The sequence below is a fragment of the Heterodontus francisci genome, chromosome 5 (genome assembly GCF_036365525.1).
Source record: "Heterodontus francisci isolate sHetFra1 chromosome 5, sHetFra1.hap1, whole genome shotgun sequence".
NCBI classification, from domain to species: domain Eukaryota; kingdom Metazoa; phylum Chordata; class Chondrichthyes; order Heterodontiformes; family Heterodontidae; genus Heterodontus; species Heterodontus francisci.
This window is the reverse complement of record NC_090375.1, coordinates 157103261-157175349: the sequence shown is the minus strand read 5'-3', so window position 1 is coordinate 157175349 and position 72089 is coordinate 157103261.

The window sequence follows — 72089 nt, the reverse complement described above, 5'->3', positions numbered from 1 at the left end:
GGAGCAGTACCAGGCATACCTCAAAATGAGGTGTCAACCTCAAGCGACAACACAGGACTGTCTCCGTGCCAAACTGTGTACGCAGCCTGCGATAGACAGAGCTAAGTGATCCTATAACCAAGGGATCAGATCTAAGCTCTGCAGTCCTGCCACATCCAGCCGTGAATGGTGGTGCACAATTAAACAACTTGGGGGAGGTGGCTCCACAAATATCCCCATCCTCAATGATGGGGGAGCCCAGCACATCAGTGCGAAAGAAAAGGCTGAAGCATTTGCAACAATCTTCAGCCAGAAGTGCCGAGTTGATGATCCATTTCTACCTCCTCCTGAAGTCCCCAGCATCACAGATGCCAGACTTCAGCCAATTCGATTCACTCCGGGTGATATCAAGAAACGACTGAAGGCACTGGATACTGCAAAAGCTATGGGCCCTGACAATGTTCCGGCAATTGTATTGAAGACCTGTGCTCCAGAACTTGCCGCGCCCCTAGCCAAGCTGTTCCAGTACAGCTACAACACTGGCACCTACCCTGCAATGTGAAAAATTGCCCAGGAATGTCCTGTACACGAAAAGCAGGACAAATCCAACCCGGCCAATTACCGCCCCATCAGCCTACTCTCTATCATCAGTGCCATCAGGCAGCACTTGCTTAGCAATAACCTGCTCAGTGACGCTCAGTTTGGGTTCCGCCAGGGCCACTCAGCTCCTGACCTCATTACAGCCTTGGTTCAAACATGGACAAAAGAGCTGAACTCAAGAGCTGAGGTGAGAGTGACTGCCCTTGACATCAAGGCAGCATTTGACCGAGTATGCCATCAAGGAGCCCTAGCAAAACTGAGGTCAATGGGAATCAGGGGGAAAACCCTCCGCTGGCTGAAGTCATACCAAGCGCAAAGGAAAATGGTTGTGGTTGTTGGAAGTCAATCATCTGGGCTCCAGGACTTCACTGCAGGAGTTCCTTAGGTTAGTGTCCTAGGCCCAACTATCTTCAGCTGCTTCATCAATGACTTTCCTTCAATCATAAGGTCAGAAGTGGGGATGCTGATGCTTGCACAATGTTCAGCACCATTAGTGACTCCTCAGATACTGAAGCAGTCCGTGTAGAAATGCAGCAAGACCTGGACAATATCCAGGCTTGGGCTGCTAAGTGGCAAGTAACATTCGCACCACGCAAGTGCCAGGCAATGACCATCTCCAACAAGAGAGAATCTGACCATCTCCCCTTGACATTCAACGGCGTTAACATCGCTGAATCCCCCACTACCAACATCCTATGGGCTACCATTGACCAGAAACTGAACTGGAGTAGCCATATAAATACTGTGGCTACAAGAGCAGGTCAGAGGCGAGGAATCCTGAGGTGAGTAACTCACCTCCTGTCTCCCCAAAGCCTGTCCACCATCTACAAGGCACAAGTCAGGAGTGTGATGGAATACTCTCCACTTGCCTGGATGGGTGCAGCTGCAACAACACTCAAGAAGCTCGACACCATCCAGGACAAAGCATCCCGCTTGATTGGCACCCCATCTACAAACATTCACTCCCTCCACCACCGACGCACAGTGGCAGCAGTGTGTACCATGTACAAGATGCACTGCAGCAATGCACCAAGGCTCCTTAGACAGCACCTTCCAAACCCGCGACCTCTACTAACTAGAAGGACAAAGGCAGCAAATGCATGGGAACACCACCACCTGCAAGTTCCCCTCCAAGTCACACACCATCCTGACTTGGAACTATATCACTGTTCTTGTACTTTTGCTGGGTCAAAATCCTGGAACTCCCTTCCTTACAGCACTGTGGGTGTATCTACCCCACATGGACTGCAGCGGTTCAAGAAGGCAGCTCACCACCACCTTCTCAAGGGCAATTAGGGATGGGCAATAAATGCTAGCCTGGCCAGCGATGCCCACATCCCATGAATGAATTTTAAAAAAGCACAGGGGAGCATCATGCAGGGGCATGCATAAGAAATTTTAAAACATCCAGTTGCACTTGGGGTTCATGGGTGAATAGTGTATCTTGTGTCTGTTGTGCGACTCAATAGAGGATTACTGTATTGGTGCTACATCTCCTTCCATTTCTTGCTGCCCTTTGGAGCATCATTTACACTCTGGCTCTCTCAAGGGGCTGGATGCAAGGGCCCACGCTGCATATGGTCAATGCTTCACTCTTGCTACTGTGTAATGTGCATCTGGTGCTGGGAAATGGAGTGCAAAATGAAGAAGGCGACAGCAGGGCTGCATAACGGTAAAGCTTTATTGATATTGTAGTGTATTGTATTGAACAGGCTGAGCTAGTGTATTGTGATAGCTAAGCATTTTTCTTCAGCCTCTCTGCTGCCCTCGCTATTGGGGAGATGTAAATAAAAGTTGAACAATGGCTGCTTACGTTAAGAAATCATGTCGATTGACTCAGTGTCCCAGGGACAACAGGCAAGGCTCAATGAGATATGTGCAAGGGAGGCTTGATACGTATTCTGCATAATTGTTTCATATGGCCCTTACTACCTGTTGAAATCATATCTGTGTGTATTCACTGAGTAAATCTACACGCATCAATGTGCCACAGACTATGAAATCCCACACATATGTCCAGTGGATCTCTGGAAAGATCCAGAGGCGTAGAAGTTCAGTGCCATGGTGTCCATCAGCACCACTGGCATTGGGTGTCCACCAACTCCCACTGGGCTCAGCTTGTCCTACAGCATCACAAATCAGCCTGGAGAGGCACAGTCTTCCGAAACACTGCCACTCAAACACCTGCAGGTGGGTGAGCCTCGAACGGTAGGACCCCCCTCCCCCCACCCCTTGAGGGTAGTCTTTTCTGCGAGCAAGAGTCTGTTCATTTGCCCCTCTGCACCCTTCTCCTGCATCTCCACCCGAAAGCAGGCCATCCCCGTGGGCCCTGAAGTTGCTTATTTTCCGGTGCCTGTGCCTGAACCTCTCTCCCTCTCTGCTGCTCCTTCTCTTCATAAGGACCCTGAAAACTGGGTGAATGAGGCTCATGGGCAGGTGGCCTCTCTCCGTGTGCAAGGCCTTTTATGCAAAGGCAACCCCCCCTTTCCCCCACCTGTTTGTTCTGCTCAAGTGCCACTGCCCCAATGGCAGTCTGGCAGCACACTCACTCAGTGCTGGCACCTTATCCCCCTTTCCTGGCTTCATTTGTTGATGCCTGTACTGTTCCACCCTCCCTGGCATGGCACGTTGGCTCTCTCGATGGTGCCAGAGAGAACCAGCACTCATCTCCCGCTTGCTTGCAGTCTCCTTTGTCAATGCTCTGGAGCCCCATGGTTCCCGTGCACCGTTAGTAAAATTCAAAAAGCTACTTAAAATTGCTGTCAATTGGCTTGTGAATTATCTTAATTATATTCCTGCCATGTCGATGTGCAAAGTCTGCCCTCCATGTCGGCATCTGTTGATAAAATGCAGAAACGATGCTGGGCTTCTGGTCCGACATCTTTCGTTCCGACTTTACACATGGCCTGCAGTGACCCCCCACCCCCTCCACCACCACCTCTGAGCCTATTCCAAAAGGGCCCATAAAATTCCGGCCTTAGTATTCAAAAATCTATCGATCTCTGTCTTGAATATGCTCAGGGCTGAGCACCCACAACTCCCTGTTGTAGAGAATTCCAAAGATTTACAAAGCCTTGAATGAAGAAATTTCTCCTCAGCTCAGTCCTAAATAGCCGACTCCTTATTCTGAGACTGTGACCCATAGTTCTAGACTCCACAGCCAGGGAAATATTCTCCCAGTATTTACCGTGTCAAGCCCCTTCAGATTGTTATATGTTTCAAGGATATCATCTCTCATTCTTCTAAATTCTGGAAAATATAGACCTAGTCTACTCAATGTCTCCTCTTAGGGACAATCCCCTCACCCCAGGAATCAGTCTGGTGAACTTTCATTGAACTCCCACTCACGCAAGTTTTCCCTTCCTTAGGTAAGGAGACCAAAACTATACACATTACTCCAGGTGTGGTTTTCCAAGGCCCTTACCAATTGAGGTAAGACTTTTTAAATCTAATACTCTAACCTCTTTGTAATAAATTCAAACATACCATTTTCTTTTCTAATTACTTGCCGTACTTGCACGTCCCTCTGAATAACAATATTTCCCAGTGACTCACAATTTATGAAATATTTTGCTTTTCTATTTTTCCTACAGATGTAAATAACTTCACGCTCCTCCATATAATTCTCCATCTGCCATCTTCTTGCCCAATCACTTCACTAATATATATCCCTTCGCAGCCTCTTTGCTTCTTCCTTGCAGTTTACTTCTCACCTAACTATGTATCATCAACAAACATGGATAAATTACACTTGATCCCTTTAAGACATTGATATAGATTGTAAATAGCTAAGGCCCAAGAACTGATCCTGTGGTACCGCACAAAGTACAGTCTGCCAACCTGAAAAATACACGCTTACTCGTACTCTCTGTTTCCATCCATTAACCAATCAATCCATGCTAATATGTTGCTAATATGCTAATCCCATGAGCTCTACATTTGTGCAATGACCTCTCTTGTGGTACTTTATCAGATGTTTTTTGAAAATCCAAATACATCCACTAGTTTCCTCTTGCCTACCCTACGAGCATTTTCCCTACTACCGATGTTTTCTCTGTTCCTTCTTTCTTGAAAAGTGGGGCTATGTTGCAACCTTCCAATCCAGGTGACCATTCCATAATTCAGGGAATTCGAGAAGATCAAAGCCGATGTATCCACAGTTTTAACCCTATTTTTACTCGAGCATGCAGGCCATCAAGACTGGGGGATTTGTTGGTTTTTAGTCTCATTAATTTCTCCAGTACCTTTTTTGAACTAATGCTAATTTCTTTAATAAAAACAGGAAGTGCCGAAATATTCAGCAGGTCAGGCAGCATCTGTGGAGAGAGAAGCAGAGTTATCGTTTCAGGTCAGTGACTTTTCGCCAGAACTGGCAAAAGTTAGAAATGTATTAGGTTTTAAACAAATGAAGGAGGGAGGTGGGGTGGGGGTGAAGAAGAGAACAAAAGGGAAGGTGTGTGATCGGGCAGAGGGCAGGAGAGATTAAATTACAAAGATGTCATGGAACAAAGGCAAAGAGAGTATTAATAGTTGTAGTGAAAGACAAAGTATTAGTCCAGAGAGAGTGTTAATGGCAGAATAATGAGCAGCTCTGTCCCAAAGCACGACATGAAAAACCAGGTTTAAGGCAGGCACATGACTATAAAATAAATTAAAATAAAATATTAAAAATGGTCAGTTATGCTCTGAAATTGTTGAACTCAATGTTGAGTCCAGAAGGCTGTAGAGTTTCTAATCGAAAGATGAGGTGCTACTCCTCGAGCTTGCGTTGATGTTCACTGAAAAACTGCAGCAGGCCAAGATCAGAAACGTGGGCATGAGAGAAGGGTGGTGAGTTGAAATGGCAAGAAACCGGAAGCTCGAGGTCATGCTTTCAGATTGAGCGCAGGTGCTCTGCAAAGCTGTTACCCAATCTGCGTTTGGTCTCTCCAATGCAGAGGCGACTGCATTGTGAGCAGCAAGTACAGTACACTAAATTGAAGGAAATACAAGTAAATTGCTGCTTCACCTGTAAGGAGTGTTTGTGGCCTCGGATGGTGAGAAGAGAGAAGGTAAAAGTGCAGGTATAACACCTCCTGTAATTGCATAGGAAGGTGCCATGGGAAGGGGACGAGATGTTGGGGGTGATGGAGGAGTGGACCAGGGTGTCACAGAGGGAATGATCCCTTTGGAATGCTGACAGGGGAGGGGGTATGGAAGATGTTTTTGGTGGTGGCATCACGCTGGAAGTGATGGAAATGTCAGAGGATGATCCTTTGGATGTGGAGGCTGGTGGAGTGGAAAGTGAGGACAAGGAGAACCCTGTTGCGACTCTGGGAGGGAGGGGAAGGGGTGAGGCAGAAGTGTGGGAAATGGGTTGGACACGGTTGAGGGCCCTGTCAACCATGGTGGCTGTGGGGGGAATCCTCGGTTGAAGACAAAGAAAGACATGTCAGAAGCCTTATGTGGAAGGTTACATCATCAGAACAGATGCACCGGAGATGCAGAAACTGGGAGAATGGGATGGAGTCCTTATAGGAAACAGGGTGTGAGGAAATGTAGTCAAGGTAGCCGTGGGAATCATTGGGCCTTTAATGAATATTAGTGGACAGCCTATCCCCAGAAATGGAGACAGAGAATTCAAGGAAAGGAAGGGAAGTGTCAGAGATAGACCATGTAAGAGGTGAGAGAAGGGTGGAAATTGGAAGCAAAGTTGAAGTTTTCCAGTTCGGGGTAATAGCAGGAAGTGGCACCAATAAAGTTATCAATGTACCAGAGGAAGAGTTGGTTCCTTTTGTTCTCTTCCCCACACCCCCATCCCCCCACCCTTTCACTTGCTTAAAACCTAATACATTTCTAACCTTTGCCAGTTGTGATGAACGGTCACAGAACTGAAACATTAACTCTGCTTCTCTCTCCACAGATGCTGTCTGATCTGATGAGTATTTCCAGCACTTTCTGGTTTTATTTCAGACTTCCAGCATGTGCAGTATTTTGCTTCTAATTTCTTTAAGTTGCTCATTTTCACTGGACCCTTGGTTCCCCATTAGTTCTGAAAGGTTTTTGTGTGTCTTCCACTGTAACGACAAATAGAGAAAGTATTTGTTTAATATTTCTACCATTTCCTTATTTTCCATTATAAATTCTCCTGTGTCTGCCTCGAAGGGACGTGTTTACTTTCGCTAATCTCTTCTTTTTTACATACCTTTTTATTTCTGTTTCATTTGTGATCCTTTTACCTCCCTGTCCTTCCTACAGCTATCTAATTCTCATCATTGCGTCAATGGTCCTTAGGTTCAGCTATCTCTTCTGTGGTCATTTTCATTTTGAAAGGATTCCCTGTTGTTTATGAAGGTAGCCTGATTGCATTCACCTCATATTGACAGTAGTTCATTAACACCCTCAGTTTTCTTGGTGAACTCCCCTTATTCAGGGGTAATTTTAAAAGGCAGATGGAAATATGTGCGGGGTCAGGGCAGAGCTTAGGCAGCTCATCCCCCTCCAGTCCACATTGTAGCTTAGGTCTCCAGGCACATGGGGAAGACGGTCTAGAGATGTGACTGAAGTGCCTGTATGATACCAGTTAAGTTCCATCCCACTGACATTGCAAACTCCTGTGGGGTCAGTACTGGAGGCCACCTGTGGATCTGATCCCAGTGTAACTGCTGGGATTGTGACCCATGACATTTCATCCTCTGTTTATCATAGGCCAATATTCAGAGATACTTTTGAGATGTCAAGGCTTGTTTGAGGCTGTTTATCCACTTTTGCTAGTTCTCCAGCATGAACGTGCATGGGAAGAGGGCCTTGAAACTTTAATGCCTCATTTTCATCTAAGGGGCCATGCTTGCCATGATTGATGGTGAGAGCATAGAGGAATGGGAGGGAGTGAGGCCAGTTCACTTACTCATGCTTCGTGCTGGGAACTGAAAGTCTGGATTTTCCAATTGATCTGAAAAGTGGATGGCAATCCATAATACTTAGGAGCAGCATGGAGCTAATGTGGGACTTGCTGCAGGATAAGATACAGGTAGCTGAGTTTTAGATGGTTTAATGTTTCTGCAGAGTGGAAGATGGCCAAGAGAACATTTGAATAGTCAAGTTTGGAGGTGACAAAGGCATGGATGATGATTTCAGTGGCAGGTGAGCCATGGCAAGGAAAGATAGAGGTGAAAGAATGGGTCTTTATGATGGAGAAGATGTGGATTCAGAATCTCAGCTTGGGATCAAATAGGATACAAAAGTTACAAACAGTGTGGTTCAACCTGAGACAGTGACTGTGAAGGAGAATGGAATTGGTGATGAGGGTACAGACTTTGTGCAAAGATTGAATACGTAGTTTCAGTCTTCCCAATGCTTAATTTGAGGAAATTGCTACTCATCCAGAACCATATGTCTGGCAGGCAGTTTGACAGCATTGATGTAGTGGACAGATTAGAGAAGTAATGGACAGGTAGACGTGGGTGTCATCAGTGTACATGACGAGCTTGACCTCATGTCTTCAGATGATGTCTCCAAGAGGTTGCATATGGATGAAAAGGGGGAAGAGGGCCAAGAATATGTCCTTGTGTACTCCAGAGATAATCAAACGGGAAGAAAATATATTGTACATGAGTAGGCATTTCGCCCCTCGAGCCTGTTCCGTCATTCAATGAGATCAGGACTGATCTCTGACCTAACTTCATGTTATTATGACTGAGGCTGGAGGAGTGCACTGTTTATTCTAGTCCCACTTCTCCACAGGTCACAACACGTATTAAAATTTTCCCACTTACCGATACGGTCAATCAGATGCTCTATTTTTCCCAAAATAAAACACACTAGCCAGGTTTCTTTACTAAGCAACAAAATTATCAATTTATTAGAAAATAAGTCTTAGCCAGTAATAAAGTGAAGCGTAAACACACAGATTGCATTTTTTTATTCATTCCTGGGCTGTGGGCGTCATGGCTGGACCAACATTTATTGCCATTCCTTAATTGCCCATGAGAAGGTGGTGGTGAGCTGCCTTCATGAACCGCTGCAGTCCATGTGGTGTAGGTACACCCCCGCAGTGGTGTTAGGAAGGGAGTTCCAGGATTTTGACCCAGCGACAGTGATGGAACGGCGATATAATTCCAAGTCAGAATGGTGTGTTGCTTGGAGGGGAACTTGCATGTGGTGGTATTCCCATGCAGTTGCTGCCTTTATCTTTCTAGGTGGTAGAGGTTGCAGGTTTGGAAGGTGCTGTCTAAGGAGCCTTGGTGTGTTTCTGCAGTGCATCTTGTCGATGGTACACACTGCTGCCACTGCGTCGGTGATGGAGGAAGTGAATGTTTGTGAATGGGGTGCCAATCAAGTGGGCTGCTTTGTCCTGGATGGTGTGGAGCTTCTTGAGTGTTGTTGGAGCTGCACCCATCCAGGCAAGTGGAGGCTACAGGATTCTTAGCCTCTGACCCTTTTTACCTTAGCCCCCCACACTCACACACACATACACTGGTTAATCTGAAAAATAAAAGGGATTGTGGTTTCGAGCTCTGTTACAAAAAAAATACTTGGGCTGAATACTTGACCATTCTTGAAGAAACAGAAGATGAGATATGTTGTGTTCCAAAACTGGCATACAGTCTGTCCTCCAAGTCACGGGGATCTTTTAGAACAGTTCTTCAGGCGGCATTGAGAATTAATTTAGCAGGCTTTTCTCAAAGAGAGGAGACGAGATGAGTTGATACAATGGATTCTCAGGGTCCTTTAGAGAGGTGCTGGGAAGCTGATCTGGTGTTGTGGTCTTCTCTCCTTCCTTGGAAGTTCTCTTCTCTCCTTTTACTTCAGGCTTTTTAAAGAGATGAAAAAGGCTGGGCTGAGCTGGGGTTCTGTCCTTCAGTTTTTTTTAAAACTCCAACCCCTTTTAAACAGTTCATTCCCAACTCCAAACAATTCAAAAGTGATGCCAGAAACAGAAAGTCCAGCTTCTGACCTGTCACTTCTCTGCACACATCTTCCCCCAGTTACCAGGGTGTCTGTTCTATTTTTAACTTGAGTCAGTGAAAATCAGTATTAGTTGTTGTCAAACAAGTCCTTTCAGTGTGCTCAATGAGCCTCTGGGAAAAAAAAGCTGTTCCAACATTTCTTCAGTTTGACTATGAATTCTCAAAAAACATTTTTTAACAAAAACAGAAGCACTTTCATAACAATGTACTGAAATGGAATAGTAAGTGAAGTATAGCATTGGATGGAAAATTGGGTTAAAAACATAAAGATGGACAGAGACTTCAATCAGAATACCCCAGGGCTGCCCTTGGAAACCTTCCTCTTTTTAAGGGGGCCAAAAATCCATTACAGTTTTATCAGATTCCCACCATAAGTTCAGCAGAAATCTATCTAAAGAGCCACAAACTCATCCCTGTCACATGAAATGGTATAATGCTTTCACCCCGTCTCAGATAGATACCCATCTCGCCCTCGCTGATTTCCTGCTGAGCTGCCACCATAGCAATTTCCAGGGCCTCCTCCTCTATGAATATCAGTATAGTGAGATGCGCCACTCCACCATCAGATCAACCCCTTACTCACGCGTTAAGTGCTTATTTTTCCTGCAAAGTCAAGAGCAAGAGAGTTAAGACCATGGTGCCCTCTGTCACTGCATCCAACGGCTCACTCACATGTGGTCCATGGCTCCATCGTCGCCTCCTCCACAAGTTCTTATGGTCTAAGTGTTGCCCATGGCTCAGGAGTGCATCTGGGCACACATGGTAACTGTTCCTGAGTACTATGCATCCTCAGGCTGCTCTGCTCATAGGTGTGCTGGTGATTCCAGAACTGGAGGCCGGTCATCTGAGTAGAGCATTGCACTCACCTTTCCAAACCTCAGAAAGTCAATGAAACTCTTCCTGCTCTGCAGCCACATCCTACTGACCACACCATGGCTGCTCACCTCTTGAGCTTCCTCCATCCATGCCTGCTTTGTCTGACTGGCTGGCCTCTTCTTGCTGCTCTCCAGAAGCAGGACGCTCCTCTGGGCTACCACCACCTCTAACAGCACCTCCAGGGAGGTGTCAGCAAGACATGGGGCTGCACTTCCAGGGGTGCATTCCATGCTGATGCTATGCTGCGTTCCAGCCTCTGCCATTACCCTGGATGTCAACATTCACAATCATGGTTACCAGGTGCCCTTTAAATTATTCTCCCTACATCTCCATCCTGCCTCCTCAATGTGTCCATTGCCACTAATTGGATGATGCACACACCAGTGAACCACTAATTGGCCACCTGCTTCAAAATAGCATCGGACGTCAGGCACTGTCGTGGAGTGGGGTCGGGACTCAGAAATTGTTGTGACATCGGGGCCCTGACCCTGGAATGCAAATTCAAACCTATAATTCAACAAGGGTATGCACATGGGTAATTGACAAATGTTATGTTAAGTTTTCGTAGTTTAGTACAATCACAGAAAGTGAATTACTTTGCACCATTTTTCTGAGTTGCCCATTTCTGGTAATTGTGTGGTAATTCACCTTTTCAGCTGCTAATTGATGAATAGGAAGATATGAATTGATGGCGACCAATGGTGGGATGTGCAAAGGCTGGTTGATTGGTTGGTTACAGGACTTCTGTATGTCAGGAGGATTGGCTGGGTTTTGTGGGATAGCGAGTGACCATTGGATGCGATAGTTACAGTGGTCCAGTGGGAGTGGCTAATTGAACCTTACAACTATAAAGGAATCCCTGGCATCCCAGGCAGCAATGTGAGTGACCAGTTTTGGGTTTGTGGTCGCATTTTCATCCTCTGTCTCCTACTCTTCCTTCTCCTCTTTCTTATTCCTCCTACAGCTTCAAACCTCACTGCTGCACAATGTTGTGCAGAGCACAGGACATCACAATTATTCTGGAGATTCTGATAGATCTGTCCAGGCACCTGAAGGGTACCTTAAGCATGCTGATCTCTTGCTCAGTGACACTTCTGTGAGGTATATTGTGATATATTTTGTATACTGCCCTCTATGCTGCCCTCTCTGTTGGGAGGTGTAAATAAATTTTCCAACATGGCTGCTCCCAGTTAAAACCTCAAGTTAGATGTACTCTGAATACATTACAGTCTGGTACATACCGACATTTATTGTGGTTGCTCACCAGCTGAACATTGGTGGAATGACATCCCGTGTAGTTTACAAATACTTCTGTTTGATGTTGGAGTATGCAGATTGCCACGTGTGTGCAGTCAATGATGCCTTCACTTGTGGGAAGACGTAAATCCAAGTGCCCGTTAATTCCGACTAGCATCATCACATGCAAAGTTGATATAATTGCCAGCCCTCGCAAACAGCCATATGCATTTATGTGCAACTGACTGGAAGATCCCAGATATATCTCCAGTAGTGTCCTGGAAGGATCCAGAGGCAAAACAACTAAGGCTGGTCATGACTTTACCAGCCATTGGTAATGCTTAACTACCAAGTCCAGCTGGGTGTAGATCTTCTTCTCAAAGGCTGAAAATCTCTTCCAGCACCTGAGGCAACAATCTCAACCTTCAGAAACACTGCTGTTTCGAGAGGTCAAGGAACCTAATCCTCTTTCTATATAACCTGTTACGAGAGTAGTGCCTCCTGTGATCTTGACCCCTCTGTTGCTCCACTCTCTGCTGTTCCCTCTCTGCTAACTGCCTGTAGGTCAGTCCAAAACAGGCTGTTGCTGCTGCTGATGGTCATCTTTCTCCTTGTCTGCGGTGCAATCTAAGGGAGCCTTTGTACCACACATTCTGATCTTGAGTCTTAGTACTTCCAAAATGTGCAAATTAGCCTCTCACCACAAGTACTCTTGACAAACCAGTTCTCACCGGGAGATAAAAAAGCAGCTGACAGCACTGGGTATTTATTGCTGTCATATATCTGACGTTTAATGAAACCCATGCATTGTCATCCAGACTTCTTGCCAATGTTTCAATGGCAGATTTCAGGATGGCTGGGAAGCACATACATTAGTTGTTAAATTTAAGTATTGGTTAAAATATTGTTAAAATACACTGATTTAAATATTCAAATCGCTACCCTGCCTCTCCGGAGGGGGTCACTCACACACAGCCGAATGCGTCAGATATAAACCTAGAATTCGGCACATTGGAGACGACTTCCAGATGGGTTGACGTTTTCACTGAATTTAACGTCCACTGTCCACATCTAAACCTACATATTCTTCAATGCTAAAGTTCCTGCCTGAGTCTCCCCTCTTTATCCCTGGCCGGTGCTATCCTAACATCAATCACATCAGACACAGGGCACAGATGCAATGAGGTATCTGCAGTTACAAGGATCATTATAAAGGATAAAGCTGGCATCCTGAAGCAGTGATTTCAATGCCTTGTCAGATCAGGGGGCATTTTATAATGCAACACCAATATTGTCTCCATAATTTTACAATACAAGTAGGCCTAACAGTTTATGAACAGGAGCAAGCCATAACCAAGGCTAGAGCAGGAAATTGATATTGATGAAGAGTGAGTCACTGCAGAAACACGTATAACTATGAAAACTACAGTGCCACGACTAATTCATGTCTTTTATCTCTCACAGGACTTTCACACATGCAGCAGCAGTCATTGGACATGGCAGGCAATGAGTCCTCAGAGCAACTGAGTCCTTCTAAGGGTGCATCATCACAGGACTCATGCAGGCCATGCACCAGCTCAGATACTCGCACTCCAATGGGGTGAGTAAGGCAGATAGCTGTGTTTTCACCTGATGCCTCACACTTTACAAATAAACAAGAGCAGATGGTGAAGACAGGGACAGCAGTGAAGAGACTGTGTTGGAGGCAGCAGCTCGACTGGGCACAGATGCTATATCTTGAGGCCATCGAAGATTAATAAAATCATTGAGCACAAGCAATGTGCGGTACACTGAGAGATCTTCAAAGCACATCTTTGACAATTCCAGAGAGACTGGAAGAGTCCACTTCAAGCATACAGTCATAGAGTCATTACAGCACAGAAGGAGGCCATTCAGCCCATTGAGTCCATGTATGCCATCTCTCTGTAGAGTAATCCAGTCAGTCCCATTCCCCGACTCTAGCCCCATAGCCCTACAAGTTTATTTGCCTCAAGTGCCCATCCAATTTCCTTTTGAAATCATTCATCATCTCCGCTTCCACTGCCCTTGTCAGCAATACATTCCAGGTCATTACCACTCGCTGCGTAAAAATGTTCTTCCTCACATCTCCCCTGAATCTCTTGCCTTAAATCTGTGTCACCTAGCCCTAGCAACATCAGCTAAGGGGAACAGCTTTTCTTTGTCTACTTTATCTAAAACTGTCATAATCTTGCACACCTCTATCAGATCTCCCCTCAAGCTCATTTGCTCCAAGGAGAACAACGCCAGCTCCTCCAACATAACCTTGTAGTTAAAATCCCTCATTCCTGGAACGATTCTAGTAAATCTCCTCTGCACCCTCTCAAGGACCCTCACATCCTTCCTAAGGTATGGTGACCAGAACTGGATGCAATACTCTAGTTGGTACCTAACCAGAGCTTTATAAATGTTCAGCATAACTTCCCTATTTTTGTTCTCAGTACCTCTATTTATGAAGCCCAAGATCCCATATGCTTTGCTAACGACTCTCTTGACATGTCCTTCCACCTTCAAGGATCTGTATACATGAACCCCAACGTCCCTGCATACTTACTATGCCATTAAGTGTCTGTTGCCTCTCCCTATCCCTTCTGCCAAAATGCATCATCTCACATTTTTCAGTATTAAATTCCATCTGCCACTTGTCTGCCCATTCTGCTAGTTTATCTGTGTCCTGTTGCGGTCGATTGGTATCAGCCTCACTGTTTGTTACTCCTCCAAGTTTGGTATCATTGGCAAATTTGGAAGTTTTACTCTGTATTCAAATGTCCAAGACATTTATACTTATCAATAAAAGCAGTGGCCCGAACAGTGAACCTTGGGGAATACTACTGTCTACCATCCACCAGTTTGAAAAACACCATTTATCATGAGTCACTGTTTTCTGTCCTTATGCAAATTTTTTATCCAAGCTGACACAGACCTTCCTATTCCATGAGCCTCAATTTTGTTAACCAGCCTTTTATGTGATACTTGTCAAATGCTTTCTTAAAATCCATATAAACAACATCCACTGAATTCCCTCCATCAACCTTCTCTGTTACTTCATCAAAAACTTCAATTAGATTAGTCAAGTATGATCTGCCTTTTACAAATCCTTGATGGTTCTCCTTAATTAACTCAAATCTTTCCAAATGCCTGTTAATTTTGTCCCTGATTATTGTTTCTAAAAACCTTACCCACCACTGTTGATAAACTGACTGGCCTGTAGTTACTAGGAATGTCCTTACACCCTTTCTTGAATAAAGGTCTCACATTTGCCACTCTCCAATCCTCTGGCACCTCCCCTGTATCTAGGGAAGATTGGAAGATTATGGCAAGTCCTTCCACTATCTCCACTCCCACTTCCCTTAGCAACTTGGGATATAAGCCATCAAGACCAGGCAACTTATCTACTGTAAGCATAGTCAGCCTTTCCAGTACATCCTGCCTATCAATTTTCACCCCATCCATTACCTCTACCATCTCTGTTTCTATCAATATTTTATCAGCTTCCTCTTCCTTAGTAAACACTGATACAGAGTACTCATTAAGTATTAAAGCCATACCCTGTACCTCGATTTCCCTCTTTGCTTGTAATAGGCCCCACCCTACTTCTTACCACTTGATTACTATTTACATGCTAGTAGAAGATTTTTGGATTCCCTTTTTTTTTAGAACATTACAGTGCAGTACAGGCCCTTCGGCCCTCGATGTTGCGCCGACCTGTGAAACCATCTGACCTACACTATTCCATTTTCATCCATATGTCTATCCAATGACCACTTAAATGCCCTTAAAGTTGGCGAGTCTACTACTGTTGCAGGCAGGGCGTTCCACGCCCTAACTACTCTCTGAGTAAAGAAACTACCTCTGACATCTGTCCTATATCTATCACCCCTCAACTTAAAGCTATGTCCCCTCGTGTTTGCCATCACCATCCGAGGAAAAAGACTCTCACTATCTACTCTATCTAACCCTCTGATTATCTTATATGTCTCTATTAAGTCACCTCTCCTCCTCCTTCTCTCCAATGAAAACAACCTCAATTCCCTCAGCCTTTCCTCGTAAGACCTTCCCTCCATACCAGGCATCATCCTAGTAAATCTCCTCTGCACCCTTTCCAAAGCTTCCACATCCTTCCTATAATGCGGTGACCAGAACTGCACGCAATACTCCAGGTGCGGTCTCACCAGAGTTTTGTACAGCTGCAGCATGACCTCGTGGCTCCGAAACTCGATACCCCTACTAACAAAAGCTAACACACCATATGCCTTCTTAACAGCCCTATTAACCTGGGTAGCAACTTTCAGGGATTTATGTACCTGGACACCAAGATCTCTCTGTTCATCTACACTACCAAGAATCTTCCCATCAGCTCAGTACTCTGCATTCCTGTTACTGTTTCCAAAGTGAATCACCTCACACTTTTCCGCATTAAACTCCATTTGCCACCTCTCAGCCCAGCTCTGCAGCCTATCTATGTCCCTCTGTACCCTACAACATCCTTCGACACTATCCACAACTCCACCGACCTTCGTGTCATCCGCAAATTTACTAACCCACCCTTCTACACCCTCTTCCAGGTCATTTATAAAAATGACAAACAGCAGTGGCCCCAAAACAGATCCTTGCGGTACACCACTAGTAACTAAACTCCAGGATGAACATTTGCCATCAACCACCACCCTCTGTCTTCTTTCAGCTAGCCAATTTCTGATCCAAAGCTCTAAATCACCTTCAACCCCATACTTGCGTATTTTCTGCAATAGCCTACCGTGGGGAACCTTATCAAACGCCTTACTGAAATCTATATACACCACATCCACTGCTTTACCCTCATCCACCTGTTTGGTCACCTTCTCGAAAAACTCAATAAGGTTTGTGAGGCACGACCTACCCTTCACAAAACCGTGCTGACTATCGCTAATGAACTTATTCTTTTCAAGATGATTATAAATCCTGTCTCTTATAACCTTTTCCAACATTTTACCCACAACCGAAGTAAGGCTCACAGGTCTATAATTACCAGGGCTGTCTCTACTCCCCTTCTTGAACAAGGGGACAACATTTGCTATCCTCCAGTCTTCCGGCACTATTCCTGTCGACAATGACGACATAAAGATCAAGGACAAAGGCTCTGCAATCTCCTCCCTGGCTTCCCAGAGAATCCTAGGATAAATCCCATCTGGCCCAGGGGACTTATCTATTTTCACACTTTCCAAAATTGCTAACACCTCCTCCTTGTGAACCTCAATCCCATCTAGCCTAGTAGTCTGAATCTCAGTATTCTCCTCGAGAATATTAGCAGCCAATCTATTCTCATATTCTCTCTCTACCAGTGTTATTTTACTCCACTTTCCCACTCAACTTATTGTATTTGGCCTGGTTCTCGCTTGAAGAATTCACCTGACATGCATCGTACACCCTCTTTGTTTCATCAAATTCTCGATCTCCGTCATCATCCAAGCAGCCCTGGTTTTGATTGCCCTACCTTTCACCCTTGTTGCAATGTACCTAGCCTGTACATGAAACAGCTCTTCCTTGAAGACCACCCATTGTTCCATTACCATTTTTTCTGTCAGTACTTGGTTCCATTTTATCCTGGCTAGATCCCCTCTCATCCCATTGAAGTTAGCCCTCTTCTAATTTAGAAGTTAGAAACATAGGAACATCGGAGCAGGAGTAGGCCATTCAGCCCCTCAAGTCTGCCCTGTCATTCAATAAGATCATGGCTGATCTGTCCCAGTCGTCAGCTTCTCTTTCGGGCCTGCTCTGCCTAACCCTCGAATCCCCGAGATTTCAAAAATCTATCTACCTCCTCCTTAAATACATTTAGTGACCTAGCCTCCACAACTCTCTGAGGTAGAGAATTCCAGAGATTCATCACATGCGAAATTCCTTCGCATCTCAGTTTTAAATGTGTTCCCCATTTATTCTGTAATTATTGTCCCCTAGTTTGAGATTCCCCCACTAGTGGAAACATCTTCTCAACATCTACAGTGTCGAGCCCCCTTTAAATCTTATATGTTTCGATAAGCTCACCTCTCATTCTTCTAAACTCCAATGAATAAAGGCGTAACCTGTTTAGCCGTTCTTGATAAGACAGCTCCTTCATCCCAGGAATCAGCCTAGTGAGCCTTTTCTGAACTGCCTCCAATGCTAGTAAATCCTTCTTTAAATTTTTTTTTTTATTATTCATTCATGGGATGTGGGCGTTGCTGGCCAGGACAGCATTTATTGCCCATCCCCAATTGCCCTTGAGAAGGTGGTGGTGAACTGCCTTCTTGAACCGCTGCAGTCCATGTGGGGTAGGTATACCCACAGTGCTGTTAGGAAGGGAGTTCCAGGATTTTGACCCAGCGACAGTGAAGGAACGGCGATATAGTTCCAAGTCAGTATGGTGTGTGACTTGAAGGGGAACTTACAGGTGGTGGTGTTCCCATGCATTTGCTGCCCTTGTCCTTCTCATTGGTAGAGGTCATGGGTTTGGAAGGTGCTGTATAAGGAGCCTTGGTGCGTTGCTGCAGTGCATCTTGTAGATGGTACACACTGCTGCCACAGTGCGTCGGTAGTGGAGGGAGTGACTGCTTGTAGATGGGGTGCCAATCAAGTGGGCTGCTTTGTCCTGGATGGTGTCAAGGGTCTTGAGTGTTGTTGGAGCTGCACCCATCCAGGCAAGTGGAGAATATTCCATCACACTCCTGACTTGTGCTTTGTAGATGGTGGATAGGCTTTGGGGAGTCAGGAGGTGAGTTACTCGCCGCAGGATTCCTAGCCTCTGACCTGCTCTTGTAGCCACAGTATTTATATAGCTACTCCAGTTCAGTTTCTGGTCAATGGTAGCCCCTAGGATGTTGATAGTGGGGGATTCAGCGATGGTAATGCCATTGAATGTCAAGGGGAGATGGTTAGATTCTCTCTTGTTGGAGATGGCCATTGCCTGGCAATTGTGTGGTGCGAATGTTACTTGCCACTTATCAGCCCAAGCCTTGGATATTGTCGAAGTCTTGTTGCATTTCTACATGGACTGCTTCAGTATCTGACGAGTCATGAATAGTGCTGAACATTGTGCAATCATCAGCAAACATCCCCACTTCTGACCTAAGGAAGGTCATTGATGAAGCAGCTGAAGATGATTGGGCCTAGGACACTACCCTGAGGAACTCCAGCAGTGATGTCCTGGAGCTCAGATGATTGACCGCCAACAACCACAACCATCTTCCTTTGCGCTAGGTATGACTCCAAACAGCGGAGGGTTTTCCCCCTGATTCCCATTGACCTCAGTTTTGCTAGGGCTCCTTGATGCCATACTCGGTCAAATGCTGCCTTGATGTCAAGGGCAGTCACTCTCACCTCACCTCTTGAGTTCAGCTCTTTTGTCCATGTTTGAACCAAGGCTGTGAGGAGGTCAGGAGCTGAGTGGACCAAAACTGTACGCAGTACTCCAGGTGTGGCCTCACCAACACCCTGATCATGGCTGATCATCCACATCAATGCCTTTTTCCCACATTATCCACAAATCCCTTTATGTTATTTGTATTTAGAAATCTGTCAATCTCTGCTTTAAACATAATCAATGACTGACCTTCCGCAGCTCTCTGGGGTAGAGAATCCCAAAGACTCACAACCCTCTGAGTAAAGAAATTTCTCCTCATCTCAGACCTAAGTGGCTTCCCTCTTATTTTGAAATAGTGCCCCCTGGTTCTGGACTCCCCAACCAGAGTAAATATCTTAGCTGCATCTACCCTTTCTATCCCTTTAAGTATTTTGTAGGTTTCAATGAGATCACCTCTCATTCTTCGAAAGTCTGGAGAATACAGGCCCAGTTTCCCTAATCTCTCTTCATAGGACAGTCCTGCCATTCTGGGAACAAGTCTATGCAATAATATCCTTCCTAAGGTAAGTTAAGTTCTACCTTAGATTGTTCCTTGTTCTTTTCCTTTACTATCTAAACTATATGATATGATGATCACTCTTACCCAAGTGTTGCCCCACAGACCCACTTGGCCCACCTCATTTCCGAGCACCAGATCCAGCAATGCCTCCTTCCAAGATGGACCGAGAACATACTGATCAAGGAAGTTTTCCTGAGCATGTAACAGAAATTCCTCCACCTCTTTACCCTTCGCTCTAACATTAACCCAGTCGATATTTGGGTAATTAAAGCCAGCTAATATCACCACTCTATAGTTCTTGCACATGTCTGTGATTTCCCTGAAGATTTGAATTTCTCGCTATTTGGAGTACTATGGAATACCTTCAGTGCATAACTTTTCATTATTCTTTCACGGGATGTGGGTGTCACTGGCAAGGCCAGCATTTGTTGCCCATCCCTAATGAGTACTACCACCCCACCTCCCTTCCTTTTCTCTATCTTTTCTGGACACTTTTTATCCCTCAGAAAGGTGATGTTACAGTCCAGTGAGATGATGGGCTTAATTATTCCAGCTTCAAAAATGGTGCAGCGGGACACATGTACGATATTTAGCGCGATGGCTCATTTACATGATCAGGGCGGTCCGACCGTCCACGATGATGTGGAGGGGGCAGGCGCTCCATGCGCAACAACGGCGTCTGGTGCTACTGCACAGCCACCGGTGCCATTTTTAAAGGGCTTAGAGCCCTTACTGACATTTTTAATTTTTAAAGCATCAGTGCATTTTAAAATATTTAAAATAATTGCAGAAATCTTTCCAGCCCCTCTCCTGCCGCCGTGCCCCACCCAATAGCCTTACTATCATTCCTACCCTCTCCCCCCAGCAAAACACTTACCTTGAGTACCTGACCTACCGCCCTCCCCCCCAAAGTTCAGAAACTTTTACCTTTACTTCTTCCCATCACCCCCTCGACCAATCATGTAAGTTTTTTCCCACTCCCCTCTCCCATACTGGAATACTTACCTCCCTCCTCCTCCCCACCAGTGTCCCGCATCGGATCTCCATTTGGAGATTGGACGGTAATATGGAACTGGGACGGCAGGCGCAATGAGGTAAGTAATTATTCCTTGATTTTAATAAATTAGCATATTGTAATTATGGTCTCGTCGCCGAGCGGCCGGGGCGGGGGGTTGGTGGGGGTGCGCTATGACGCCTCGCCGCCGCCGGTAATATTGGGGGAGGCCTTCCCAGTGTCAAGGCCCATGGCAGGCCTCCCCCGGAGCCATTTTCTAGGCCTTCCCGCCACAACCCCTGATGTCTTAAGTGAATCCATCTTCTTTGGCCTCCTTATCTCGAGAGACAATGGGTAAGCGCCTGGAGATGGTCAGTGGTGTGTGGAGCAGCGCCTGGAGTGGCGATAAAGGCCAATTCTAGAGTGACAGGCTCTTCCACAGGCGCTACAGAACAATTTGTTTGTCGGGGCTGTTACACAGTTGCCTCTCTCCTTGCGCTTCTATCTTTTTTCCTGCCAACTGCTAAGTCTCTTCGACTCGCCACACTTTAGCCCCGCCTTTATGGCTGTCCGCCAGCTCTGGCGAACGCTGGCAACTGACTCCCACGACTTGTGATCAATGTCACAGGACTTCATGTCGTGTTTGCAGACATCTTTAAAGTGGAGACATGGACGGCCGGTGGGTCTGATACCAGTGGCGAGCTCGCTGTACAATGTGTCTTTGGGGATCCTGCCATCTTCCATGCGGCTCACATGGCCAAGCCATCTCAAGCGCCGCTGACTCAGTAGTGTGTATAAGCTGGGGATGTTGACCGCCTCGAGGACTTCTGTGTTGGAGATACGGTCCTGCCACCTGATGCCAAGTATTCTCCGGAGGCAGTGAAATGGAATGGATTGAGACGTCGCTCTTGGCTGACATACGTTGTCCAGGCCTCGCTGCCATAGAGCAAGGTACTGAGGACACAGGCTTGATACACGGACTTTTGTGTTCCGTGTCAGTGCGCCATTTTTCCACACTCTCTTAGCCAGTCTGGACATAGCAGTGGAAGCCTTTCCCATGCGCTTGTTGATTTCTGCATCTAGAGACAGGTTACTGGTGATAGTTGAGCCTAGGTAGGTGAACTCTTGAACCACTTCCAGAGCGTGGTCGCCAATATTGATGGATGGAGCATTTCTGACGTCCTGTCCCATGATGTTCGTTTTCTTGAGGCTGATGGTTCGGCCAAATTCATTGCAGGCAGCCGCAAACCTGTCGATGAGACTCTGCAGACACTCTTCAGTGTGAGATGTTAAAGCAGCATCGTCAGCAAAGAGGAGTTCCCTGATGAGGACCTTCCGTACTTTGGTCTTCGCTCTTAGATGGGCAAGGTTGAACAACCTGCCACCTGATCTTGTGTGGAGGAAAATTCCTTCTTCTGAAGACTTGAACGCATGTGAAAGCAGCAGGGAGAAGAAGATCCCAAAAAGTGTGAGTGCAAGAAGACAGCCCTGTTTCACGCCACTCAGGATAGGAAAGGGGTCTGATGAGGTGCTGCTATGTTGAATTGTGCCTTTCATATTGTCATGGAATGAGGTGATGATACTTAGTAGCTTTGGTGGACATCCAATCTTTTCTAGTAGTCTGAAGAGACCACGTCTGCTGACGAGGTCAAAGGCTTTGGTGAGATCAATGAAAGCAATGTAGAGGAGCATCTGTTGTTCGCGGCATTTCTCCTGTATCTGACGAAGGGAGAACAGCATGTCAATGGTCGATCTCTCTGCACGAAAGCCGCACTGTGCCTCAGGGTAGACACGCTCGGCCAGCTTCTGGAGCCTGTTTAGAGCGACTCGAGCAAAGACTTTCCCCACTATGCTGAGCAGGGAGATTCCACGGTAGTTGTTGCAGTCACCGCGGTCACCTTTGTTTTTATAGAGGGTGATGATATTGGCATCGCGCATGTCCTGAGGTACTGCTCCCTCGTCCCAGCACAGGCAAAGCAGTTCATGGAGTGCTGAGAGTATAGCAGGCTTGACACTCTTGATTATTTCAGGGGTAATGCTGTCCTTCCCAGGGGCTTTTCCGCTGGCTAGAGAATCAATGGCATCACTGAGTTCCGATTTTGTTGGCTGTACGTCCAGCTCATCCATGACTGGTCGAGGCTGAGCTGCATTGAGGGCAGTCTCAGTGACAACATTCACCCTGGAGTACTCTACATCTACTCAATTATAAAACACGAGTCCTCAACAAAATTTAAAAATAGAAGCACTTTCATAGCAATACAGATTTGGAAAGGTATCGATAGCATATTAGTGATGAGAGCAGAATATAAAGATATCCGGACAATAAAACGAAGTGATAAGATAGGCTGACAAAAGTTCTGTATCTCTTTGGACAGACTTAAAAGATATCTGAACCCATTCGCAGTCTTTGCCGAGACTCAAGGGTGAGAAGATTGAGAAGTGACAGGAAAAAATGAGGGGAAAGGAAATCCAAAGTATAGGCATAAGTGTGACAAAGCAGACCAGCACTTAACCAGCATTTGATAACTATTTGATAGCTGCTTATGTGTTGATTGTGTCGCATGAGATTGTTGTGCAGAGATTGATCCTTTTGCTATTTCAGAGCACCACACCCTGAAGTCAATATTGCAGAATTACCTGGAAGGAGGTGGACAGTTGGAGACAGCATTTGGCCTTTATTTTCCATCTCCAATGACTGTACTTTCTCCCTCCCCTGCCCCCAACTCCACGTACACACCAAGCTCATCTTGTTTATGACACCCACCTCCTGATCCCTAAACCTCATTACTGCTGACCATCCAACGTCCCTTCCTGGTCCCCATGCTAAACTGGCATTGTAAATAATTTCCTATACTCAGATATTGCCCCCCACTTTCAAAATTGTCCTCATCACCCCCTCTTCAAAAAGAATGTCTTTGATCCATCTGTCTATGCAAGCTGTTGGTCCTTCAGCAGCCTCTCTTTCCTCCCCAAAGACCATTAATTGCCTTCTAAATCTGTGGCCATATTCCAACAACTTCTTATATTAAACTCACCATCAGCTTCTGTCTATAACCAAAGTTAGGAATACCATTTTCTGTGACTGATGCATTATCCCTCTTCTTCCTGCTTGAGCTGTTGGCAGCTTTTGGTACAGTTGGTCTACTCCATTCTCAACCAATGCATCTCCTCTGTTTTACAGTTCAATCAGACTACTTTTTCTGCACTCCACTCTATCTATCTATTCAATCTATAAAGCATCTCTAATAATAGTTTCACTTCTCACCCCTGCTCCGTCTCCTGAGGAGTTTTTGCAGAACCCATACTTGTTGTCGTTCTCTTTCTTAAGCCCATGCTGTTCCTTGATGATATCATCCACAGAAAAGGTGCCAGCTTGCATCAGTGACACCCAGCTCTCTCTCCACCATTTCTCTTGACCCCGCCATTGCTTCAGTATTGTCAGACCGCTTGTCTAGCATCCTGTCCTGGATAAGGAGCATTATTTTCCACATAAACATTGGATGGATCAAAGCAGTCATCTTTGGCCCCCATCACAAACTCTATATCTTCATTAGCAACTGCATTCAAGATTCCTTCTGTCAAATGTCACTGTCTCAGGTTAAACCAGACTGTTGCATCAAATTTGACTCTCTGGAATTCCCTCACTAAACCTGTCCACCTCTCAGCTTCTCTTTGCTCCTTTATGATGCTCCTTAAAACCTACCTCTTTGGTCAAGATTTTGGCCATTTGCCCTAATATCATCTTTTGTGGCTCTGTGTCAAATTGTGCTTCGTAACGCTCCTTTTAAGTACCTTTAGATGTTTTATTATGCTAAAGATGCTATACAAATACAAGTTGTTGTTGTTGAGCTGAGATTCTGACACCATATCTTCATTACAAAGATTTTTCTTCCAGCTTTTCTATGTTGTCCACATCCACCCATATTGCGAGTACCCTCAGTTCTTGTCTTTGTTGTCCCAGACCTGATTATGCCAATGTTCTCCTGGCCTGACTACCATCCTTTTTCCATTCTAAAGGTAGTACATAAATGCAAGTTGTTATTGTTCCACAGGCTATTATGGAAAGTATGTCTCTGTCTGCATATGCAGTTTGGAGAGTGACATAGGTGTGCATTTTTCTTCTCTGCTGCATTCCCACCTGCCTGGTACCCTATATTCTGCTTTTTCCTGCAGAAAAAATAACACAACACATTCACATAGAGACACCTACATCACATTTTGTAGGACTTGGAGGTCACTCCAGAAGCAGAGATTTTTCAGAGACTGGAGGCAATAGGAAACTGTTGCCTTTAAAAATGCAACGCTTCCTCTCTGCAAAGCAGCCTTTCTCCACAGACAGCAGCAACTCCTCTTTTCCTGAGTCTTTTCCTCTCCAGAGGTCTTTTCTCTCTCCAAGCAGACCACAGCCACTACCTCAAAAGTAGAATTTCTTTTTATAAGAGAGGCAAACCTTCTTTTTCAGGGAGAGATCTTTTCTCTTGTCTGTAAAAAAACAGGTCCCAGCGAATTTCTTCTGACTCCTGTCTGTCCCGCACTGGTCTTCACTCTGCAAAAGAGAAACTGAAACTCTCACAATCTAGTCATGTGACATGTCATTTCCCTCGGTGTTGTTGGAACAGGTGTCTTACATTCTGTCCCATTCAGTTCAAACACCAAGTTTCAGCATTAAATGTTTTCAGAAAATCCTTTTTCTCAGTCTTTCAAAAACACAAAGAATTCTATGCTTTCACATAAAAAAACAAAACTCTTGTGACAATACTGACACCCTAATAATAACTGACATAGAAAAATAAATTATTTTTAAATCAATTTTGAAGGCCGAGAAACAAAAACAGAATTTAAGATAATATGAAGCTTAAAAGGTAATTAGGAACGGCTGTAGAAGGAATAATCAAAAAAAAGTATTAGAGACATCATGATCAACCCTGGAACACTGAGCATCCTTAATGTTGCTGGTTGAAGGAAAAAAAAACACCCGCATAAAACTCAGAAGCCTCCCTTATATTATTGATCTCATATACCTGGTATACTACTAGCATGTTGGTCACAGGGTTTAATATAACTTCAAGAGAGTCACGAAATAGCATTAACATTCCAATCAGGCCATTAATGCTGTTTAGCATTGCATTAAATTAACAGAAAATTGCAAACTACATTGCGCCTGGTGTTAGATGCAGCCTCAGCAACAGTGCTGCAAAGTAAATAAGACAGCACTTCTGCATTCAGCAGTACATTATGTTACGAGCTGGAGGAGCACATTGTCTTTCTCTAGTTCCACTTCTCCACGGGTCACAACATATATTTAAATGTTTACCTAATTTCCGACACAGCCCAATTATATACTATATTTTTATTACAGAATAAAATTCACCAACCAAGTTTCTTTAATAAACAACAAAATTATTAATTTATTAGAAAACAAGACTTATTCAGTAAAGATGCAAAGCATTAATACACAGATTGAAATATGAAAGTTCCCTTAAATTAGTCCAATGCACACACCAGTTATAGAAAAAATAAAGAAGTTTTGATTTAGAGATACAGCACTGAAACAGGCCCTTCGGCCCACCGAGTCTGTGCCGATCATTAACCACCCATTTATACTAATCCTACACTAATCCCATATTCCTACCACATCCCCACCTGTCCCTATATTCCCCTACCACCTACCTATACTAGGGGCAATTTATAATGGCCAATTTACCTACCAACCTGCAAGTCTTTTGGCTGTGGGAGGAAACCGGAGCACCCGGAGGAAACCCACGCAAACACAGGGAGAACTTGCAAACTCCACACAGGCAGTACCCAGAATTGAACCCGGGTCGCTGGAGCTATGAGGCTGCGGTGCTAACCACTGCGCCACTGTGCCACCCACAGATCTCTTTACAAAAAAGACAAAAAATACTTCAGCCAAATACTTGTTAATTCTTGAAGGAAAAGGATAAGATATGAAATGATATCAGTTGTCCCTTTTCTGGCATCCCAAATAAGCATCACTGGGATCTTTTTGGAGCAGTTCTCTTCAGACTTGTAAACCTTCAAGGATTAGTCTGGCAGGCTTTCCAGGTGAAATGCGGCATCAGGGGTTTTAGCTATCACACACTGGATTCTCAGTATTTCTCAGAGAGGTGGAGAAAAGATGAGCTGATGTCTTCTCTCTTAGCAGACTGACCTCCAACTAACTCAAAACAATCCAAAATGAAACTAATTCTTGACCACCATAAATCTTGAGATGTCACTTCTCCGTAAACAGCTCCCCCTAACCACTGTTGTTTATTTAGCTTAAGACATGTGATATCCAGTAAAGGTTGTTTTTAAACAGAAATCTCAAGTCCTTCCAGGGACCTTATTAAAAAAAAAGTCCAACATCATGTAATCTCTTCAGTCCTCCAAAAGAATCCATCTCCACAATTTTAAAACACGAGTCCTCACAAAATGTTAAAAAATGGAAGTACTTCCATAACAATTAAAACACCTCACCCCAGTCACAGCGTAGTAGGTGGTGGCATCCGTCAGTCTCAGGAGACGATGGACTGCACCTGGTGTGTTTCACTTCTGGATTGAACATCGTCTGTTGTGGCTGTAAAGGCTGATCCCTTCCAGAACTGGCACAGATGAATAGCATTGGCCTGACATCTGCTGATGCTTTTTCCTTCTGCTGGGACTTCTGCATTCAGCAGTACATTAAAACACCTCATCACCAGCAGTAGCAGAGTAAGAGATGCAATATAAGCAATAAAAGTTGGTTAGCTGGTGTTACTGGTACATTGTAAAGAGATGAAATGAGTATTCTTTCTAACGATGTATAGAGTTGATGACCATTTCCACTCTTTTTAAATATGGGACAAAAATCAGTGTACAAGTTGAACATGATTTCCCTGCTTTTCCATTCAATCTGACTGGAAATAAAATACAGTGCTTGTTTTGTCCTTTTATGACCTCGTCATGCCGTCCTCCACCTGCCAAGAATGAGCCATATTGATTTTGTCATATGAACATTGATTTTAAACTGTTGCTGGAGTGAAGAAAGAACTTGTTAAAAAAAAAAATCACCAGACACTTGGCTGGAAAAACATTTGCATACTAACAGATAGTGCTTGGAGAGGACTATTCCCTGGTCCATTTAATCCAAAATGGACTGTGATCACCAGACATTGAAGGTGAGGAAGCTCACATTCCAGGATGATTGCTAAGATTGCAGAATCTACAAACAGAAGTGGTCAAACCAGCTAGTCACATGATTAACCTGCTGGGCAACCTGTTTTTTTTTATTGTGCCAGAGAGAAAAGGCAGAAGGCTGTTTGAACTGGAACCTGGAACAAGGAAGCCTCTCTCTCGCTTTCTCCCCAAGCCACTGGAACCATGGAAGGCACATAAACCTCAAGAGAGAAAAGACTCTGACATCGAAACAAGTTGGAGCATGAACTGGGCCCCAACAAACAGCAGGATTGACCGGCACCAAAGACGCCACATTGAACTTAAAGGACTGTAACTACCAGATATCGCCTCAAACTTTTCCCCTTTATTCCCTCTACTTTTTCTGTCTCTATCTGCATGTGTGTTTATCGCATATCACGTGGTCATGTCGCATATTTGTAGACAGTAACCAGATTAGAGTTTAAGATGAATAAACTTCTACCTTTCTTGTTTAAAATCTAAGAAAACCTGTGTTTTTTTTAAAAATTAAACCTTGTTACAGTTAAACCAGGCACAGGAGTGGTGCAGTGGTTAGCACTGCAGCCTCACAGCTCCAGCAACCCAGGTTCGGTTCTGGGCAATGCCTGTGTGGAGTTTGCAAGTTCTCCCTGTGACCGTGTGGGTTCCTGCTGGGTGCTCTGGTTTCCTCCCACAGCCAAAGACTTGCAGGTTGATAGGTAAATTGGCCATTGTAAATTGCCCCTAGTGTAGGTAGGTGGTAGGAGAATGGTGGGGATGTGGCAGGGAATATGGGATTAATGTAGGATTAGTATAAATGGGTGGCGGTAGGTCGGCACAGACTCGGTGGGCCGAAGGGCCTGTTTAAGTGCTGTATCTCTCTAAGACTCTAAAAGCTGATGGGGAACCCCTAGACTCCTCTCACCTGGTTGTAACAGCCTTATTAACCTGTATCACTAATTTCAATGTCTATACCCCTAGATCTTTTGCTCCTCGTCTCCATTTACACTCTTATTATCCAGCAGTATGTGGCCTCCTTATTCTTCCTACCAAAATGCACCACCTCACACTGATCTATATTGAAATTCATTTATCAACTAAACATCATTCTGTAAGTTTATTAATGTCTTTTTCTATTCTGTCACAATCTTCTTTTGTCTGAACTACAACCCCAATTTGGTGTTGTCTGCAAATTTGTACTTCTGATTCTCATTTCCAAATTTTTAATGAATGAAATTCTGAACAGCAATGGTCCTAACACAGAACCCTATGAATTAGCATTTCCCACCTTTTGCCAGTTTGAGTACATTCAGCAGTGTTTGTCAGAACCATTCCCCGCCCAGAAGACTGGACACACAGGTCAGAGATGTGAGTTTCTGATGATTGTGCTCATTTGTGGCACTGGTGGTGGGGGTTTGGAGGGGGCAGGTGGGGGTTGATAGGCTGGTTTCAATGAATTGCTTCCAGATTCTCAGTGCACAAGCACCTGTGGTCACATCAGTCCAGACCTAATCACCTTAACAGCAGTCAATTGAAGCCACAGGTCTGCCCAGCTTCTGCAGAAATATTAATTAGTTTAAAAAGTTGAAGAATGGCTGATTTCCTGGTAGTCCCATGCCTCATTACTTTACTATTCCTTATACTGCTTGATTCCGCTGATTCATGGGAGATTTTACATTCAAACTTATGCTAACTTATGTTTGCACAGAAACTTGGGATAATTTCAACTCAGCAAATCTAGCACAGTATCAAATACATTTTTTCTCTAATTTGCCATTTGCACCCATCGTGGAAACCAAGCCCAGGTGTTTAAAGTGATAAAGATGTTCTACAGGGTAGATACAAAGAAACAATTTCTTTGGTGGGACAATCCGGAACAAGGGGGCATATTCTTATATGCCAACATTCCATTTGCCTTCCTAATTACCATCCTTACCTGCTTGCTAACTTTTTGGCAATCACATATGAGGACACTCAGATCCCTCTGTACCACAGCATTCTGCTTTTCTATTCTTCCCGCCAAAGTGGACAAGCTCACATTTTCCCACATTGTGGGCAGAGTTAATTTGTCCAGGTTCACAGACCTGAAAGTTAACTCTGCTTCTCTCTCCACAGATGCTGCCTGACCTGCTGAGTTACCCCAACACTTTCCATTTTGCTGCCACATACTTACCCTGCTGTGTCCCAGTGTCCTGTGAAGTTGCGATATTCTTCTCCCACTCAAGTGTAACATTCCTTCTTGTAGGCATGCCGCACCTGGGTGAATAATAGTAAATTTGCACATTCCAGGACATGAGACTTAAACAGTCCATAAAAGGTATTACAGAGGTTTACAGAGAACACACTGACACAAATGGGAATGCACGGGTGTCACAGCAATGTAAATACATCTTTCACTAAATGTTCCTCACCAACATGTGTGTCCTTTTCTCTGTGTGAATGATGTGTACCAGCATGTAGCGCCAATGTCACATCCCTTTGCACCGTTGGCCTTTCAGGAGAACCAACGTATGCAAAAATATCATTGCCATGCCACCATTACTCATGAGCGTCTCCATGGATACAGTGACATGGACATTGGCTCAGTCAGCTGCTGCCTCTAATGGTTTACACAGGGTTGCTGCAGATGTGGACTGGTCCCCAACAGGTGAGCGAGGGTGATGTGTGGCTTGCAGAGCTCATGTCGGTTCCCATGGAGCAGACAGTCTTTGTCTGAAAAGCCACTTCCGTACATCCCTAACTCACTGCTAGCCTGCGTGCAGAGCCTGGGTGCCATCTGCCCTCCCATGCGTTTTTCATGTTGTAGGTACTCAGCATCCTCATAGTCCCAGGAGGAATCCTGTTGACGTGTCTCCTCATCATGCCAGGCCTGGCCCCTATTGGGTGCGTAGTTGTGCAGAGCAGCAAAGAAAGGAGTTGGCCTTTTCGACCCGCAGTACAGGGCATCACCCTATGATGTGGGGCACTGGAGGTGCACTTTCAGCATGCCGATCTCCTGCTGAATGGTGGCTCATGTAACTCAGTGGCTAGCGTTGTATCTCTCCTCTGCAGTAGTGGTGGGATCTCTCACTGGTGTCGGGGCCATGTCTGCAAAGGATAGCCCTTAACTCCAGAAGCCACCCCTCCATCTGAGCCTGTTCAGTGAACAACAGTGGCAGCCAGGACTGGCGCAAGACCCAGGTGTCATGGCAGCTGCCTGAGAAGCTGTCACACATTCGAAGCAAACATCTGCAGTGATCACATACCAGCTTCACCTAGATTGTTAGAGCTCCTTTAATGGTGCCGTCTGCAGGTGGGAGCCTGGCAGGAGGCCTGATGGCCACATGAGTGCAGTCTGTGAACATTACAACCTATGGTTCTCCGGCAATGGTGCCAGAACCAATGGCCCTCTGGGCCTGGCTGTGAGAGTCCGTCCGGAAGCGGACATCCTCACTGGCCCTCCGGTGCAGGGCATTGGTTACCTCCCTGACACAGCGGTACATTGCTGACTGTGTGGCCCCACAAAGGTCGCTGGTGGGCCCCTAAAAAGGTACAGAGGCATCAGGCTTCAGAACTGCTGCCACTATGAGGAACAAAGGCATGGATGTCCACCGGAGCCCATGGACTATAGGTCATTCTTGAGCAGGGCACAGAGACGTATCACCGCCCTCTCTATATGTGCAACTGTCTCTGACACTGGTGCTCTGACATCCGATGGCAGGTCATGTGGGGCCTGTTGATGCACGGCAAACGTAATGGTGATTACCCCTTGGGGGCTCCTACTCACGACCTGGGACTGCTACGTGGATCACACCTGCCTATTTATATTGCCTCTGGCGCATAGGGATCCTCACGTACAGAGGATCACACAATGTAGGATGAGCCATACCTATTTCCATGTGATAAATAAAGTTGAACCTTTCATGTATTCAAAGAACAGAACAAAGATAATTACAGCACAGGAACAGGCCCTTCGGCCCTCCAAGCCTGCGCCGATCCAGATCCTCTCTCTAAACATGTCGCCTATTTTCTAAGGTTCTGTATCTCTTTTCTTCCTGCCCATTCATGTATCTGTCTAGATACATCTTAAAAGACTCCATCGTGCCCGCATCTACCACCTCTGCTGGCAATGCGTTCCAGGTGCCCACCACCCTCTGCGTAAAGAACTTTCCACGCATATCCCCCCTAAACTTTTCCCCTTTCACTTTGAACTCGTGTCCTCTAGTAATTGAAACCCCCACTCTGGGAAAAAGCCTCTTGCTATCCACCCTGTCTATACCTCTCATGATTTTGTACACCTCAATCAGGTCCCCCCTCAACCTCCGTCTTTCTAATGAAAATAATCCTAATCTGCTCAACCTCTCTTCATAGCTAGCGCCCTCCATACCAGGCAACATCCTGGTGAACCTCCTCTGCACCCTCTCCAAAGCATCCACATCCTTTTGATAATGTGGCGACCAGAACTGTACGCAGTATTCCAAATGTGGCCGAACCAAAGTCCTATACAACTGTAACATGACCTGCCAACTCTTGTACTCAATGCCCCGTCCGATGAAGGAAAGCATGCCGTATGCCTTCTTGACCACTCTATTTACCTGCGTTGCCACCTTCAGGGAACAGTGGACCTGAACACCCAAATCTCTCTGGACATCAATTTTCCCCAGGACTTTTCCATTTACTGTATAGTTCACTCTTGAATTGGATCTTCCAAAATGCATCACCTCGCATTTGCCCTGATTGAACTCCATCTGCCATTTCTCTGCCCAACTCTCCAATCTATCTATATTCTGCTGTATTCTCTGACAGTCCCCTTCACTATCTGCTACTCCACCAATCTTAGTGTCGTCTGCAAATTTGCTAATCAGTCCACCTATACTTTCCTCCAAATCATTAATGTATATCACAAACAACAGTGGTCCCAGCACGGATCCCTGTGGAACACCACTGGTCACACGTCTCCATTTTGAAAAACTCCCTTCTACTGCTACTCTCTGTCTCCTGTTGCCCAGCCAGTTCTTTATCCATCTAGCTAGTACACCTTGGACCCCAAGCGCCTTCACTTTCTCCATCAGCCTGCCATGGGGAACCTTATCAAACGCCTTACTGAAGTCCATGTATATGACATCGACAGCCCTTCCCTCATCAATCAACTTTGTCACTTCCTCAAAGAATTCTATTAAGTTGGTAAGACATGACCTTCCCTGCACAAAACCATGTTGCCTATCACTGATGAGCCCATTTTCTTCCAAATGGGAATAGATCCTATCCCTCAGTAACTTCTCCAGCAGCTTCCCTACCACTGACGTCAGGCTCACCGGTCTATAATTACCTGGATTATCCCTGCTACCCTTCTTAAACAAGGGGACAACATTAGCAATTCTCCAGTCCTCCGGGACCTCACCCGTGTTTAAGGATGCTGCAAAGATATCTGTTAAGGCCCCAGCTATTTCCTCTCTCGCTTCCCTCAGTAACCTGGGATAGATCCCATCCGGACCTGGGGACTTGTCCACCTTAATGCCCTTTAGAATACCCAACACTTCCTCCCTCCTTATGCCGACTTGACCTAGAGTAATCAAACATCTGTTCCTAACCTCAACATCCGTCATGTCCCTCTCCTCGGTGAATACCGATGCAAAGTACTCGTTTAGAATCTCACCCATTTTCTCTGAGTCCAAGCATAACATTCCTCCTTTGTCCTTTCGTGGGCCAATCCTTTCTCTAGTTACCCTCTTTCTCCTTATATATGAATAAAAGGCTTTGGGATTTTCCTTAACCCTGTTTGCTAAAGATATTTCATGACCCCTTTTAGCCCTCTTAATTCCTCGTTTCAGATTGGTCCTACATTCCCGATATTCTTTCAAAGCTTCGTCTTTCATCAGCCGCCTAGACCTTATGTATGCTTCCTTTTTCCTCTTAGCTAGTCTCACAATTTCACCTGTCATCCATGGTTCCCTAATCTTGCCATTTCTATCCCTCATTTTCACAGGAACATGTCTCTCCTGCACGCTAATCAACCTCTCTTTAAAAGCCTCCCACATATCACATGTGGATTTACCTTCAAACAGCTGCTCCCAATCTACATTTCCCAGCTCCTGCCGAATTTTGGTGTAGTTGGCCTTCCCCCAATTTAGCACTCTCCCTTTTGGACCACTCTCGTCTTTGTCCATGAGTATTTTAAAGCTTACGGAATTGTGATCACTATTCCCAAAGTAGTCCCCTACTGAAACTTCAACAACCTGGCCGGGCTCATTCCCCAACACCAGGTCCAGTATGGCCCCTTCCCGAGTTGGACTATTTACATACTGCTCTAGAAAGCCCTCCTGGATGCTCCTTACAAATTCTGCTCCATCTGGACCTCTAACACTAAGCGAATCCCAGTCAATGTTGGGAAAATTAAAATCTCCTATCACCACCACCCTGTTGCTCCTACATCTTTCCATAATCTGTTTACATATTTGTACCTCTATCTCACGCTCGCTGTTGGGAGGCCTGTAGTACAGCCCCAACATTGTTACCGCACCCTTCCTATTTCTGAGTTCTGTCCATATTGCCTCACTGCTCGAGTCCTCCATAGTGCCCTCCTTCAGCACAGCTGTGATATCCTCTTTGACCAGTAATGCAACTCCTCCACCCCTTTTACCTCCCTCTCTATCCCGCCTGAAGCATCGATATCCTGGGATATTTAGTTGCCAATCATGCCCTTCCCTCAACCAAGTCTCAGTAATAGCAATAACATCATACTCCCAGGTACTAATCCAAGCCCTAAGTTCATCTGCCTTACCTACTACACTTCTTGCATTAAAACAAATGCACCTCAGACCACCAGTCCCTTTATATTCATCATCTGCTCCCTGCCTGCTCTTCCCCTTAGTCACACTGACTTCATTATCTAGTTCCTTACAGGCTTTTGTTACTACCTCCTGACTGTCAACTGACCTCAATTGGTTCCCATCCCCCTGCCACATTAGTTTAAACCCTCCCCAACAGCGTTAGCAAAAGCACCTCCAAGGACATTGGTTCCAGTCCGGCCCAGGTGTAGACCGTCCAATTTGTAATAGTCCCACCTCCCCCAGAACCGGTCCCAATGTCCCAAAAATCTGAACCCCTCCTTCCTGCACCATCTCTCAAGCCACGCATTCATCCTGACTATTCTTTCATTTTTACTCTGACTATCACGTGGCACTGGTAGTAATCCTGAGATTACTACCTTTGAGGTCCTACTTTTTAACTTGGCTCCTAACTCCCTAAACTCTGCATGTAGGACCTCATCCCGTTTTTTACCTATATCATTAGTGCCTATGTGCACAATGACAACTGGCTGTTCACCCTCCCCCTTTAGAATGTTCTGCAGCCGATCTGAGACGTCCCTGACCCGTGCACCTGGGAGGCAACATACCATTCGGGAGCCTCGTTTTCGACCACAGAACCGCCTATCTACTCCCCTTACAATCGAATCCCCTATGACTATAGCCCTTCCACTCTTTTTCCCGCCCTTCGGAACAGCAGAGCCAGCCACGGTGCCATGGACCTGGCTACTGCTGCCTTCCCCTGGTGAGCCATCTCCCTCAACAGTATCCAAAACGGTATACTTGTTTTGGAGGGAGATGACCGCAGGGGACTCCTGCGCTGCCTTCCTGCTCTTTCTCTGCCTTTTGGTCACCCATTCCCTTTCTCCCTCAGCAATCCTAATCTGCGGTGTGACCAATTCACTAAACGTGCTATCCACGACCTCCTCAGCATCGCGCATGCTCCAAAGTGAGTCCATCCGCAGCTCGAGAGCCGTCATGCGGTCTAACAAGAGCTGCAGCTGGACACACTTCCTGCACGTGAAGGAGTCAGGGTCATCAGCCATGTCCCTGAGCTCCCACATTGAGCAAGAGGAGCATGATACGGGTCTGAGATCTCCTGCCATTTTTAATCTTAAGTTTAAACTTAGTTAAATGAAAAAGGAACGAAAAGTTTTTACCAATCACAATAAAACCAGAGAAATCGAAAAAGCCTTACCTTATAAACACCCCACCGAGTCCTTTTTTTTTGGTTAGAGGAGGAGGGCGGGTGGGAGACACTACAATTGTGGTGTCTCGGGTTCAGAAACCGCCCAAATATATAGTGTTTTACTTACCCAGCAGCCCCCTGGCCTCCGCCGAAAAACAAAAGGAAATTAAATTTACTTTCAAACGGACTTTCCCAGCTGCTCACCCGCTCACACGCTGCTCCCGAAAAAGCTGCTGCACTGAAAGGAAAGTTATTTTAAACCGCCCAAATATATAGTGTTTTACTTACCCAGCAGCCCCCTGGCCTCCGCCGAAAAACAAAAGGAAATTAAATTTACTTTCAAACGGACTTTCCCAGCTGCTCACTCGCTCACACGCTGCTCCCGAAAAAGCTGCTGCACTGAAAGGAAAGTTATTTTAAACCGCCCAAATATATAGTGTTTTACTTACCCAGCAGCCCCCTGGCCTCCGCCGAAAAACAAAAGGAAATTAAATTTACTTTCAAACGGACTTTCCCAGCTGCTCACTCGCTCACACGCTGCTCCCGAAAAAGCTGCTGCACTGAAAGGGTTCCTAACAGGGCATGGATTGGTGTTGATAGGTACATCAGCTGCTTTCCTGGATCAACTATGTGGCGTGCCATGGCATTGCCCATCTTGGCCAACATTCAGAATGGCACAGCATGACCACATCAAGATCCTACCAGCTGAGTCGATTGCCCCCACCATCCGTATAACCTTCTGGCACCCTCCCCACACACAGGGTGCCTAGTGTGCCATTGCCCCTTCTCAAACACAGAGCATACACTGTTAATGGAGGACTGGTACACGGTACCTCCCTTCATGCCAGCACAGCTTTCCCTCCAGTAACCCCAAAACCCCTCCCTTTCAGAATGCAGAGTGAGGCCCCTGTGTATCCAAACCCCCTCCTCCCTTCCAGAATGCAGAGTTAACCCCTGAATATCCCCCCCCATCCTCCCTTTAGGAATGCAGAGTTAGACCCCTGCATATCCCCCCTCCATCCTCCCTTTAGGAATGCAGAGTTAGACCCCTGCATATCCCCCCTCCATCCTCCCTTTAGGAATGCAGAGTTAGACCCCTGCATATCCCCCCGCCATCCTCCCTTTAGGAATGCAGAGTTAGACCCCTGCATATCCCCCCTCCATCCTCCCTTTAGGAATGCAGAGTTAGACCCCTGCATATCCCCCCTCCATCCTCCCTTTAGGAATGCAGAGTTAGACCCCTGCATATCCCCCCTCCATCCTCCCTTTAAGAATGCAGAGTTAGACCCCTGCATATCCCCCCTCCCTCCTCCCTTTAAGAATGCAGAGTTAACCCCTGAATATCCCCCCTCCCTCCTCCCTTTAGGAATACAGAGTTAGACCCCTGCATATCCCCCCCATCCTCCCTTTAAGAATGCAGAGTTAGACCCCTGCATATCCCCCCTCCATCCTCCCTTTAAGAATGCAGAGTTAGACCCCTGCATATCCCCCCTCCATCCTCCCTTTAAGAATGCAGAGTTAGACCCCTGCATATCCCCCCCATCCTCCCTTTAAGAATGCAGAGTTAGACCCCTGCATATCCCCCCTCCATCCTCCCTTTAAGAATGCAGAGTTAGACCCCTGCATATCCCCCCCCCTACCTCCTCCCTTTAAGAATGCAGAGTTAGACCCCTGCATATCCCCCTCCCTCCTCCCTTTAAGAATGCAGAGTTAGACCCCTGCATATCCCCCCTCCATCCTCCCTTTAAGAATGCAGAGTTAGACCCCTGAATATCCCCCCTCCCTCCTCCCTTTAAGAATGCAGAGTTAGACCCCTGCATATCCCCCCTCCCTCCTCCCTTTACGAATGCAGAGTTAGACCCCTGAATATCCCACTCTCCCTCCACCCTTGAAGAATGCAGAGTTAGAACTCTGAATATCCCACTCTCCCTCCTCCCTTTAAGAATGCAGAGTTAGAACTCTGAATATCCCCCCTCCCTCCTCCCTTTAGGAATGCAGTTAGACCCATGCATAACCCCCTCCCTCCTCCCTTTAAGAATGCAGAGTTAGACCCTGAATATCCCACTCTCCCTCCTCCCTTCCAGAATGCAGAGTTAACCCCTGGATATCCCCCCTTCCTCCTCCCTTTAAGAATGCAGAGCTGGACCCCTGCATATACCTCCTCCCTCCTCCCTTTAAGAATGCAGAGTTAGACCCCTAGCGATCCCCTTCCTCCCTTTAAGAATGCAGAGGTAGACCCCTGAATATCCCCCCTCCTTCTGCCCTTCCGTAATGCAGAGTGAGACCCCTGAATAACAGAACTTATCTTCACTGGCGACAACTTCTGCCTCTGAGGACCCGCCGGCTTTTCAAATCGTGAATGGGATGGCAGGGGACAGCCGCCCGTTCAGCGAAAAATCCGGAAGTGTCAGTGGAGAGGTGGCTGGTTGCGTAATCAGCAAATGTAAGTACTCTTTACCATATGCTAATTGTGGTGCTGCCGCCATGCGGTGGTGGGGGCCACATCGAGGTCTCACCACCGCCAGCAATATGCAGTGGGCCCTTCTCGACATCGCGGGTTGTGGCGGGCCTCTCCCTGCAGCATTTTACTGGCCCCCGCGCCGCGACCCGTGGCATCGAGGGGCCGGTAAAATTTTGCCCTCTATTCCATCTGCCAAATTTTGCCCACTCGCTTAACCTATCTGTATGTCTTTGGAGACACTTTGCGTCCTCCTCACAACTTGCTTTCCTACCTATCTGTATTGTCCGCAAATTTGGCTACAATACATTCGCTCCTTTCATCTAAGTCATTAATATAGATTGTAAATAGTTGAGGACCCAGTACTGAACCCTGTGGTACTCCATTAGTTACAGTTTGCCAACCTGCAAATACCTTATTTATCCTGACTCTCCATTTCCTGTTCGTTAGCCAATCCTCTTTCCATGCTGATATATTACCCCCAACACCATGAGCTCTTGTGTGGCTCTTTATCGAATGCCTTTGGAAAACCAAATACACTACATCTACTGGTTCTACTTTATCCACCGTGCTTATTCCACCTCAAAGAACCATAATAAATTTTCCAAATATAATTTCCCTTTCATAAAACCATGTTGACTCTGCCTGATTGCATTGTGATTTTCTAAATGTCCTGCTACTACTTCCTTAATAATGAATTCCATCATTTTCCTAATGATATACATTAGCCTAAATGGCCTATAGTTTCCTGCTTTCTGTCTCCATCCATTCTTGAATAGAAATGTTACATTCGCAGTTTTCCAATCAGCTGGGACCTTCCAGAATCCAGGGAATTTTGGAATATTATAAACAATGAATCCACTATCTCTGCAGCCAATTCTTTTTAGACCCTAGGATGCAGAGCATCTGGTCCAGGGGACTTGTCAGCCTTTAGTCCCATTAGTTATCCTAGTTCCTCTTCTTTTGCCTCTTGATCTTCTACTATTCTTGGGATGCTTTTTGTGTCTTCTGCTATCAAGACAGATACAAAATACTTGTTCAAAGTCTCTGCTATTTCCTTGTTTCCCATTATTAATTCCCCAGTCTCATCTTCTAAAGGACCAATGCTTACTTTAGCTACTCTTTTCCTTTTTATATATTTGTAGAAGTTTTTGTTCTCTGTATTTATATTTCTTGCTAGTTTACTCTCATACTCTTAATTTCTTCCACTTTATTATTTTCTTAGGCATCCTTTGCTGGTTTCTAAAATTTTCCCAATCTTCAGGCCTACCACTAATCTTCGTGGCATTGTATGCCTTTTCTTTCAATTTGATGCCATCCTTAACAACCACGAATGGTGCATCCCTCTCATAGAGTCTTTCTTTTTCAATGGAATATATCTTTGTTGAGAGTTATGAAATACCTCCTTAAATGTCTGCCACTCTTCTCTATTCTCTTACCTTTAAATCGTATTTTCCCAGTCCACTGTAGCCAAATCTGTCTTCATATCTTTGTAATTGCCTTTTTTATGTTTAAGATACTAGTTATGGACCAAATTCCCACCCACAAACTGAATGTGAAATTCTATCATGTTATGATCACTTGTGCCGAGAGAATCTTTTACTATGAGATCATTAATTAATCCTGTCTCATTACACATTACCAGATCTAAAATAGCATGCTCCTGGATTGGTTCCAGAATGTACTGTTCTAAGAAACTGTCCCGAATACACTTGATGAACTTATCCTTCAGTTTACCTTTACCAATTTGATTTGTCCAATCTATATGAAGATTAAAATCGCCTATGTTATTGCAATACCTTTCCTGTAAGTCTCCATTATTTCTTGATTTATACTTGGTCCTGCAGTGTAGCTACTGTTAGAAGGCCTATAAACTGCTCCCACCGGTGACTTTTTTCCCTTACTATTTCTTTTCTCCACCCAAACTGATTCTACATCTTAATCTGTCGAGCCAAGATAATGTCTTACTACTTACTGATCTTTTTCTTTATTAACAGAGCTACTCCACCTCCTTTTCTTATCTTTCTATCCTTCCGAAATGTGAAATACCCCTGAATATTTAGTTCCCAGCCTTGGTCACTTGCAACTATGTCTCTGTTATGGTTATCATATCATACTCATTTATTTTTCTTTCTGCTATCAATTCATCTATCTTGTTAGGAATGCTGCCTGCATTCAAACAAAGAGTCTTTAATTCTGTGTTTTTACAATTTTTTCCCTACTCTGACCCTATTTGCTGGTGCACTCTTATGTTTGTCTGCTCTGTCCCTTCCTGTCACACTCTGGTTATCATTACCCGTATCGTTACCCTGTACTATTGCCTGGTCCTTTCTTGTTCACTTTTTAAATATCCCCTCACCTGAACCCTGCCCCCTCCCCCACTATTTCAAAGGAAGGCAGTCCCAATGGCAACTAATTAACAGCCTGAACCCCGTAAAATGCGGCCGGGAGTCCCAAAATCGTTCAAGGAGGGATTGCCCCCAGTTTTCCAGCCCTTCGACGGGACCTCCAGTGGGAGCATAAAATTCAGCTCAGCATCTTGCAATGCAAGCTCTTTTCATGAATGTCCTTTTCTTTGATTATCGATTATCCTCAGCAAGTGATGGTATGAAGGATGAGCAGAAAACAACTGCTTGGATGGTCACATGGCTGCCATCAATGATCTCTGTACTTTAGGAAATGAAGTAGTGGAGTGACATTGGGTGGTTACAATATACAGCTGTAACTATTTAGACCAATGCAACAGTCTCTGGAGGTTTCATGCATCTTTGTGGCAGATAACAGGTCTGCAACTGCTTTCCTGCTGATGAGAAGCTTGCATCGCTTCAATGGAATTACAGCACAGAAGTAGGATATTTGTCTCAATGTGCCATGTCATTGCTACCACATCAATTGGAACTATCAATTTCCCTGCAATTTCCCTTCATTCTTTTATGTTCTTCCTTTGCAAAAACTTATCCAGTTCTCTTTTAAATAATGTTAGAGCTGAGAATTTGCTTGGCCTGCTTCAGCTCAACTTCTGTTTTCAAGCTCATGCAATTTAGCAACTACAAAGAAATTAATAGACACAGGCCCCAATATTAGTCCGAGGGTGGCTTCCAAGTGTGTAAGAAATGGGGCCTTTAATAATTGATACTTCTCATAATAGTACAGAATTCTTATAAAAATAGTTCTCTCTCTCTTATTACAAAAGATCCTAGAGCAGACAGCCAGGACAGCATAGGCCGGCTGTCTAGTGCTGTATCTCTAAACTAAGCTAGACATAACTCTAGCACAGGCTCTGAAACAAGACATTCCTAAAGCTGATAAGATGGAGCCTTGTACCCTCTCTAGTCAAATGTCTGGCTGATACGGGAACACCAGTGCAAGTGTGCAAATGTGATGTGTTACAGGTGAAGTAACTAACATGCAGGAATGCATGGTGAACCTGCACTGAAGAGCGGATCCCAGACATGCTCATCTACTTGACAAGAGGACAACATGAAATGGTTAATGTGGCCAGCAGAATGAGACAATATTTTAAACAGCAAGGCATTGACACATACTCCATAGAGAAACTGACTTTAAAATAATCAGGATAGAATGGTACCTGTCAGAGGGAGTTAAATTGTTGCCCATTTAATGCAAAGAGGGATATGGAGTCTGGATTAAGATGATTGAGGACAGAGTCTACTATTTGACAAGAACTATCCTCAAGATGGATACATGTAAAAGAAGAGCTGGAGAATCTTTTAAGTCCATGCATGATCTTTTGTTTGAGCCATATATATTAACGACATCCCAGTAAGTTAGAATTGAGTGAGATGAACTGCAAGTGGGGAATGCCAATCTAAGGCAATAGTGATCAGATTTTACTGGTAAAGTTTTTACATTTATTCTTAATGGCAGCTTAGAAAAATCTAGGTTATCTAAAAATCATTTGCGAGAAGTCAATAAAGATATTTCCTTCTCAAAGTGGGGGAGCTGTAGGAAATGGGGCCTTTAACAACTGATACTTCTTATAATAGTATAGAATTCTTATAGAAATAGTTCTCTCTCTCTCTTATTAAGAAAGATTCTATAGCAGACAGCCAGGACAGCATAGGCCTGCTGTCTCTGCCAAGGACATAACACTAACACAAACTCTGAAGCCAGATATTCCTAAAGCTAAAGATGAAGCAAATGTCTGTCAGACATTGGTTGCGCCTTGATGGATGAATATCTCTTGAGATTCATACATTTCATAAACTGCTGTGGTGGTGCTTGGATTACCACATGTTTGTAGTCAATAGCACTCGAAACCTGTGAGAACCCAGCCAAAGAGGTAATCCAAGTGCCCATTCATTCTGGCTACTGTCATCGCAGGGGAAATTTACATAATTGTCAGTCCTGGCTAACAGCTGACTGGGCAATCCTGGATACTTAGCTTGTAGCACCTTGAAGGACCTAGAGGTGAAAAATGTTGAGGACAGTCATTGTCTCATCTGAATAAAAACTCACTTATTGCAGCTGGGTGTCTCAGTTTGCTCTAGCAAATGTTTGGCAGAGAGTGAATGTGTGTTTTTTTTCTAAACTTTGTGAGGATTTTCATGTTGACAAGATCTGCAAGGGATCTATTTGACAAGAATCAGAAGATGACCAGCACCATCCTTGGCAGTGACGAGATGCTGTGGTGGGATCAGTACATGCACAGAGAGAGGCCCACAAGAGAGAGGCGCCACTGGTAATACAGGGCCACCAGGTCCAGTAGGAATTAGGTTTTCCTGGAGGAGGCTGCCACCACCTGATGTGACAAGCTAAGTCTCTGTCCTGTGATCTCGGTTCCTCTCCTGTGCACCTCTCTCATGTGACTAAACTGATCTGATCACATCTGTTTGTGTATTCGGCCATCTTAGCAGTTAACCTGGAATGCTGGCCTCTCCGCCTTCAACGTCTGGAAATCAAAAGTCCATTGTGGATTAAATTGGAGCAAAAGCTGTACCCTATGTTCGTTCCAAGTACTGTCTGTTACTATGCAAAAAAAGGTCTTCCCATCTGTAGTTCCTGACCCAATCTGAGCCATTCCAGAGAATCACGTTGGAACCTTTCACCCGGAAATCCAGTGTTGCGATGTCGGTTCTGGATTTTGTTAGTGGTGGAAAGCACCAGGGCAGCAATACCACTCCTAAGTGATGAGAAGCTATTTTAAATCATTGAGAGGTTGTTTATAACGCATTTACTTCTCATTATTTGGGATTTAACGGTTGGCGCTTGATTCAGTGGACGGCAGGCAGCACTCATGTGCCTTGGTTTTATGGCCATTAAAACTTGGCGGCACTGAGGTGAGAGGCTTCTGACTCTCAACAGGGAGGCAGACCTAGGCATTGCTGCATAGGTGAAGAGGGGGGTGAGCAGGCCACTGTCGGATTGTGTTGCTGTGTGTTCTGCAAGGGGGCTCGGGATGCTGTGTGCTCTGCAAGGGGGATCGGGTCTTGGGGGCTCTGCAAGGGTGATCGGGGTCTTGGGGGCAGTGCAAGGGGGATCTGGGTGCTATGTGCTCTGCAAGGGACATTGGGGTTTTCGGGGTTCTGCTAGAGTTTTGCATGGGTTAGGGGGCCTGAAATGGGTTACAAAATTGCTGTGTATTAGGTTTTTTCACTCATACAGCTGGAAGACAGGGTCAGCTATCTACAAGGCTGGCCTTTGAGTGCCATCAGGGACTCCGCCGAGAGATTTTTCAAAATTTCTGTTGCCAAGGCAGGGTCATTTCTGCATCGACAGCACATTGTAAACCCACAGGTCACCTGGCATGGGTTTCATACATCCTGCCTTTTGGGAACACCATGACGTGATGCAGCACCTCTGACAGAGGGCGGGCCAAGAGGCAGCTGTGCCTGTCTGTGAAGCTCCACAATGAGAGCAGCAGCAGCTGGCAATGCCAAGAAGGGCCCACCTGTGGCAGAGAATGTACCAGACTCAAATCAGCCACCTCCAAATGTCTGAGCAGCATTGTTAACAAAGACGTTCCTTCTCCAGGGAGGCCATCACCAACTTATGCGCCCTACTGCAGGATGCGTTGCTACCTCTGGGCTTTGGCAGGGTCACCCTATGCCAGTAGCCCTGAAGATCTCTGTGGTATTGAACTTCTGCGCATCTAGCTCTTTCCAGGGATCAACTAGGGACATGTGTGGGTTCTCCCAGGCAGCAGACCAGTGCTACATCAAGGAGGTGACCAATGCCCTGTTTAAGAGACCCGGTGACTATGCGCGCTACTGGATCAAACCTGACAGTCAGGCCGAAAGGGCCATCGGTTTCAGGGCCTTCACTGGACTCCCCTGGGTGCAAGGTGTGATGGATTTGCAAAATAACCTGGAGATTCATCCAGGAAATTATTAAATGGGTAACTGACACACTTTTTAGCAGTACATAGGGGAATTCATCCAGTTAGCCCTCACTGTGAAACAGCAGTGTGATAGGGCCATTCAATTTTACCACATTTCTGGGTTCCTCAAAGTGTAGAGGGTAAAAGATGATGCCCACTTGGCACTCCAGCTCCTATCGTTAGCCCTCTCAACTTTGCTAAGAGAAAGGAGTACCACTTGGATGGGAGACAGAAAGCAGGCCAGTTAGCTTGATGTCTGTTGTGGGGAAGATGTTAAAATATAGCTATAGCTGGACACTTAGAAAAACTCAAGGTAATCAGAATAGTCAGCATGACTTTGTGAAAGGGAAATCATGTTTAACCAATTTATTGGAGTTCTTTGAAGGAGTAACATGGGCTGTGGTTAAAGGTGAGCCCATTGACGTACTGTACTTGGATTTCCAGAAGGTATTTGACAAGGTGCCACATTAAAGGTGATTGCACAAAGTAGGAGCTCATGGTGTAGGGGGTAACATATTAGCATGGATAGAAGATTGGCTGGCTGGCAGAAAACAGAGAGTATGCATAAATGGGTTATTTTCTGATTGGCAGAATGTGACGACTGGAGTCCCGTAGGGGTCTGTGCTGGGGCCTCAACTTTTTACAATTTATATCAATGACTTAGATGAGGGGAGCAATGGCTTGGTAGCTAAATTTGCAGATGACACAAAGATAGGTAGGAAAGTGTGTTGTGAAGAGGACACAAGGAGGTTGCAGACCAATATAGAGAGGTTATGTGAATGGTCAAAAATCTGGCAGATGGAGTATAATGTGGGAAAATGTGAAGTTGTTTATTTTAGCAGGAAAAATAAAAAAGCAGAGTATTACTTACATGGAGAAGGACTGCAGAATTCCAAGGTGCAGAGGGATCTAGGTGTTCTAGTGCAGGAGTTACAAAAAGTTAGTATGCAGGTACAGCAAGTAATAAAGAAGGCTAATGGAATGTTATCCTTTATTACGAGAGGAATTGATAATAAAAATAAGGCTGTTATGCTTCAGTTATACAGAGATTTGGTGAGACCACATCTCGAATACTGTGTGCAGTTTCAGTCTCCTTATTTAAGGAAGGATGTAAATGTATTGGAGGCGGTTCAGAGGAGGTTCACTAGATTGATACCTAGAATGAGTGGGTTGTCTTATGAGGAAAAGTTGGACAGACTGGGCTTGTTTTCACTGGAGTTTAGAAGAGTGAGGGGAGACTTGATTGAAGTATACAAATCCTGAACGGTCTTGACAAGGTGAATGTGGAAAGGATGTTTCCTCTTGTGGGTGAGTCCAGAATTAGGGGTCACTGTTTTAAAATTAGGGGACGCCCTATTAGGACAGAGATGAGGAGAATTTTTTTTCTCTGAGAGGGTTGCACAACTTTGGAACTCTCTGGCTCAGAAGGTGGTGGAGGCGCGGTCATTGAATATTTTTATGGTGGAGGTAGATAGATTCTTGTTAGGCAAGGGAATCAAAGGTTATTGGAGGAAGATAGGAGTGTGGAATTTGAGATACAAACAGGTCAGCCATGATCTTATTGAACGGCGGGCGGTTCAGGCTAGAGGGGCCGCATGGCCGACTTCTGCTCCTAATTCGTAGGTTCGTATGTATGCTAAATATGCAGATTGTGTGCAACTAGATGCAAGGAATGACAGCGTCAGATTTTCTGGAAGTTGGTGTGATGCCTTCAAAATCAGGAATTCTTTCCTCATTGAACTCTTCAATAAAGATAGTTACGAGATGGCATATAGGTGGCAGGGCATACCATTTGTTGCCATGGATAAGGATTTTTCTAAGAGTTGCAAGAATAGAAGCTGAGGAGTGCTACAATAAGGCATTTACCTCGATTAGAGTCATTGTGATGAACATCAGTATCTTAAAGGAACACTTTTGCTTCCTTGATAGATCAGGAGGTGCTTTGCAAACTGCTGCATAATTGCTTCTTGTGGCACACATGGCTCTGACACACTAAAACGCCTGGATGTGGAAATTCCTGTGGAAGAGGCTCTAGCCTTTGAAGGCAAAACTGCATGGACTAGATCATCAGGAACTCTGTCACTTGGAGGACTCCTCTGTCTCCTTTTTGTCACTATTTGCTTTCAAATAAATGACATGTCTTTCAATTCATTGCCCATCCTATAATATCACATGAGATATCTTTGGCCCTACATTACCATGCAAGTATTTATTATGGGGAATAAATAAATAGCTGACCAACTAAATGCATACTTTGGTTCTGTCTTCACAAAGGAGGACACAAATATCATACCAGAAATGTTGGGGAACACAGGGCTTAGTGAGAGAGAGGAACTGAAAGAAATCAGTATTAGTAGAGAAATGGTGTTGGGGAAATTGATGGGATTGAAGGCCGATAAATCCCCAGGGCCTGATAGTATGCATCCCAGAGTACTTAAGGAAGTGGCCCTAGAAATAGTGGATGCATTGGTGATCATCTTCCAAGATTCTATAGACTCTGGAACAGTTCCTACAGATTGGAGGGTAGCTAATGTAACCCCACTAATTAAAAAGAGAGGCGGAGAGAAAGCAGGGAATTATAGACAAGACAGCCTGACGTCAGTAGTGGGGAAAATTCTAGAGTCCATTATAAAAGATTTTATAGCAGAGCACTTGGAGAATAGTGGTAGAATCGGACAGAGTCAGCATGGATTTACAAAAGGGAAATCATGCTTGACAAATCTACTAGAATTCTTCGAGGATGTAACTAGTAGAGTTGATAAGGGGGAGCCAGTGGATGTGGTGCATTTGGACTTTCAGAAGGCTTTCGACAAAGTCTCACATAAGAGATTAGCGTGTAAAATTAAAGTGCATGGGATTGGGGGTAGTGTATTGCAATGGATAGAAAATTGGTTGGCGGCCAGGAAACAAAGAGTAGAGATAAATGGGTCTTTTTCCGAATAGCAGGCTAGTGGGGTACCACAGGGATCGGTGCTAGGACCCCAGCTATTCATAATATACATTAATGATTCATATGAGGGAACTAAATGTAATATCTCCAAATTTGCAGATGACACAAAACTGGGTGGGGGGTTGAGTTGTGAGGAGGATGCAGAGAGGCTTCAGGGTGATTTGGACAAATTGAGTGAGTGGGCTAATGCATGGCAGATGCAGTCTCATGTGGATAAATGTGAGGTTATCCACTTCGGTAGCAAAAACAGGAAGGCAGATTATTATCTGAATGGCTATAAACTGAGAGAGGGAAATATGCAGCAAGACCTGGGTGTTCTCATACACCAGTCACTGAAGGTAAGCATGCAGGTGCAACGGGCAGTAAAAAAAGCAAATGGTATGTTGGCCTTCATGGCGAGAGGATTGGAGTACAGAAGCAGGGATGTCTTGCTGCAATTATACAGGGCCTTGGTGATGCCACACATGGAATATTGTGTGCAGTTTTGGTCTCCTTATCTGAGGAAGGATGTTCTTGCTATAGAGGGAGTGCAGCGAAGGTTTACCAGACTGATTTCTGGGATGGTGGGACTGACATATGAGGAGAGATTGAGTCGGTTAGGATTATATTCGCTGGAGTTCAGAAGAGTGAGGGGGGATCTCATAGAAACCTATAAAATTCTAACAGGACTTGACAGGGTAGATGCAGGAAGGATGTTTCCGATGGTGGGGGAGTTCAGAACCAGGGGTCATAGTGTAAGGATATGGGGTAAACCTTTCAGGACTGAGATGAGGAGAAATTTCTTCACCCAGAGAGTGGTGAACCTGTGGAATTCGCTACCACAGAAAGCAGTTGAGGCCAAAACATTGAATGTTTTCAAAAAGGAGTTTGATATAGCTCTTGGGTCTAAAGGGATCAAAGGGTATGGGGCGAAAGCCAGAACAGGTTACTGAGTTGGATGATCAGCCATGATCATAATGAATAGCGGAGCAGCCTTGAAGGGCCGAATGGCCTACTCCTGCTCCTATTTTCTATTTTCTATGTTTAAGTAATAATCATTTGATTTAATAAATCAACAAAGAATAAGTTCCTAAATGACTAAAATATCCAAGAATATGCGGCACAGTGGCGCAGTGGTTAGCACCGCAGCCTCACAGCTCCAGCGACCCGGGTTCAATTCTGGGTACTGCCTGTGTGGAGTTTGTAAGTTCTCCCTGTGTCTGCGTGGGTTTTCTCCAGGTGCTCCGGTTTCCTCCCACAGCCAAAAGACTTGCAGGTTGGTAGGTGAATTGGCCATTATAAATTGCCTCTAGTATAGGTAGGTGGTAGGGAAATATAGGGACAGGTGGGGATGTGGTAGGAATATGGGATTAGTGCAGGATTAGTATAAATGGGTGGTTGATGGTCGGCACAGACTCGGTGGGCCGAAGGGCCTGTTTCAGTGCTGCATCTCTAAATAAAAAAATAAAAAAAAAAAATAGCAAAGCACGACATTAGTGCCCATCCTCCTTCATGACAATGACTGCAAAAGTGGCCATAAATCAAATTACTCTATGTTCATGCGTGCTTTCGCTGGAGTCTGAATGTGCCCTTCTTGCTTCTATTCTAATGTTTCTCATAGTGCCTGCCTTCTTCTGCCGCACAAATATCTCATGGCAACTTGCTTCTGGAAGAGAGTTGCTGTTGGCTGCATCTCTGGTGCTTTGGCCTGGACAGTTTAGTGTTGCCTTCTATGTGCCATTTGTGTGATGCTTTGAGAAGGCTTGATGCCTGCATGTGCTGTTATCCTGAACAATGGCAGCCTCAGGCTTGTCAAATTTAGCTGAAATAAAAACAGAAAGTGCTGGAAATACTCAGCAGATCAGGCAGCATCTGTGGAGAGGGAAACAGAGTTAGAGTTTCAGGTTTGTGGCCTTTCATCAAAACTGGCAAAAGTTAGAAAGATAATAGGCTTTGAGCAAGTGAAACAGGGTGGGAGGGGGTGAAGAACAATAGGGAAAGTCTGTGATAGGGCAGAGGTCAGGAGCAATTAAATGACAGAGATATCACAGAAAAAATGACAAAGAGAGTGATAATAGTTGTAGTAAAAGACAAAGCATTTTTTCAGAGCGAGTGTTAATGGCTGAGTAATGAATAGCTCTGTCTGAAAGCAAAAACATGAAAAACAAGTTAAAGACAGGCACGCGGGTATAAAATAAAATAAAAATGGCAGTCGTGCTCTGAAATCATTGAACTCAATGTTGAGTCCAGAAGGCTGTAAATTGCCTAATCAGAAGATGAGGTGTTGTTCCTCCACCTTACATTGGGTTTCACTGGAACACTGTGGCAGGCCAAGGACAGAAGTGAGAGCACGAGAGCAGAGTGGTGAATTGAAATGGCAAGCAACCAGAAGTTCGGGTCATGCTTGTTGACTGAGTGGAGGTGTTCAGCAAAGCAGTCACCCTATCTACGTTTGGCTCCCCAGTGTAGAGGAGAGCGCATTGTGAGCAATGAATAGAGTGTACTAAATAGAAAGAAGTACAAGTAAATTGCTGCTTCACCTGGAAGGAGTGTTTGTGGCCTTGGATGGTGAGGAGAGAGGAGGTAAATGGGCAGGTGTTACACCTTCTGCAATTGTATGGGAAGATGCTGTAGTAAGGGGACGAGGAGCAGGAGGTGATGGAGGAATGGACCAGAGTGTCGCGGAGGGAACGGTTCCTTCAGAATGCTGACAGGGGAGGGGAGGGGAAGATGTGTTTGGTGGTGGCATCACGCTGGAGGTGGCGGAAATGGCGGAGGATGATCCTTTCGATGTGCAGGCTGGTGGGGTGGAAAGTGAGGACAATGGGACCCCTGCCACAGTTTTGGGAGGGAGGGGAAAGGGTGAGGACAGAAGTGCAGGAAATGGATCAGGTACGGTCGGGAGCCCTATCAACCACAGTGTGGGGGAATCCATAGTTGAGGAAAAAGGAAGACATATCAGAAGCTCTGTTGTGGAAGGTTGCATCATCAGAACAGATGCATAGAAGACAGAGAAACTAGGATAATGGAATAGGAGGCAGTCTGTGAGAAAGTGTAGTCGAGGTAGCTGTTGGAGTCGGTGGGCTTATCATGAATATTAATGGACAGCCTATCCCCAGAGATGGAAACAGGGAAGTCGAAGAAGGGAAGGGAAATGTCAACGATGGACCATGTGAAGGTGAGAGAAGAATGGAAATTGAAAGCAGAGTTGATGAAGTTTTCCAGTTTGGGGCGAGAGCAGGAAGCGGCATTGATACAGCCATCAACGTATTGGAAAAAGAGTTGGGGGAAGGGTCTGAATAGGACTGGAACAAGGAATGTTCAATATACCCCACAAAAAGGTAGGAATGACTAGGACCCATGCGGGTACCCATAGTAACACTTTCAATTTGGAGGACGTGAGTGCAATTGAAGGAGAAGTTGTTCATTGTGAGGGCGGATATGCTACCAGACCTGTTCAGTATTTCCAGCACTTTCTGTTCTTATTTCAGATATCCAGCATCCGTAGTATTTTGTTTTTATTAAATTTAACTGCCCCATTCTACTAAGATCTGGATCTGTGTCCCTGCTGAACTGAAATGTGACTGGATTGACGGATACTATCAGATCCTGGAAGTCCTGAAAGACAGAAGGATTGAAAGCTGGTTTGCAGGTTGCTGGTTAATCTTCACTCAGCTGTCACAGAGCTGCAGTCCATGCTTCTGTGGAGGAGAAGGCACTGACTGGTCCTTGACCAGTTTTCAGGCTGGGATCTGTTGCAGATTCCAATGTAGCTTCATTGATGTCTGCAATGAAGAAAACAGCTTCTCTGATGTTTCCTCAAATGAGGACCTGGAGACTGCAAATTCACGCCTGGTAGTTGCCTCACATCCACAGAGACTGGTCTCAAAGCCTGCATGAAAGTGTGATGTTCCTCCAGATGTCAGATGCAGATACAGGCTTGTACCTATTGCTGCATGTACACCTGCTGCTAATGGGCACCATACGGTTGGCACAGATAGTAGCACACAGGCCACCTTGAGCCTCAAACCTGCTTCCACCTCTTCCCAGGTATGGTGCAGTGCTGAGCTACAGGGATGGTACCAGAAGGCAGCAACGCACCAAGGCTCCTTAGACAACACCTTCCAAACCCACGACCTCTACCAACTAGAAGGAAAAGGGCAGCAAATACATGGGAACACCACCACCTGCAAGTTCCCCTCCAAGTCACACACCATCCTGACTTGTAACTATATCGCAGTTCCTTCACTGTCGCTGGGTCAAAATCCTGGAACTCCCTTCCTAACAGCACCGTGGGTATACCTACCCCAAACGGACTGCAGCGGTTCAAGAAGGCAGCTCACCACCACCTTCTCAAGGGCAATTAGGGATGGGCAATAAATGCTGGCCTGGCCAGTGATGCCTACATCCCATGAATGAATTTTAAAAAAATGGTGGATTGCTCTTGCACAGTGGCACAGTGGTTAGCACCGCAGCCTTACAGCTCCAGCGACCCGGGTTTGGTTCTGGGTACTGCCTGTTCGGAGTTTGCAAGTGCTCCCTGTGACCGTGTGGGTTTCCGCCGGGTGCTCTGGTTTTCTCCCACAGCCAAAGACTTGCAGGTTGATAGGTAAATTGGCCATTGTAAATTGCCCCTAGTGTAGGTGGTAGGAGAATGTTGGTGATGTAGTAGGGAATATGGGATTAATGTAGGATTAGTATAAATGGGTGGTTGTTGATCGGCACAGACTTGGTGGGCCGAAGGGCCTGTTTCAGTGCTGTATCACTCTATGACTCTATGACTGGCATGCAAACTCATGCCTGCACGTTGAATTCCTTTTCTCTTCATCTTTACCTGTGATTTGTTAGTCTGCTCTTTCCTCACCCTGAGCAGGGATAGCCAATGGCTCGGGATGCCTTTTCAGCCTTCCCAAATTATTGTCCCTCCATTCTTCCACTTTCCTTTAATTGTTCACATCCCTTTGGATTTCACCCACATGCTAATTTCACTCATCACCAGTACATTCCTTGCACCCATCCAAATCTGTACCTGGAGCTGTGAATAATTATGCAAATAACAACCTGGAAAATAGAGTGTTATTCATAAATTACCACTGGACAATATTCCCATCAGTTCTCACTCATCAAGAAATGACTTATGCCAGTGCAATAAATTTGTCTCTTTAGAAAGACCTGATTCTTGACTCAGCTCTTACATACCTGATGTTAAGTTGGATCTTAGGTTGGTCAGTACACCTACCTTTCACAGATAATTACAATAGCTTTTGTGTTAATGTCAATGTAACTTCAATGCAGCCACATTCTTATTGGGATGTTATCCAGGTTCATTCATACCATGGAGAGAAACAATGGGAGTTATCCCCTAGGTGTCAATAAAATCCATCTGTAAATTCTGTCAAGCAGAAAATTGGATTTTGGGCAGAAATCTGGCCTTTTCCGTTTATTTTTTTCAACGTTTTCCTTTTTAGGGGTTAAATTGATCCTCAGCAGTAGCACAAAATGGGTACAATGATTACAACAACTTGCATTTACATCCTGCATTTAACATACTAAAACGTCCCAAGGCACTTCACAACAGCATTATCAAATAAAACTGGACACTAAGCCACATAAGGAGATATTAGGACAGATGACTAGAAATTTGGTCAAAGAGCTAGCTTTTGAGGGTCGTCTTAAAGGAGGAGAGCAGTAGAGAGGTGGAGCGGTTTAAGAAGAAAGTTCAAAGCTAAGGACCTAGGCAGTTGAAAGGAGAGCCACCAATGGCAGAGCGATCAAAATCGGGGATGCACAATAGTCTAGATTTGGAGGAGTGCAGAGATTTCGAGGGTTGTAGGATGAAGTAGATTGCAAGATAGGGAGGGTGAGGCCATGGAGGAATTTGCAAATAAGGAATGTTAAAATTGAGGCATTGTCAGACTGGGAGCCAATGTATTTCAGCAAGCAGAGGGATGATGGGTAAATGGGATTTGTTACAAGTTAGGATACAGGTAGCAGAGTTTTGGATGAGTTTGAATTTATGGAAGGAGGAAGATGGGAGGCCAGTCAGGAGACCATTAGAAGAATGAAGTCTAGACCTTCCTTTAATCATAAGGTCAGAAGTGGGGATGTTTGCTGATGATTGCACAATGTTCAGCATCATTCGCGACGCCTCAGATACTGAAGCAGTCCATGTAGAAATGCAGCAAGACCTGGGAAATATCAAGGCTTGGGCTGATAAGTGGCAAGTAACGTTCTCACCAAACAAGTGCCAGGCAATGACCATCTCCAACAAGAGAGAATCTAACCATCTCCCCTTGACATTTAACGGCAATACAATCACTGAATCCCCCACTATCAACATCCTAGGGGATACCATTGACCAGAAACTGAACTGGAGTAGCCATATAAATACTGTGGCTAGAAGAGGAGGTCAGAGGTTAGGAATTCTGTGATGATTAACTCATCTCCTGACTCCCCAAAGCCTACCCACCATCTACAAGGCACAAGTCAGGAGTGTGATGGAATACTCTCCACTTGCCTGGATGGGTGCAGCTCCAACAACACCCAAGAACCTCGATATCATCCAGGACAAAGCAGCCCGCTTGATCAGCACCCTATCCACAAACATTCACTCCCTGCACCACCGACGCACAGTGGCAGCCGTGTGTACTATCTACAAGATGTACTGCAGCAACGCACCAAGGTTCCTTAGACAGCACCTTCCAAACCCGCGACTTCTACCAACTAGAAGGACAAGGGCAGCAAATGCATGGGAACACCACCACCTGCAAGTTCCCCTCAAAGTCACACATCATCCTGACTTGGAACTACATCGCCGTTCCTTCACTGTCGCTGGGTCAAAATCCTGGAACTCCCTTCCTAGCAGCACTGTGGGTGTACCTACCTCACATGGACTGCAGCGGTTCAAGAAGGCAGCTCACCACCATCTTCTCAAGGGCAATTAGGGATGGGCAATAAATGCTGGCCTAGCCAGCGATCCCACATCCCATGAATGAATAAAAAAATGTAACAAAGGCATGAAGGAGGGTTTCAGCAACAGATGAGCTGAGGCAGGGGTGAATTTATGCGATGTAGTGCAGGTGGAAGTAGACAGTTTTGGTGATGGAACAGATATGCAGTCTGAAGCTCATCTCAAGGTCAAATATGACACCAAGGTTGTGAATGGTCTAGTTCAGCTCAGACAGTTGCCAGGGAGAGGGATGGAGTCGATGGCTCGGAAACGGAGTTTGTGGCAGGTTCTGAAGACAAAGGCTTTGGTCTTCCCTAAATGTAGTTGGATCAAATTTCAGCTCATTCAGAACTAGATTTCAGACAAACAGTGAGACAAATTAGAGACAATGGAGGGATCAAGAAATAGATGGTGGTGAAGTAGAGTTGAGTGGTGTCATTGCTCACGTGGAACCTGAGGCTATGTTTTTGTATGATGTAATAGGAACGTGGAGCAAAATGGTCCACCAATTCACGATTGCTTGTTTCATGCAACTACCAAAAATCAATTTAGCCCTTTTACATAGATATTTTATTGAATTTTACAGCAGAGAAACAGGATATTTGGCCCAACACGTCGATGTTGATGTTTATGTTTCAAACATATTGCCTCCTCTCTTACAGCCATGACTCAGTTGTCTCTGAGTTAGCAGGTAGTGGGTTCAAGTCCAACTCCAGGAACTGAGCATAAAAATCTAGGCTGACACTCCAAAGCAGTACTCGGAGAGTGTTACACTGTTGGAGGTGCTATCTTTTGGATGAGGTATTAAATGGCCTCATCTGTCCTCTCAGGTACATATAACAGATCCCATGGCACTAATTTGAAGGGTGGCACAGTGGCGCAGTGGTTAGCACTGCTGCCTCACAGCTCCAGGGACCCGGGTTTGATTCCGGGTACTGTCTGTGTGGAGTTTGCAAGTTCTCCCTGTGTCTGCATGGGTTTTCTCCGGGTGCTCCGGTTTCCTCCCACAAGCCAAAAGACTTGCAGGTTGACAGGTAAATTGGCCATTATAAATTGTCACTAGTATAGGTAGGGAAATATAGGGACAGGTGGGGATGTTTGGTAGGAATATAGGATTAGTATAAATGGGTGGTTGATGTTCGGCACAGACTCGGTGGGCCGAAGGGCCTGTTTCAGTGCTGTATCTCTAATCTAACAACAGTCGAGTTATCCATAGTGTCCTAGCCAATATTTATCCTTCAATCAACATCATAAAAACAGGTTATCTGATAATTATTACATTGCTGTTTGTGGGAGCTTGCTGTGTACAAATTTGCTGCTGCATCTCCTACATTACAACAGTGACTACACTTCACAAGTAATTCATTAGATATAAAGCATCTGGGATGTCCTGTGGTCATGAAAAGTGCTATATAAATGCAAATCTTTCTTTCTTTACTTCATTTCACTCTATCAACATATCCTTCTATTCCTTTCTCCCTCATGTACTTACCTAGCTTCTTCTTAAATGAATCTATGCTAATCACCTCAATTACTTCCACATTCTCAGCACTCTCTGAGTAAAGATCTTTCTCCTGAATTCCTTATTGAATATATTGGTGGCCCTCTTGTACTTATGTCCCCTAGTTTTGGACTTCCCCACAAGTGGAAATATCTTCTTTACGCCTATCCTACCGAATCCCTTCTTAATTTTAAATTTAGGTCACCTCTCAGGCTTCTCTTGTTTAGAGAAAAGAGTCTTAACCTGTTCAGTCTTTCCAGATATCTGTACTCTCTCAGTTCTGGTCGCATCCTTGTAAACCTTCTTTGTGCTTTCTCCAGTGCTTCTATATCCTTTTTATAATCTGGAGATCAGAACTGTGCATGGTACTCTAATTGTGATCTAACCAAGGTTCTGCACAAGTTTAACACAACTACTTTGCTCTTTTTTTAAAAGTCTACTCCTCTAGAAATGAACCCCAGTTCCTTTTTGCACCTTTTACGGATTTGTTAACCTGCATTGCTACTTTTAACGATTTGTGTATCTTTACTCCTTATGGTTATTTCAGCAGAAATCATTTTGTATAAACTGCTGAAAACAGGAGTATAACCAATTGCTAGCAACAGCTTTTCCTTTATGAGTCTAATATCTATCACTTCATGTTTGCTGTACTAACTATTTCACAACATCTTGGTCTGCATTCATTTCAACCTGGCATAGCATTCTGTCAGAGATGAGTTTTTTCATTGAATAATAATATTGGACTACATTCCATTCAACTATCTGTTCTCCCTTTACAGGAAATGATGCCTGAATAGCATCTGTTTAAATGCAGGTCTTCAAATTTATCCTATTCCAAATCTGGCTTTACCAAATTCATAACAAAATGGTGGAAACATTCAGCAAGCCAGGAGAGAACAAAGTGTTGCTGTTTCAGGTGAGCCACTCTTAGCCACGCTAAGCATAGTTTCCTCAGTGAATACTATAACTGATGCTCTCACTTTTTGGACTAATCTACAGTAATCTGTCTTCTCTGCATTCAGTCAGTGTTCTCTCTTCCAGTGGCTGCAGAGATCAAGAGGCTAATCTTCATCAGAATCACAGAATTGTTACAGCACAGAAGGAGACCATTTGGCCCGTCGTATCTGTACCGGCTCTCCAAAAAAGCAGGTTACCTAGTTTTATTCCCCCGCCTTCTCCCCATAGCCCTGCACATTCTCCCTTTTCAGATAACAATCCAATTCCCTCCTGAATGCCTCAATTGAACCTGCCTCCATCACACTCTCAGGCAGTGCATTCCAGATCCCAACCACTCACTGCATGAAAATGTTTTTCCTCATGTCGCTATTGCTTCTTTTGCCTATTATGTTAAATCTGTACCCTCTTGTTCTCGATCCCTCGACCAATGGGAATAATTTTACCCTAGCTACCCTCCAGACCGCTCATGATTTTGAACATTTCTATCAAATCTCCTCTCAATCAAAACAGTCCCAACTTCTCCAATCTATCCATGTAACTAAAGTTCCTCATCCCTGGAATCATTCCCGTGAACCTTTTCTGCACACTCTCCAATCATGGAACTGAAGTTTCTCATCCTTGGAACCATTCTCGTGAACCTTTTCTGTACTGTCTCCAATGCCTTCACATCTTACCTAAAGTGTGGCGCCCAGAACTGGACACAATCCTCCAGTTGAGGCCGAACCAGTATTTTATACAAGTTTAACATAACTTCCTTGCTTTTGTACTCTATGCCCTTACTTATGAAGCCTAGAATGCTGTATGGTCAACTAACCACTTTCTCAACCTATCCTGCCACCTTCAATGATTTATGCATATATACACCTAGGTCCCTCCGTTCTTGCACCCCCTTGAGAACTGTACCCTTTATTTTATATTGTCTCTCCTCGTTCTTCCTACCAAAATGAATCACTTCACACTTCTCTGTATTAAATTTCATCTGCCACTTTTCTGCCATTCCACCAATCTGTCTCTATCCTTTTGAAGTTCTACACTATCCTCCTCACAGTTCACAATATTTCCAAGTTTTGTATCATCTGCAAATTTTCAAATTGTGCCCTTTACACCAAGGTCTAGGTCATTAATATATATCCGGAAGAGCAAGGATCCTAACACTGACCCTTGGGGAACTCCACTACAAACCATCCTCCAGTCCAAAAAACATCCATTAACCACTACTGCCTGTTTCCTGTCATGCAACCAATTTTGTATCCATGTTGCTACTGTCCCTTTTATTCCATGAGCTATAACTTTGCTCACAAGTCTGTTGTACGGCACTTTATCAAATGCTTTTTGGAAGTCCATGTACACGACATCAACAGCATGGCCCTGATCAACCTTCTTCTCTGTTACCTCATCAAAAAACTCCAGCAAGTTTGCTAAACATGATTTGCTACTTAACTAATCCATGCTGGCTTTCCTTAATTAACCCACATTCACCCAAGTGACTATTAATTTTGCCCTGAATTATCATTTCAAGAAGTTTCCCCACTGCTGAGGTTAAATTCACTGGCCTGTAGTTGCTGGACTTCCCACCAGTGGATATTTCCAGGACATTCCCATGAGGAAGGAGTGGATGAAGACTTGGAGCATTGCATTTCCAATTCATTAATGATTGACACACATTCTGGAGGGTGGCGAAGTTCCTCCTTAAAGCAGGCAGGAGTCTTATTACAATATTTAATTGATATGGACAGGATCTTTGAGGCTTTCCACATTGTTTTCAATGCTTTATGTAAGTTCCAAGGCAATACAAAATAACATTCAGGGATGCCAGGCAATGAACAGTGGTTGTAAGTAAACTTATAGGGCCACAAAGAAACTCCAGCAGCAGTATTGAGACATTTCTGCATTTTTTCCTTAGTTTTATATGTGTTTTTTAATACCAAGTTGGTTCTCATGGACCTATGGTAATATCTGGTCTGGGTTATGTTAGGATAATATATTTGATTTCTATTCTAGGGTTTAACTGATTTACTTTTGTGTCGGGCAAGATTAGGAAGAACCTTTGTTAACGTGACAGATTAAATTGGGAAGAATTTATTGTCTGGACAGAAGAGGCTTGATAGGCCGAATAGCTACTCCTTATTCCATGCTTTTTGTTGTTGCCTACAAGTGCCATAGCAAATAGGACAGGGCTTCACCTGAATGGCCAAGCAATTTATCCCTGTTTGGTCTAAAGCCGGAAGGAATTTTCAACTGCATGTAACTTGTCATCATGTTTTTCTATAAAAGGCCTTTATATTGTTCTGCTGACCTATTATGATAGTAGAGGTGGAACTGAGTGGTTTACAAGAATGTTGCCACGGCTTGAAAGTTGCAGCTATGAGGAAAGATTGGATTGGCTAGGGTTGTTTTCCTTAGAACAGAGGGGGCTGAGAGGTGACTTAATTGAGGTGTATAAAACTATGAGGGGCCTAGAGAGAGTAGATAAGAAGAAACTGTTTCCCCTAGGGGAGAGGTCAATTACCAGGGGACACAGATTTAAGGTGATTTGTAGAAGGATTAGAGGGTGGTGGGTGTCTGGAATTCACTGCCAGGAACAGTGGTGGAGGCAGAAACCCTCAATTCCTTTAAAAGGTACCTGGACATGCACCTGAAATGCTGTAACCTGCAAGGCTACAGACCAGGTGCTGGAAGGCAGGATTAGATTGGGCAACTAGTTTTGTTTTTCGGCTGGCATGGACACGATGGGCTGACTGGCCTCCTTCTGTGCCGTAGTTTTTCTATGGTTCTATGGTTCTAAATTTTGATCTGCTACAATCATACACTCCTGATCCTAAATGATATGCTGGGTGAAGGGTCATTTAAATAATTTTAAAGGTTCTTCTTCCAGTTTGTATGCCTGAAAGGGTCTAGAGATTGACTTAGGCAGCGGCATGTTTTCTGACCCTTAAATTCGTAAATACCCCTTCCACACAGGCATCCCTTGCATCAAGTGTTAATCTGGTGCAAATAACAAAGGTTGAAATATATTATGATATATTTGGTAATTATAGACCTGTGAGCCTTACTTCGGTTGTGGGTAAAATGTTGGAAAAGGTTATAAGAGACAGGATTTATAATCATCTTGAAAAGAATAAGTTCATTAGCGATAGTCAGCACGGTTTTGTGAAGGGTGGGTCGTGCCTCACAAACCTTATTGAGTTTTTCGAGAAGGTGACCAAACAGGTGGATGAGGGTAAAGCAGTGGATGTGGTGTATATGGATTTCAGTAAGGCGTTTGATAAGGTTCCCCACTGTAGGCTATTGCAGAAAATACGGAAGTATGGGGTTGAAGGTGATTTAGAGCTTTGGATCAGAAATTGGCTAGCTGAAAGAAGACAGAGGGTGGTGGTTGATGGCAAATGTTCATCCTGGAGTTTAGTTACTAGTGGTGTACCGCAAGGATCTGTTTTGGGGCCACTGCTGTTTGTCATTTTTATAAATGACCTGGAAGAGGGTGTAGAAGGGTGGGTTAGTAAATTTGCGGATGACACTAAGGTCGGTGGAGTTGTGGATAGTGCCGAAGGATGTTGTAGGGTACAGAGGGACATAGATAGGCTGCAGAGCTGGGCTGAGAGATGGCAAATGGAGTTTAATGCGGAAAAGTGCGAGGTGACTCACTTTGGAAGGAGTAACAGGAATGCAGAGTACTAGGCTAATGGAAAGATTCTTGGTAGTGTAGATGAACAGAGAGATCTTGGTGTCCAGGTACATAAATCCCTGAAGGTTGCTACCCAGGTTAATAGGGCTGTTAAGAAGGCATATGATGTGTTAGCTTTTATTAGTAGGGGGATCGAGTTTCGGAGCCACGAGGTCATGCTGCAGCTGTACAAAACTCTGGTGAGACCGCACCTGGAGTATTGCGTGCAGTTCTGGTCACCGCATTATAGGAAGGATGTGGAAGCTTTGGAAAGGGTGCAGAGGAGATTTACTAGGATGTTGCCTGGTATGGAGGGAAGGTCTTACGAGGAAAGGCTGAGCGACTTGAGGTTGTTTTCGTTGGAGAGAAGGAGGAGGAGAGGTGACTTAATAGAGACATATAAGATAATCAGAGGGTTAGATAGGGTGGATAGTGAGAGTCTTTTTCCTCGGATGGTGATGGCAAACACGAGGGGACATAGCTTTAAGTTGAGGGGTGATAGATATAGGACAGATGTTAGAGGTAGTTTCTTTACTCAGAGAGTAGTAGGGGCGTGGAACGCCCTGCCTGCAGCAGTAGTAGACTCGCCAACTTTAAGGGCATTTAAGTGGTCATTGGATAGACATATGGATGAAAATGGAATAGTGTAGGTCAGATGGTTTCACAGGTCGGCGCAACATCGAGGGCCGAAGGGCCTGTACTGCGCTGTAATGTTCTAATTCTAATTCTAATTCTAATATTTATGGCAATTAGATAGCATTTTAATACACTGGCCCATATTAGGGCAAATGCACTTTTATGCCTCTGAAAAGTTTCTACTTCATTCCTCTGGAGTTCCAGAGGCTTAACTTCAGCAGAAAATCGAGGATTGTTAATTTAGGAATTGGAGGGTGCTGCCATTGAGAATTTCAGTTTTTAATGCCTGGGAAATGTTATTTGGGTCTGCTCATAGTAAATTGTGATTATACTTTGTGTTTGTAAATTGCTTCACGAACCATTCCTCCTTTTACAACACTCATCGTTTACTCCTGGATAAGTGGCAGATCTTCATAACAGCTCAAAATGATGGCAAATATTGTCATATCCTTTAACAACTCACTAAAGTTACTTCAACAACACCACCCTCACCTGCGACATCTACCACTAAAAAGGTCAAAAACAACAAAGTCATGGGAACCGCATTACTTCCAGATTCCCCTCCAAGTTTGAACAGAGTTATGAAAAGCTAATGTCCAATCCATTCTGCTTTGTAGTCCCACGATATATTTGTCTCCAGACCTGACCTGTTCCAAATCACAATAATCAGCCCTCAAAGAAAGGTGTATTATGGGCTAAATTTTCTGATTTAATATGGCCAATAGAGTCTTATGCAACAGGAGTGCATATCAGGAACTGCAATTCAGAGGACACAGCACCTGAATTCCCAATATGCGCTCGTCACTTGAAACTCTGTGCCTAGAGTATTAAGTTGTAAGATTTTCCCTCATCATCTAGGCTGGCACTTCATTATATTACTTGTTGGAAGTGCCGTCGTTTGGATAAGATGCTAAACTGAGGCTTCTTTTGCCTGTTCAGGTGCATGTAACAGATCCCATGGCATTATTCAAAGTACAGCAAGGGCTTTCTCCCAGTATCCTAACCAACGTTTATCCCTTGACCAACAAATTCAAAAGCAGGTTAGCTGATTGTTTGTCTAATTTTCTGTTTGTGGGATCTTGCTTTGTGCAAATTGGCTGTCATATTTGCCTGGATTTTTTAAAACTAATTAATTGGATGTGAAGTGCTTTCTGACATCCTGAGGTTATGAAATGTAATTTGCAAGTCAAATTTGAAAGGCAATAAATGCAAGTTCTATCTCCTGGTCAAAATTTCCAAACAACTGAGAAGGCCTGAATGTAGTATGGAAGGACATACACCACAACCAAAGGACACATCGGCATTCATTGAAACAAATGTAGACTAAGGCAAGATCAATTAAGAGACATTTCCTGATCAGCTCTCTATCTTACGCCTTGCGTTGGAGAAAGTAACAGGATACTTATGACAAAGAGCCTCGTTGGTTGTCAAGCCTTTTGATTTGGACCTTGTTTATCTGCTGTACTGAACTGTTTTCCCTTTTTGCTATATCCTATATTTGGTGTAATAATATGCTTATAACATTTGCCCAGATTTTGCTCTGGTAATAACGGTGAAAGTGTTAGCATTTGCATTATTACGCCACTGAAACTGACAGCAACTTCGGGTTCGGGCGTGCGCAGAATAAAGCGGAAATCCAGAAGTTGCTATCACTGAGTCTATGCTCCTCTATAGGATGCACTGTAGAGGTTCCTACAGATTGCTATCACCCTAGTAATCATGAATTGATCGGAACTTCTACTCTAATGCTATTGGTCTCACTTTAAAAACCCTGGAAAATGTAACACCTCATTGAATAAGGTGCAACTGCATTTTTAATGGTGTACTAACTTTCTAATTACCGCTAAATACCCTCAATGGTCCTGTAAAGATAATTTTGTGAAATGTCACATTTTTCCACATTAAAAGGTCTGTTTATCTTAATTTTAGCATCTACTTTATTTATTTATCTGAAAATTTATATTAAAAGTGAATGATTTTAAGTGCTTTTACCTTCCTAGTTTGCTGTGTGTGAATACTTGAGTCTGATTGCTTGCCTACCTGCTTGCTGACATCACTGTTGCTACATGCCAAGACATCCCCTTGATTTGTCAGAATTAAACACAGTAGGGAAAGGGGAAGTTCCCACCACAGAGTTTGCTCGATCGTTGCTTGCGGGCAGTTTGCTTCAAGGTCAATGGCGAGCACTTTTACTTTGCCACGATCCGCAAAATCCATGTCATTATCATTATTCCTCTCCAATGCTAAGATAGTCTAAACAATTTGTATTTTTTGTTTTTCCTTGGGGAAACTACAGGTATACCTCTCCCCTTAGAATAGCCAATGTTGTTCTTTGTTTAAGAAGGGTAGCAAGGATAATCCAGGAAATTATAGGCCGGTGAGCCTTACGTCAGTGGTAGGGAAATTATTAGAGAGGATTCTTCGGGACAGGATTTACTCCCATTTGGAAACAAACGAACTTATTAGCAAAAGGCAGCATGGTTTTGTGAAGGGGAGGTTGTGTCTCACTAATTTGATTGAGTTTTTTGAGGAAGTGACGAAGATGATTGATGAAGGAAGGGCAGTGGATGCTATCTATATGGACTTCAGTAAAGCCTTTGACAAGGTCTCTCATGGCAGACTGGTATAAAAGGTGAAGTCACATGGGATCAGAGGGGAGCTGGCAAGATGGTTACAGAACTGGCTCGGTCATAGAAGACAGAGGATAGCAGTGGAAGGGTGCTTTTCTGAATGGAGGGATGTGACTAGTGATGTTCCGCAGGGATCAGTGCTGGGTCCTTTGCTGTTAGTAGTATATATAAATGATTTGGAGGAAAATGTAGCTGGTCTGATTAGTAAGATTGCGGATGACACAAAGTTTGGTGCAGTTGCGGATAGTGATGAGGATTGTCAGAGGACACAGCAGGATATAGATCGGTTGGAGTCTTGGGCGGAGAAATGGCAGATAGAGTCTAATCCGGACAAATGTGAGGTAATGCATTTTGGAAGGTCTAATGCAGGTGGGAAGTATACAGTAAATGGCAGAACCCTTAGGAGTATTGACAGGAAGAGAGATCTGGGCGTACAGGTCCACAGGTCACTGAAAGTGGCAACGCAGGTGGATAAGGTAGTCAAGAAGGCATAAGGCATGCTTGCCTTCATCGGTCGGGGCATAGAGTATAAAACTTGGCAAGTCATGCTGCAGCTGTACAGAACCTTAGTTAGGCCGCACTTAGAATATTGCATGCAATTCTGGTCGCCACACTACCAGAAGGACGTGGAGGCTTTGAAGAGGGTACAGAAGAGGTTTACCAGGATGTTGCCTGGTCTGGAGGGCAATAGCTATGAGGAGAGGTTGGATAAACTCGGATTGTTTTCACTGGAACAACGGAGGTGGAGGGGCGACATGGTAGAGGTTTACAAAGTTATAAGCGGCATGGACAGAGTGGATAGTCAGAAGCTTTTTCCCAGGGTGGAAGAGTCAGTTACTAGGGGACATAGGTTTAAGGTGTGAGGGGCAAAGTTTAGAGGGGATGTGCAAGGCAAGTTCTTTACACAGAGGGTGATGAGTGCCTGGGACTTGCTACCGGGGGAGGTGGTGGAAGCAGGTACGATAGCGATGTTTAAGAGGCATCTTGACAAATACATGAATAGGATGGGAATAGAGGGATACGGTCCCCGGAAGTGCAGAAGGTTTTAGTTTAGGCAGGCATCAAGATCGGCGCAGGCTTGGAGGGCCGAATGGCCTGTTCCTGTGCTGGACTGTTCTTTGTTCTTTGTTCTTCCTACCACGCAAAATTCCTGAAATAACTCAGAACTAATATAAACTATTCTCTGGCTGAAGCTCAGGACAAAGAAATAATTTTGACTAAAAAGAGAAAAGACAAGTACTACTGCTCACAGAAAAGAAAACTAATTAACCATGACCTTGTCGTGACTGTGACCCTTTCTGTTCCATTGCTGTCTTCACTATAATGATAATAAAAATTTTTATCAAGGCCAGGAGGTTATATACCGAAATAAATTCCATTATGTAGCTTTTATACCCTTGGAGACATCACTTCTCAAAGTAACAGAGCCACACATGACAAGCACAGGCCATTAACCTGATCTCAATGGCAGTAAAATGAATGGAATCTGTAATCAGAAAAAAAAGAGTTCCAACAAATAGCAACTGGTTTGGATTTGGAAGCATGGATCTTGTCAGAGAATTCTATGAAGCGATGGCATCTTATACTGACAGAGGGAAGACACCTGATAAAGTGTACCTCAGACTTATCAAAAATCTACAACAGAGCATCTTTCCCAAAATAAGATCAGTGAATATCAAGGGCATAACATGGATTTGGATTCGCAGTTACTCCCAGTAGCATCACCATTCCCTTTTTACTTCTCAACTCTAACCAAATGAATTCTGTCTTTGCCCCCTCAAGGACAGCCTCCTTTTCCAACATTTCAATGTCTTCCCTAATCAGTACTGCCTGTACTGTCATCAGCCATGTACAGAGGGAGTAGCCCTTGTCCCTGAGCAGCCAGCCTTTGGTTCCTCTAGGAGGGCCAAAGATGGTGGGTGGGTGGGTGGGGCCAACCGGTGCAAGATGCATGGTGGCTTCTGCTAGGATAGCTGGCATTCACTGATATAATGGTCTTGACAGGGTCACACACCAACTGCACATTTACAGAATGGAAGCCCTTATGGTTCCCATAACTCTCTCCATTACAGGCCAATAAGCTCAACATTAGTGTTGGGCAAATTATTGGGAAACATTCTGAGGGACAGAATAACTCGTCATCTAGAAAGACACAGTTTAATCAAGGGCGGCCCACAGAGACATGTGCACACAGTCAATGGTACCCTGAACCTTTTGAAATTCCGTTATCCTGGAAAAGCCGCGTGACCTTTCATGCTGCTTGTCCCTCTTCAGTGAAAAGATGATGAGCCCTCGTCTGTAGTAGATGATCTCCATGACCTCCTGGATGCTGTGATAGGCAGCATACTGAGAATTGTTATTGATGTATCATGATCCCCCCTGAAAAGTGAGGGCAATGGTGACCTTTATGGCTATTGGCAGGGCCGTCCTCGTCCTGGTGTGAGGCTCCAGGTCAGGCTGCAGGCGGTGGCAAAACTTAGACTAGCGCCTTGTTGAAGTTGGATCATCTTAGACACTGCTTCTGGATGTGGTGTAGATAAGAGAAGTGCTCTCAAAAATCCCTTGGTGGGTAAGGCCATTTGTATAGAGCCCTTCTCTTCCTCTCTACTTGCAGAGCTTCCCCTCTTTGCAGCCTTTGCTCCGTTTCCTGGTCATATTGACAAGAAACACTGCCACCACAGCCCCCATACCTGGGTCAGATATCTTCCCTAACTGTAAGTGCCATTTCTCAAAAAACAATTCCAATCACACAGCACAGTATTCCAAAAGTGCAGCATAAACATAAGTCAAAAGCATGTCACCCTGCAACTTGTTGACTGGCCCTTTAAATAGCGCTGGTGCAGGGCCCATCTTGCAGCTGAATGCTTGATCTTTGTTGATTGGCATGTGAATCATTTAATGTACCTGTGGTCCAAATTTGGAAAACAGGCACCACTTCAGCCAGTAGGACTGTGTGACGTCATGATCTCACCAGTTCCATTGTTCCAGCACTTGCAGTAGACGCCCCCAGGAAGGACATTTGGCTTTAATAGCACCACCTCTAGCTGCACTACTGAACTGGATTTTGTGCCTGACCTTCCTTAACTAATCCCTGCTGACTGCCCTTGATTAAACTATGTCTTTCTAGATGACGAGTCATTCTGTCCCTCAGAATGTTTCCCAATAATTTGCCCAACACTAATGTTGAGCTGATTGGCCTATAATTACTTGGTCTATCCTTTCCTATTTTCTAATTCTATTCCCTTTTTAAACAATGTAACGATGATAGTAATTGTCCAGTCCTCTGGAACCATGCCTATAGCCAGAGAAGAGTCGAAAATGATGGTCAGAGCCTCTGTTATTTCCTCCTTACTTCTCTTCACAGCCTAGTATACATTTCATCTGGACCCGGGGATTTAACTACTTTCAAAGATGCAAAACCCCTTAACATTTCCTCTCTCATTATAGTTATCCAATCCAATATGTCAGATGCCTTCTCCTTAACTACAATGTCTACATCATCCCTTGTTTGTGAAGACTGACGCAAAGTATTCATTAAGAAGCATGCCCACATCTTCCAACTCCACACATAGGTTTGGTATCTAATAGGTCCTACTCTTTCCTTAGTTATCCTCATGCTCTTTAGGTATTTAGCAAACATCATTGTGTTTTATTTTTCATGCCCTCTCTTTGCTTTCCTAATTTCCTTTTTAATTTCACCCCTGCACTTCCTATAATCAACTAGGTTTTCTACAGTATTGAGCTCTCAGCATCTGGCATAAGGTTCCCTTTTTTTGCCTTATCCTGCCCTATATGCTCCTTGATATCCAGGGGCTCTAGATTTGGGAGTCCCACCTTTTTTTTTGTGGAAACATATTTGTTCTGAACCCTCACTATCTCCTCCTTGAATGCCTCCCACTCTAAGCATGGAACTGGAAAAAAATATTTGAACAATTTTATTGAAAGCACTGCCTAGCAGTGTCGTTAGGCCAAAAGCTGGAATTGGCTGTCCAATGACACAGAGCACTTCCAGTTTCAGGAGATCCTTCTCCATGAAGCACTTCGATGTTTGAGCCCCAAAGAGATGTGTACCATGTGTTTGGAGGTGGCAACAGATACAGTAAATGCTAAAGAATGTGGAGATGTGAAAGAGATTAATGGCATCAGGAAGTCTACCAAGGTAAGTCTAATCAATCAAGTATCCTCAGGACTTGAGGACATTAAGAAAATGGACCAATGTGAAGATGGAGCCCTCTGTCAACTACAGGCCATTCTTTTCCTGTCATTGGTCCTCCACTCATTCACTCACATGCATTCCAACACACTATCATGACATATATTAACAGCTTAGTTAACCTCTGTTGAAGTGATATCCAGCAAATGTTCCTCTTCTGTTTCTATAAGTGGCTATCAAGACCCTGGTGCTGGTTGCAGTAGCACCAATGAAACTAGAATCTCATTGCATCCTGTATTATCAACAACAGCTTGCATTTATATATACCCTTGAGCATAGTAAAACAGTCCAACATACTTTACAGAAGCGCTATCAAACAAAATTTGACACTGACCCACAGAAGGAGATATGGGGACAGGTGACAAAAAGCTTGGTCAAAGAGGCAGGTTCTGAGGAGTGTCTAAAAGGAAGGAAGAGAGGTGGAGGGCAGAGAGGTTAAGGGAGGGTATTCCAGGCTGCAAAATTCAGTGCATAGCACTCTTTTTATTCAACGCTAAGGTTGCTATTATTGTTCCAAAACTGTATCTGTGGTGCACGCGCACACTTCTGGTGTGGGACTCCACTTTGGATAGGGCACAGAAATTGCAAGGTTGTCAAATCATGCAGCTTAACATTTCAGATAGCACTCTTGTTTAACCTCGCACAGCTGAACATGCCTTCAGCAACAGGAAGGACATCCCAACTAGCACAATTTAAAAGGATCATCAGCTACTTTCAGGTTCATTGCTGATTGATTTCTATTGGTTGCTGCTGGCTGTAGAAGTGTTTAAAGTTGCTGAAGCCTACAAGGAGTGCTGTAGCAGGTGCTGAAGGCCTTTGTCTGGACTTCAGTAGCGCCGGACAAAACACTTGCTCCCAAACAAGGAGTGCAGTAGTTTCTATCCCCCTTGAACTACAGCATAACAGGGAAAATGAGCAAAGTGGCACAGAGCAGGACAAGCTGCTAGAAGAGGAAGGAGTGGCAGGGCTAGGGGAAGAAGGGGTCTGAGCAGGAGGCTATATCCACCCAGGGTCTTCAGAGAGCAATTCCTCTACCTCAACCTCAGCGAGGAACAATGTATCAAATGTTTCTCCTTCACTAAGGAGGTCCTCACTGAAATCCACCACCTGCTGCAGCCACAACTGCAGCCTCAGAGCAGGGTGAGGATCACATTTCCAATGGCTGTGAAGGTGACTGTGGCCTGAACTTTTATTTATATGCCTCCTTCCAGCTAGACCAGCCAATATTTGCAACAACTCCGCCAGTGCACCATCCATGTGGCATAAGGGAACTCACTGAGGCTCTGTTTGCAAAGGGAACTAAATACATTTCATTCTCATGGCCTGAAAGAAGCAGGCAGAATAAGCACATGGCTTTGCAAGGATTGCAGGCTTCCCCATGGTGCTATGTGTCAATGACTGAACACACTTTGTTGGTGTGCATGTCAACCATGAGATGTAAAGCAACGAGAAGGGATATCACTCCCTCAATGTCCAGCTGGTGTGTGACCATACTCAGCATATCAGGTGAGGAGCCGATATCCTGACAACAGTCATGATGCCTTTATTCTGTACCAATCCGTGTACCATCTGCATTTGAGCCACCATGGCAAACCAGGGGGTGGCTAGTGGGCAACAAGGTTTGACTACATGGTTCATGACTACAATGTACAACTGAAACATATGTGGGAAGCATGCATATAATGAAAGCCATGCTGCCACATGAAATTTGACAGCGGCAGACCACTGTGGTGCATAAACAACACATCTGCTGTTCAAAATGCTCTGGTGGACCCCTGCAGGACACGGCAGAGTGAGTGTCAAAATCGTGGTGGTTTGCTGCAAGATCACAACCTCACGATCATGAGGGCACAGCCTTTGCCACCAGCGATATGGCAACCAGCTGGCGAGGAGGAAGAAAAGGAGGAGGAAGGAGGCAACCAGCACATCCTCTTTCTGTCTGGCTGTCTGTGATCGACTCATCCAACTGTGGTGCCAGTGAATGAGACCCTAATTTCCCATTCAGCAACAGTTCCACACCAGATCTTCCTTCTGCTACTGACCATTACAGTGTCCTCATGACAGCAATGCTGAAATAAAAGCCATCAAAAAAAATTCCAAACCAAATTTATAATTCAAACCACCAAATATTGCATACAAAAGTCAACTAATCACCCGTGTGCATTCCCTTAATGCCTGTCTTCTGTGTGCCCTTGCCCACCCTCGTGCTCCTACTCAGTACTACCCCATGGCTACAACATGACTGATGGTAGGTTGCTGATTTTCATTGGGGTAAACTGCAGATAGCCTTGCAGGACAACCTCAATCAGCTCTGGCCCTAGAAGGCCTGGTTTCAGACCACCATCTTGGCATAGATGGCAGCAGCCTGGGCTGGCTAGCTGACAGGCAACAGCAAGGGCACCGGCAGAATGGCAGTGATGGGAGGACTAATGTTGTCATCCTGATGCCACTGGCACTGCCCCAGGGTGGTGCCTCAGCAATCCTAGCAATGTATTGAAGCACAGATTCCAGATTGCTGTGACACGCTGAGCTTGCTGGACAGCAAGCTGAACTTCAATGAGTGTAGCCTGAGCGTACATGATAGCAATCTGAGCTGCATGACATCAGTCTAAGCTTCCTCTGCAGCACTCAGCTGTTGGGTGGCTTCTGCTTGTGCTGCAATGGAAGCTGACAAATCAGCCATCAGACACTGCACCATGGTTGGATCCTCAAGTGTTCTCATGGGGTTGGCCACCATTTCCACATTAGAAAGAATGGGCTCCAAGCACTGCACAAAGCCCTGTGCCAAGTTGTAACCAGACTCCTCAAGCTCTTTGACATTATCTGCAGGCATCCTGGCAGACCTGCTTACGCACCAAGCATTTCACTGTACGTACACATCAGCCTTCTTCAGTAGGCCACCCCATCAAAATCCTCATTTGAGTCCTCTGTAGCAGAACTCGTGTATGACCTCACCCTTAGGTGAGCTGGCACCCGGGCTGCTGTTGTTCCCTGCCGTGACCGCAGGCCACTCATGCCCAATGTCTCACTATGTGTAAATTTTGCCTCTAGCTACCTTTAAATTAAGCGCAGTCAGTATATGAGCTGGTGGCTGTGAGTGTCAGAGAAATTATGGTGTTTTTTTCTTTATCACTATCTTCCTGCTATTCCACATCCTGGTCTCCCACAACTGGTATTCCACCTCCCAACAGGTGGCTGTTCTTGGATACCTGAAAGGAGAAAGGCACAAGGGTAGGGTTGTGTTGAGGGGAAAAGCAAGAGGTGCATGCTTACACCATCTGTGGCTTCTAAATCAAAGTGATTTTGGGATGAGAATGAAGTGGGATCTGAGTAGAATGATTAAGTAAGAACATACTGTCATCTTTGATTGTTTCAGCCTGTCTGCTGGTCATGCCTCAGTCATGGCTGCTCCAATGATGGAGAGCACCATCTCCTCCATGGAGGTAAGGACCTGCAGCTGTGCCTGTCGCTCACTGCTGCCTGTGGTGATGCTCCACCTAGTCCAGCAGGGGAAAGGGAAGTGTGTCAGTAAATGTGGTGCAATGTGCTTGGGTAATGTTGTTGGTATGGTTGAATAGCAGACAGGGTGTGTAAGCTGTGAGATGAGGGTGTGAGGTGAGGTGAAGCTATGAACGGTAGGTGTGAGTCGTGATTGATAGAAATTGTTGGAAGGTGAGTGAAGGAGGAGTGGTGAAGTAAGCAGTGGTTCAATTGTAAGGATATGGCATTTGAAGATGAATTCACTGACATTGACCACTCATCTAAGATTGTTAAACATCTTGCAGGACTGCATCTAACCCTTGCTCCCAATTCTTTCTCAGTGCCTGGCTGGATAGCTTCCTGGCCCTTAAGAAAAGGACATCTCCCCTCCTGTCCACCTCCTGCACCAACGCCTCCAGTGCTGCTTCTCTGATCCTTGGAACTTGCATTCTGCCCTGTTGTGGGATTAGTCTGTGTCCTTCCTGCTCAGAAGGTCTTTCCCAGCCCTTTCCATCACCAGCTCCAGCCAGAATGCACCTCCCCTTTAAGAGGTACAGATTGGCTTTAAGTAGTGCAGGCTAACTTTAAGTGTTGCTAACCTTGCACGAAGTTGGGCCCCCTGCTGAGGCATGCAATCAATCAACAGCATAGTTAGTGCAGGGCTGTGAACTACTA